General features: G+C 36.6%; 2 protein-coding genes across 5 annotated transcripts; both read right to left on the reverse strand.

The window, feature by feature from the left end:
- Nucleotides 1-22,875: 22,875 nt before the first annotated feature.
- On the reverse strand, nt 22,876-26,407 carry LOC126690408 (lysine histidine transporter-like 6). Of its 3 annotated transcripts, none has more exons than XM_050385532.1 (8): nt 26,265-26,407; nt 26,015-26,160; nt 25,485-25,868; nt 24,039-24,432; nt 23,609-23,714; nt 23,397-23,488; nt 23,230-23,298; nt 22,876-23,152 (listed from the first exon to the last, which is right to left on the reverse strand). In XM_050385532.1, exons 1-8 carry the CDS (start codon nt 26,286-26,288, stop codon nt 23,054-23,056), a joined length of 1,314 nt encoding a protein of 437 aa, XP_050241489.1. In that variant the 5' UTR covers nt 26,289-26,407; the 3' UTR covers nt 22,876-23,053. The 3 variants fall into 3 exon arrangements, with proteins under 3 accessions (XP_050241489.1, XP_050241499.1, XP_050241509.1); XM_050385542.1 differs by having other exon boundaries at nt 26,015-26,157; nt 26,265-26,379; XM_050385552.1 differs by lacking the exon at nt 23,230-23,298.
- A 2,314-nt stretch (nt 26,408-28,721) lies between these two features.
- LOC126690422 (mediator of RNA polymerase II transcription subunit 25) lies at nt 28,722-48,004 on the reverse strand. Of its 2 annotated transcripts, XM_050385564.1 has the most exons (15): nt 47,677-48,004; nt 40,959-40,989; nt 40,473-40,536; nt 39,644-39,774; nt 37,478-37,687; nt 37,312-37,377; nt 36,717-36,927; nt 34,975-35,042; nt 34,016-34,858; nt 33,247-33,300; nt 32,966-32,994; nt 32,050-32,118; nt 31,858-31,942; nt 29,993-30,079; nt 28,722-29,632 (listed from the first exon to the last, which is right to left on the reverse strand). In XM_050385564.1, exons 1-15 carry the CDS (start codon nt 47,775-47,777, stop codon nt 29,108-29,110), a joined length of 2,574 nt encoding a protein of 857 aa, XP_050241521.1. In that variant the 5' UTR covers nt 47,778-48,004; the 3' UTR covers nt 28,722-29,107. The 2 variants fall into 2 exon arrangements, with proteins under 2 accessions (XP_050241521.1, XP_050241529.1); XM_050385572.1 differs by lacking the exons at nt 40,473-40,536; nt 40,959-40,989; nt 47,677-48,004 and adding an exon at nt 39,937-40,015.
- Nucleotides 48,005-72,089: the final 24,085 nt, after the last annotated feature.

Raw genomic sequence — 72,089 nt, forward strand, 5'->3', positions numbered from 1 at the left:
GAGGGCTGCAGTTCAGGATTTGATCAGAGTTGGATTCGCTGTAGAGTTTCCGTTGGATCACTTGCGAGAGATTTCTCGGCCTTCTCTTGTCACGAAAAAGGTCCAACCTACTATGGATGCTATAGATGCTCGCATTGAGAGTTTGAAGAAGGAGGTGGTAGAATTATAGGCACACTGTGACCATCTTCTTTTTGGCATTGCTGGCTCCAACCGCTTCGAGGATCAGACTCTTATTTCAGGCCTCTGATTAGACTACTATGTAGCTTTATTGTCTTCCCTGTGTTTCCTTCTTTCGTCTTTTTTCTCTACACAGTACACTTTATTTTTCTAGCACTTATTTTGATGAGTCTGATACGAATTATATATATTTTGGGTTTGTAATCTATTATGCTTTGTGATACAGTATATTTTGCTAATACTTCATGATCTTCATTACTTTCTGCTTTTGCTTTTAATCATGAATTTCAAGTAAAACATGCTGCAATGCTTTCTTGTGACATTATCCCTTGCAAGGATGGTCACTTAGAGGAAAGGAAAAAAAACAAGAAAGAAAAGGAATGATTACATAGTATTTCCTACGCATAATAACATTTTAGCCACTTGCCATTAATAGGGTCCATTAAATCTTTTCCATCCATCTGGGCTACGATAATACCCACTAACATGTGCTTCCCTTACCATGAAAGGTCCTTCCCATTTTGGTGAGAATTTAGATAGTCCTGCCATACCTCGCCTGACATGGTCTACTGTCCTCAACACGAGTTGTCCTTCTATAAACATTCTTTCTTTAATTGTCCTGCCATAAGCTTCAGTCATTCTTTGCCTATATCTATGGCTACGCTCTTGGGCTTCCTCCCTTTTTTCATCCAGCCCTTCCAAATCCTCACACCATTATGCAATAAAGACTTCCTTCTCCTTTTCCTTCCTTCGTGCCTGCATAACCCTCAAAGATGGTATCATCACTTTTGCTGGGCTCACCACTTCTGTCCTGTACACTAAGGAGAAGGGAGAGAATCCTGTGGCAGATTTAGTCGAGCTTCGATAAGCCCATAGCGCATCTAGTAGATGCGTTGCCCAACCTCCGCTGTACTCCTAGTTCATCTTGCTAATGATCTTGATTAGGATTTTTTTTTTTTGCTTTCGCCTGCCTATTCCCTTGCAGGTAATAGGGCGATGACCGGTATGCTTTACTAGATAGAACTCTAACTTCTTCCCCACTTCTCTGTTAACAAATGGAGTACCATTGTCGCTTATAATTCTGTGAGGCACCCCGAATTGGACAATTATATTTTCTTTAATGAAATTTGCCACAACTTCTCTAGTGGCTTTGCTGAGTGGTATAGCTTCTACCCATTTAGTGAAATATTTTGTAGCCATAAGGATCCATATGTACCCATGGGAAGGTGGATTGACTAGTCAAGTCGAGCCCCCAAGTGTGAAAGGGCCATGGAGTGACCATGCTATGTAAGCTTTGTGGGTGAGTGTGGATCAAATTGGCTTACACTTGGCAGCTATGGCACTTTTTCACAAATTCTGCTATATCCCTTTTAATAGTGGGCCAATAGTAGCCCATCTGCAGTATGCACCGATATAGCTTCTTCTTTCCTTGGTGCTCTCCTCATTCTCCTACGTGCACTTACTTTAACATCTCACCAGCTTCTTCTGGACCCAAACATGGTAATGGGTCCCCATCGTATCCATTCTTAAAAAGAATTCCCTTTTGTAGGAAATAGTGGGTTACCAACTTCCTAAGTTTATACCTTTCGCTATGCTTCTGTGGCACGACACCTTTTGTCAGGTATTGTATGAACGGACTTCTCCAATCCTCAGTGGCAAACATAGCATAGCTCTCTTCCCTGTCTATAGCCAACTGGCAGGCTTCACACTGAGTTTGGGTCAAGTCTGCACCTTACCCATGCTTGGCCAATAGAAACCTGCTCTTTGCAACCTTCTGTATAAGCTGACCTTGTCATAGACTTTACAAATTCTGTTGTGTACTTCCTTCCATTTTCTTTAGGCCTCTGCATGCCCCACGCATCTTGACAGAATTCCTCCTGGCATTCTATGATAAAGCTCCCTTTCATCAGGACATAGTCCTTTAATGTCTTCAATTCTACCACGTCTTCTTCTTTTAACAAGGCTTCCCTGATGGAAACCCTCCAATTCTCTTCACATCCTTACTTCTCCTGAAACCTATCCTGGAGTATTTCAATGATGGACTCTCTTTGCTTATTGATCTCAACTTTGGCACTATTCCCTTCGAAAGCTATCTATGAGCCCAATGTGGCCAATGCATCCGCATATCAATTTTCACTCCTCTGAGTGTGCTCTATTTTGAACATGGAAAAATTTTCCTCCATTTTCTAGGCTAGTGTTCTATATGGAGCCAGAATTGGTTCCTTTAAAAAAAAAAAAAAAAAAAAAAAAAAAACTCTCCTTAGCTTGGCAAACCACTAGATTGGAGTCACCTATCACCTTCAAGTGCTTGATTTCCATCTCGAGGGTTGTTGCCAACCCCATTGGGTAGGCCTCGTATTCTGCAGTATTGTTTGAACACGAAAATTCCAACTTGAATGAGAGTGCCACAGTTTCTTCACCGTTGTGATAAAGGACCACTCCTGCGCCTCCTGAATTTGCTATAAAGGAACCATCAAACTTCAAGATCCACTGTTCTTCAACCACTTCTACTGTAGCCATTTCTCCTGGTACCTCATCATCTAGCGGGAATTGCTCTTCTCTTGGAAACTTTTCACCACCTTGGGTTCCCTCCATCAAGTCATACTGTGCTAGCTGCAACAGCCATTATGATATTCTGCCGGACAGAATGGATTGTCGAAGAATAGCCTTAATCACATGGGACTTTGTCATTAAGTGTACCTCGTAGGCTAAGAAATTATGGCGTAGTCTTTGTGATGCATAGACAATTGCCAAGCATACCCTTTCCATTCTGGGATATCGAGTCTCCGCATCCCTCAGGGTGTGGCTTATGTAGTAGGCGGGCTATTCAATGCCACCTTCGTGTTCCTAGGCTATCAAAGCTCCAATGGAAGACAAGCTTGAAGCTAAGTAAAGCAGCAACGGTTTCCTGTGGACTAGGGCTTGTACCGTGGGGAGGTTCATCATGATCTGCTATAGCTTCTGAAAAGCTACCTCCTGTGCTTCCCCCACTCAAAGCCTTGTCCTTTCTTCTATTACTTCATAAAAGCCGAAGTGATTAATGCTAAGCCAGGAATAAACCTCCTAATGTAGGAGACTTTACCCAGAAAACTCTTCAACTCCTTGACTGTGGTTGGTGGTTTCATGGTCCCTATTGCCACAGCCTTGGCTGGATCTATGTCTATCCCTCTGCTGTGGACCAGAAACCCTAGAAATTTCCCTACAAACACTCCAAAGGTGCATTTTAGAGGGTTTATTCTTAACTTGAAAAGTCTGCACCTTTCGAATACCTTGACATGATCTTCTCGCCTTCTTGATTTCACCACTACGTCATCCACATAGTCCTCCAATTCTTGGTGCATAATGTTGTGAAATATAGCGGTCATTATGCGCTGATAAATTGCGCCTGCATTTTTTAGCCCAATAGGCATTACTATGTAGTAGAATTTCCTAATAGGCGTTCTGAAAGCAATCTTTTCTGCATCTTTCAGTGCTATCCAAATTCGATTGTACCCACTGAACCCGTCCATAAAGGAAAACATGGCATTTCCTGCAGTAAAATCTATCAGCAGGTCCATATTGGATAGTGGGAACTCAACTTTGGGACAAACTCAATCAAGATTTCTGAAATCAACGTAGCATCATATCTGCCCATTTTCTTTTTTAAGGGACAATGTTCAACAACCACCGTGGGTGTTGGATCGGTTTGATAAAACCGACAGCTAACAATTTTTGTACTTCCTTCACTATTTGCTTCTCTATTTCAGTGTGAAAGACCCTGGCAGGCTGAGCCACTGGCTTAGCCTCAAGATCCACATTGAGCGTATGTACCACTAGCTCTGGGTCTAACCTAGGCATCTCGCTGTAGTCTTATGCAAAGACATCTCTAAATTCTTTCAACAGCAGGATCAATTTTGCCTTTTCTTCCTCTGACAACTTTGAGCTTATTGAAATTGGTCTTGGCTTTTATGGGTCCGTGCCCAAGTCAATCTCTTCTAGCTTTTCTTCTGCCATTACTTGTGCATCCTTTTTTGCCACAATCTCTTTTTCACTTTTAGCGTCGCCTTCCTCCTCTAAACCATCCTGGGCCACACAGTATACTAGGCTCTTATGTTGTGGCCCTCCTCTGGGACCCTCTACATACCGCAAGTAGGTCCTGCGCACCTTCATAATTTATATATTATCCTGATGTTAGGTGTTCGAACCCTGACACATTGCGGCGTACCGCTTAGCTCCGAAGTTGGTGCTTCTTTCCTTTTCTTCTTTCGCATCAGCAACTCTCTCAAGTCAGGCTTTGGGTCATTTTGGATGTCCTCCTACTTGGGGACAATGGTGCCTTGCGGCTTGGACACTGAGCTTTCTCCAGATGGTGCCCATTCGTTGTAGAACATGGCTTCTACTAGATGGGCTTCTGCTTGCTGGAATGGTGATGGGTTTGCTACTATCCGTATCATCTTGACATTTAATCTCCCTTTCACACACTGGTGATAGGTAGACAAAATCAGGCGATGCTTGTGCAACTAGGTCATCCCAGTAATATATGATAGGAAACTTCAATCTTTACCACATGAAAACAAGTTAAGAAGGCCATTGGACCCACCTTCAACCATAGTTGTATGTGGCCTACGGTATACTCACCTCTTCCTCTGAACCCTGTTACTTTCATTGAGCATCCCTGAATCTTACTTTTTGAAATTCCTACTAGTTGCAACATGCTGAGTGGGATAAGATTCATTGAAGCACTCAAATCAACCAGGGATCTCTTAATGGGAATTTGGTTTATAGAGGCTACCAAGTAAAGGGGCCTTCTGTGGTCTGAGTTCCCCTTCTTCATGTCTTCATCACTGAAAGTAATCTCGTTGCTGTCTTGCAGGAAAGTTTTATTAGCTCTGGTTTCTACTGTGAGACATTCTACTCTTGCTTCTGAGGCAATGCTTACCAAAGCCTTTGTGGCAATCCTTCTTTCGTTGGCCCTGAGCTCCAGTTGGTTAAACAAGTTCTTGATCCTAGAACTCCTTTGTAAGGTAGTAATGGCTACGGCAGGCAGAGCCAGCCTTTCTTTTTCGTCCTCTCCTGAATCTGCACAAATGACAATTGCTGCTACTCCTTTTCCCTTATGATTTGGGAGTGGGTTTCTTTGCACTCTTGGTTGGCACAACTCAAGAGTTCCCTCTTTAATTCTACAGTGCACTAGTCTGTGAAGTACCTAGCATTTTGCTGTAGCATGTTGCACATAATTATGCAAATGGCAGAAATGCGGGTCCCTCCGTTCTTCCTTAATAGGCTTTCTGGAAACTTGATTCGGTTTGAAAACCCCATCTACGATCATTTGTCCAAGAGCACATCCAGCTCCTTTGGTGTACATGGTATTGGCAGAGGGTTCTCGTGCTCCCTCTTATCTGACTTCATCTTCTTCTCGCCAGTGGATACTGTCATAGCCTGTGGCATGGATCTCTGCTCCTTAGGCTTGTCAAAGCTGGGCCTGACTGATTGAGCGGTCTTTTTGGCTTTTTACAATAGCTGCACAAACCGTGAGATTTCTAAGTTTTCTAGGACAGCTCTATATTCCATGATCATATTGCCCATGCACATTTCCACCAGTGTCTTCTCTTTACAATGGTCATAGCAATCGAGGGTTATGTCCCTAAACCTCTTGATATACTCCATTAGGTCTTCATCGTTTTTCTACTTAGTTCCTTGCAAAGCTGCAAGCGTTACTATCTCTTTTCTGTGGAAATACTTGGTGCAGAATTGTTTACAATGTCATCCCACGTCGGGATTGATCCTAGCTTCAAGCCAGTGTACCAGGTGTATGACGGGTCACATAAGGACTTCGAGAACTCTCGAAGACAAAGTCCTCGTCTGCTGCGAAGGGACCGAGAGTGTCAATGAACTTACTTACGTGCTTAATAGCACTTCCCCTTCTGCTATCATACTATGCGAAGGTTCACGACTCATATCTCTCGAGATACGACCTACTGAGTATCCTCAGCGGATAGAGGGGTCTTCATGCATAAAACCTTTCTTTGGGCACCTAGGCCCTTTCTTGCTCTAAAAGTGTTGCGACGTCAGCCATCATGATGTAACGCTGCTCTATGTTCTAAGGGCCATTGCCCACAAGGGTTTTTTCCTTGTTTGCCACATGCTCGGGGTCATGTTGGCTTCCTTTTTCCTTAGTCTTGTCCACCTTCAGCTAGTGAGTTTCCATCATCAGCTCCTGCTGGGAATGTTGTACAAACTGCAACACTTCAATAAAGAAGTTAGTATTGTCAGCGGGGATCCTTTGTTGCTGCTGTGACCTAAGCCCCACTCCATTAGTACCTTCTACTTGGTTGGGCTGGTATGGCGTGGTTGGCCTTGATTCTGCTTGAGATGGCACGGTACTCATATTTCTCATCGTCTTTGATCTTGGGGGCATAACTTGTAAAGGATCTATTTGTTTTCCCTTTCTTTTTCCCAACTTCCTAGTGGAGTCGCCAATTTAAATGTGGTGGGTCTTTTGTGTTGTTGGGCTTTCACTTTTTCTACTATACCACAGCCCGTGATTTTGGGGTAGAAGAGCTAGGGCTGGCCTAAGTGAAACACACCTTAGACCAGTTTGTGCACAAGTTGGGCCATCCCAATACAGGTGCACCTCGACTAGAGTATTAAGTGTACGGCGTGTCCATGGTAGGAACAACTATTATAGATACTACAGTAGGAAATACAACATGGCAGAATAACTATAACATTTGACAAGTAATACTAACGCCTGTTGAGGGCCATTTGTGAGAATCCAAGTGGAAAGAAAGAAAGCCCAATAACAAGGGCAGCAAAGAATTGGCAAAGCAAACAGCAAAACCATTAGGCCCAAGCGGCAGAAATAATGGATCATAGGCCCAATAAATACACAAATGGGCCTTGAAGAGGCAAGTGGGCTTAAAGAAGCCCGGAAAGAGAGAAATAGCATCCCATGGGCAGTGTATGAGGTAGAAAAGCGAGAAAATGCCGCCGTAGGCCCAAAGTAATGCAAACTAAGAAAGTAAGGGGTTTATGGCAGGCCCATAAACCCCAATGATGAGAATAAGGTTATTGGGCCGGGGAAGCCCAATGAAGTTAGTAAAAGCCCATGGGAATGCAAAATTAGCAAAAGGGCCGAGGAAGCCCAAACGGGCCAAGGATGCCCATGGGAAAGACAAAAGGGACATAGGAGCCCATAAATAAGAGCAAACCAGTGGCCATGTCAAGCCACTGGGAGAAGGAATAAACGGCTGGCCTAAAAGAGGCCCAGCAGGATTAAATCATTACAGCAGGAATAACAGAACAATATTGCAAGAAATGAGGGAAACTAAGGAGTGGGCCAAAGAAATGTAAGGCCCATCATCAAATAAAGCCCAACTCCTGAGGGGAGCGGGAAAACAAAATGCAGCCCATATAAAAGGTCAAAAAAACACAGACGGCGAGCCTCTAGATCACGGCAGACGAATGGGCAGCAGGCAGGTTTTGGACATGTATGGAATGAAGGCATGCGCAAGGCCCAGGCACCACCAGCCTATACCCAGCCAATACAAAGCATGGTGAGGTCGGGGGGTCAGAGATTCAGAGGGCATGGTTTGGTGGTAGGGAGAGGGGAAAAATCTATTTTTAAGGTTCCGGCTCAGGCTCTTTCGGGAAGGTGTCCTGCTGGGATGGCTTACTACCCAAAAGAGGCAAGCTAAGTTGGAACCATTAGGTGCATGCCATGAGGGATAGGGAGAGAGAAATAACCCAGACCGTAGCAGGAAAGGGTGCCACGGCAGACTAGCAAACAAAATACTCTTCCTTGTCTGGCGATGGGAGGGCAACACACAGACGGAATAGTGATGGTCGGCCAGTACACCCAGATCAAACAAAGGGAGTTAAGGGCTAAAACAGTAAATCTAGTCACGGCAGGCACTATAAAAGGAGGGTCTTGCCGTGAACAGAAGAAAAAAGGAACAACGGGAACTTTGACTAAGAGATAGAAAACTTAAAAAGAAATAGCAAAGAAACAAGTGGGAAAGAAAAGAAAGAAAACCACAAGAAAGAAAGAAAAAGTGAGAATTAGAACAGTAGGCATGCACCGGTAGATTGGTCCCTTCTCTCCCTCATGAAATCTAGCCCTCTGTGAAAACCTCGAAAGTATCTGTGCAGAAAAACCACTCAAGCCCGTTTCCTTCTGGGCGGTTAATCTCCACGGCAGGACTTTTTCCTAAGAGATTGACTGCGTTGAGAAGGAACGTTCTTCCTTTTGTGGCTCTGCTCCTGTGGATTAGATTTTGGTTGATTTCCCTAATATTTTGACTAACCCATGTGTATTAATATTTGATATCCTCTGTTATGCTCTTTCTCTTCCGCAAAGAAAACGATTAATATTGCTGTTGTAATTGATTTTAAGGGTTGTTCGGTCAATTCTCATTAAGTGGCTAGATATTTTTTGTTTATTTTATTATTATTATGTCTGTCTGCCACGATTTGCCTGAAACAGTTTTGCCTGCCGTGAACACGTTTTTGGCAGACCTGGCCTAGTCTGCGCACAAGCCGGACCTACTTAAGCTGAAGCTGGACCGGTCCCAACTCTCTTATCCAGAAAACTTGGGCTTAGTGTAGCAGGAGGCAGCCCAACACCACTAGCACAGCCCACCACCTTACAACGCCTAAATAAAAAGAAAACTCGACGGGGTCATGGCAGAATAACACAACCGTAGGGAACAATGCTATAGTAAATAGTTCAATAATAAGGTAACAAATTAATCATTCATCAATAACAAAAGTAAAACTAGTCTGCCATAGAAATGGACTTATCTTCTTAGCAAATGCAAGTCCAAAAAGGGAACTGCTCCCCAATGCGAGTAATCTCAAAGAAGGCTTCTGCCATAGAGATTACACACTTTGGAAAAAGGACCTAGATGACTTAAACTTTAACTCTTGATTTCTCAGAGAGTTGGTCTGTCAAGAGGGAGAGAAATGGGTAGCCTATTGATGCATGCCTCTATTCTTATGACTCATGCTTTTCTTTGGTTTGTAATGTTTTCTTTTCTATTCTCTGTTATTTTCCTTGTTCTACCTCTATTTTTTTTCGTGATGATGAAACCTCCTCTTCTGATGATCCTCTAATGTTCACAACTACCACCCTTTATACTATCTGCCGTGATAGGATTTACCATTTTACCCCTCAACCACTTTTGGCTCCTTATGGGTGTCCTTCCAAGACTGCCCACTGGCCTGTCGATTGCCCAGCCACTACCATTGCACTAAATGTGTTGGTTGCACCACTCCTCATTCCCAAACAAAATGGCTTGTCTTCTTTTTTTTACCTTCCTCTATTCTCACTACTCTTATCTGGATAAGGATTGTTAGGACATATGTGGAACATGTTATGAACATATGTCATTTAGAATTGGCTAATCCTTAGACAAAACGCATTTTACTTGTAATTGGATAGATTTAGGATGGTTTAAGTCTTCAAGAAACATATTGTTCAAGTCAAGAGTTAAAGCCATGCAAATCTGTTCAAGAAACAAGTGAAGAAATGCTGTATTTTAAAGCTCGATAGATATCTCGACAGATTGTATCTATCGAGGTTTAAAAGGCAATTTTAGCCCGATGCTCGATAGCTGCTTGACAGATACCCTATCTATTGAGAATTACGAAATTCAGATTTCCAAAATTTTTTATCACGCATATCCAAGCTATGTGTTTAGGTTTTCTTTTCTCATAACCCTAGACATATATAAGGATTATTTTAAGGGTCGTCTCACTGGATGAAAAGGTTGTTGCATTTGTTGTTACACGCATGTTATGACTAGAGACAATCTGCCCTAGTTCATCTTTCTCTTGAAGAAGCTGTTGCGTTTGTACGCTGTAGGATTTTGTGACCAAGGAGCTTCTTGATCTTTATCGTGTGGATGAACTTAAGAAGTTTGCAGCCAACATTTTTCTCAAGTTGGTGTGTTAGTCACATATTGGGATCCGTGCATCGATTGGTTAGTCACATACTTGGAGTTGTGCATTGAAATGAGAGATTGTCACTACATTACAAGTCCAATTGTGTATTGGCAAGGTTTTCAGACCCGAACCGTTTATTGAACAGTAAAAGAGAGAGGTTCAAGGTTTTTTAGGTCAAACCGTGATGACGTCATAATTAATTTAATAATTATTTTAAATATATATAAAAACATTAAATTAATAAAAAAATAGAAAAATTAACTAAAATAGTCCAAAACAAATATAGATAGTATTTTTTATAACATAACTTTCATAATACAAATAAAAATTATTAAATTCTAAAAAAAAACATAAATAGCTATTGAGTTTCTAAATTATTTTTAAGTCATGACAAAGCACACTTTGGTACCCAATAATTTTTATTTTATGAAACCCAATAAAATAGTTAAGAGAAAAATTAGTTTATTTGCTCATGGCCAAGCCCATTTGACTGCGGATCATTTTTTTTCCCAAGTCCATTTGAATAGTCACTATTCACCATTTATTATGAATTAAAAAAAAAAAAAATTCAAAAGCTAGATCTGAAGATGTCCATGCATTTAAAAATTGTTAAAGTTAAATAAATAACAAAACCCAAGAAGGAGGTGCTTGACAGCAAGCAAGCATTATATGTTAGTAGTTGACACTAAAGCACGCAGCAGCAAAGAAGAAGTCTCTAGAAGCAACGAAGAAATCTACAATATTTTTAGCAATACTTTCACAACAAAATTTATGTAAAAAATTGTTACTATTTCTAATTTGAACCCACCATTGAAATTATTTTTTTACTCACCAATATTAACTAATAACAATCTGTTACTTAAAATTTATTGTGAAATATTGTGAAAATATTATAGTAACATTTAATTGTGATTTTTTATTCTTTTTATTCTTTTACTTTCTTTGCATCCATACGTTTCTTTTCCTTTTCTTTTCTTTTTTTTTTTCTCTTGTTTTTTCTCCTCCACACACGTATCCCCATCCCCACTGACCCACTCCTCTCATCTTGTTTTTATTTTTCTAGAACTCTTCCTCCACTGTCTAGTGTCCACAGCGTGTCCTCTCTGCTTTTATTTTTCTTTCTTCATCTCTAGCTCTCTCTTTCTCATTCTCTCTCTCTCATACTCTCACCCTGTCACACACACATTACCGGCGAAGAACAAAGCCGGAATTTAAAGTTTGATTCGCCCAAGAGAAGAGTTTCTAAAGAGAGGGAGCTGTGTGATGTACTCTGAAGAAAGAAGAAGAAGAAACATAAAGACATGCAGTGTTTCTTTGGAGATGGCAGTGGCAGAGTTTCTGAAGACATGATGTACTCCCAATAGTTGTGTTTCTTTTTCTTTTGTTTTTTTGTTTTTTTTTTTTAAATTTTTTTTTAAGGTTCAGATTCAAAGGGAAGTAGGGAACCGTGAGAAGCGGTTTGATCACAGTTCTCAGAACCGTGAGGTCCGACTGCAGTTCGCACGGGTCCCTGCTTTTTTCCCATAGAGTGGTTCTTGAGGCCAAAAGAACCACAAAAATGAGCGGTTTGAGGTTTTCTCGGTCAGACCGTATGGTCCGGTCTAGGTTTCAAAACCTTGTGTATTGGGGTAAGGGTTCAACTGTAGGTTGGTATAAGGTACTGGGATTCCTTTACTTGAAACCACTTGTTTTGATAATAGTAGATTCTCAGGAGTGGTGACCTTAAATTCACCCGATGGGGTTTTGCCTCAGTGGTTTTCCCCTTCGTAAACAAATCACCCATGTCCAATTTAATTTCCGCTACATTAATTTATTTGGTGATTTGTTTGTGCTACCATGCTTATTGCATGTAATTGAATCTAATTAATTCACTTGGCTAATTAATTAAATTATTTACCAAAGGGGTCAATACATTCTTGGCCTATCAAGTGGTATCAAAGCGGGCACACTCTGATTAGAGTTAATCTTTGCTGTGTGATCCATTGACCCTTATTTGTCATGGATAAAGGACAATCTTTAATTATCCCTCCTTTATTTGATGACACTAACTATGCATACTGGAAAGTATGCATGAGAGCTTTCTTGCAGTCATTAGATGAAAACATGTGGCAAGCTGTGGAGATTAGTTGGACTAAACCAAAAGAAGCGTCGGCTGATTGGGATGATGCAAAGATCAAAGCAGCTAACTTCAATAGTAGAGCATTGAATGTTTTATTTAGTGCGGTCATGAATGAGTAGTTCAAGAAGATATCCTCCACCGAAACTGCGAAGGAAGCATGGACCATCCTCCAGACAACCTATGAAGGAACTAAGGCTATCAATGATTCATAATTTCAAAGGCTTACCATGACCTTTGAAGAGATTAAGATGGAGGAAGATGAGTTGTTTGACGAGTTCTATGCCAAGCTCAAGGACATAGTAAACTCTGCCTTTAATCTTGGGGAAACCATTCCCGAACCCAAGATTGTTAGAAAGGTGCTCAGATCTCTACCTGAGAGATTCCATGCCAAGATCACCACCTTTGAAGAATCAAAGGACATTGATCAAATTCCTTTGACAGAGCTGGTTGGCAACTTGCAGGCCTATGAATTGGGTTTGACTGGAATTAGGAAATCAAGCAAGAGTAAGAGCATGGCATTGAAGGCCAAAAGCAGTGACACCGATGAGTCTTCCGATGATGAAGATTCTAAAATGAAATCCTACATCACTAGGCAATTTAAAAAGTTCATGAAGAATGCCAATACAAAAGGATTTAACAAGTACCGAAAGCAATCTAGTTCTTCATAATTCAAGAGCGAAGATAAAGGGAAGAAGGATGCTAAGGATGGCGATCAGTACACTATTTCCTCCGGACCAAAATGCTTTGGATGTCAAGGTTTTGGACACATGAAACAAGAATGTCCAACTTATCTCAAGACTATTGGGAAAAGCAAGGCCCTTGCTGTTACCTTGAGTGACACTGAGCCTGAGGATGATTCAGATAATGATGATGAGGGAATCCTGAATGCCTTCACTGCCACAGTAAATCCTATTGAGGGGATTGTTGAAGCAGTAGATGAAGAAGAGGACTTGGTGGAGTCTAAGTTTAAGAAAATGGATGAACAGGATGACATCCATACTGCCTATGCAAAGTTGTACAAGGTCTCTAAAAAGCATGAGAAATTGTATAGACTAGCCATCAAGAAGCTGAGTGATGTGGAACTTGACCAAGAAAAGCTCTCCACAAAGGTTGATAAAGCTAATCGGACCATTAGAGTTTTCCATTTGAAAATAATTTCTTAGCTAAGAAGACCATGAAGCTTGAAGTGGAGTTTTTCCAAATCAAAGCTCAATTGGAAAGAACTTCCAGTGCAAAACTTGATGAGATATTCAGCTTTCATAAATCTGTTTCTGATCTAACTGGTTTAGGGTATGACTTCTCTTCTCCTAATATTGTTTCTTCTAGTACTACTGTGTTTGTTTCACCTGCTAATAATGTTGAATCTGAGAATAATGATGTGAAAACTGTTTTAGCTAGTGAGAACATAGACAATGGTAAATTTATCTTAGGAACACCCCCTAAGCTTGAAAAGAAAGATACTAAAAACCCTAGGACAAGAAGGGTAATAACCAAAAGTCTAAACAAAAGAAGCAGCATCCCTGTCATCACTGTGGAGCTTCTGGACATACTTGACCTAATTGCTACAAGTGGTTAGCCACTCAACAAAGCAACAATATGATCTCATCTGGAAACCAGAATCGATTTCCATCCTCTTTTGCTCCTCTTGGAGATCTTCTTAAGGCCCTCATGTTCCTTTTGAACCTGAATGGTTTCAATTCTTCCCCCTCATCGCCAGATCAAGGGTATGCCAAACAGAAAGGTTCTTCCAATGTGTGGAAGGAAAAAGGCTCAAAGTGATTTAGTCACTTTTTCTCCCTCTCTTTTTGTTTGTGCATTACTTGTGTGTTTTGCTTGCTTGTTTTGAGTTAGTCTAGTGTTATGTTATGCTTTGTTTAACATGTTTTTGTTTGTTTGTTTTCAGTTTTACTTTATTTTGTTTTTCATAAAAATTTTTAAAAAGTTGAAAAATCAGAAAAATACAAAAACAATGTGTGTTTTGTGTACATTGGTACTTGTATACCTTTGATGGCCATTGAAACAAAATTTTCTAAACTTTGTATCTTTTGTAGCTTAGATGACTATCTCTATGCACAACTAAGCAAGTGAGTTTTGTGGATCATGTTTGTGATGAGTAAGATTAAGTAATCTCTTGTACTTAACACTCATGTCACTCTTTTTGATGGGAATGACTAAAAAATCCTAAGAGAAAGGTATAAATAATCATCTCACCACTAAAGCTCGCCAATCATGATATGACATCTGTATGCTTCGGCATAGCAAAATTGCAATATCTAAAGCTTAACATAATTGGGTATTTCTTCTCTCTCTTATATGCTCATGCATGATATGCTCAAAAGAAGAAAAAAAATATATATGCAAAGAAAAATCAAAAGCAAAAAGAATCAAAGTGCTATAAATATGGTTGCAAGCGTGTTTCTAGGAGATGTGGGAGTTATAAGATGTACTTCAAAGGTGATAGTCCCCATCAAACAGTTATGATTGTGTGTGAGTTAAATTGATTTTCTCATATCTCAAATCGTCATAACATGTAGACACTTATGCAATCTTGCGATGTTTTTCACACACAACACGCAAATTCTTTGCTACTTTTGATACATGTGTAAGTACAATGTGATTTGGCCATCACAAAGAATACATGTATTAATGTATGCATACTAAACTGTCTTGACTTATTTTTGAAATATAAAATTGGTTAGACTTGTTGTGTGTGTGTGTTTTGGATCTAAATGCTTTACATTTTTCTTGTTGATAGATGTTTTTGAGAGCTTAAAATGTTGTTTGGATCTTTGGTTGAGTAGCTTGCTTGATTGCCTTCATTTCTGTATTTTTCTCTTCTTTGAAAAACTGATTTTATCAAGCTCGACAGCTTCTCGACAAATAGCCATCTATCGAGACCCAGATAGCCATCTATCAAGACCCTTGGATTGCTTTTCTTGACAGATTTTATCGCATCTTCAATCCATCGAAGTTTTATGGAATTTGTCTCAATAGTTTCTCGATAGATTCTCGATCCATCGAGGAAGTTTATGTCTAGCCAATAGATTCTCAATACCTTCTCGATCCATCGAGATATTTTGCCGTCGACAGCAACTCAACAGATTCATCTGTCGAGAATTAGTGCTCGACAGATTCTCGATAACTCTCGATCCATTGAGACGCATTTTCTATAAATAGATCCAACGCAATTTCAGATCTCATTTTCTTTAATCTCTCTCAACAGACTTGCAACCTTTCTCCTCCCAAACACTTTTCTCTCTCTCTAAACCTCAAACCCGTTTGATTTTCGGCCTAGAGTGATCCTTCTTTCACTGGTATGATCTTGTTTTCTCCCTCTCTTCATGCATTTCATACATTTAGACCTAGGTTTTTGAGTTTTGAAAACTTTTTGGGGTTTTTGGAAATTGATGAGTTATTTGTGAAATTTTTGGGATGGGTTTTGCTTAAATGATGTTATATGTTCATGCATTGCATCACATTTGCATTTTCACAATGTTTCATGCATTATAGATGTGTGTTTTCTATGTAGAAACCTTGGGTGCTAGTAGGTTTGGATTAGGCTGAGCCCATGATGATATTTTTGTTGCACGTCACATAATCATGAATTTTTCATGCATATGTACCATTCTTTTCTCTCTTTTTGGTATAACTGTTGATTGGAGCTTTTTTATTTGTTTCTCTCTCTCTCCCTCTCTTTTGAACAGTCTGCGCATGGCACTTAAGCCCAAATCTGCTCCGTCCCCCTCTTCATTCCGGGGCATCTTCTTCTAACTCTACTCCACTCCATGTCAAGTTCCGTGATGATAAAGCCCGTCAGGACTTTTCGGAGAACTTCTCCAAACGTGGCATTCATTCGAAACGCCACGTTTTCTTATCGGACTTCTCCAATACCACTCTTTCCACTGTCATTCACAGTTGGGGTTAGGAGTCTCTTTGTGAGATCCCGGTGAGTTGTCCCTTCGTGATCATATAGGAGTTTTACTCCAATATGCATGAATTTGATTATTCTATACCTTGTTTCATCACTTCTATTCGAGGTATCCATATAGTAGTCACTCCAAAGCTTATCTCCAATGTGCTACATGTCTCGAGGGTATCACATCTTGATAACCCCGATTGTCCTTGTTTGCGGACTGTGTCCAAAGATGAACTCTCTTATCTCTTTTGTGAGACACCTTCATCTTGGGGTGACCATCAAAACACCCCTTGCTCGGGTTTTGCAAAAAGGTCCGAGGTTCCTTAACATGGTGATGACATTCGTTCTTCATCCTTTGTCTCACTATAGCTCTATTACTGAGCCTCGTGCTCGCTTTTTGCTTGCCCTTATTGAGGATCTTACCATAGACTTCGCTTCTCACTTCATTCTCTCTCTCATCGATGTCTATAGAGACACGACGACCCATGATAAGCTTATCTTCCCTTCTGCTATCACGAGGATCATTCGCCACTCCTCTGTTCCTTATCTTAAGTCTCCTCATTTCTCCATTATAGGTGCCATTAGTGCGGTGTCCGTTAGACGAAATGAGGCCCAGCTTCAACCGAAACTGCCACAAACCGAGATGACGACTCCTTCAGCCCATTCCACTACATCCACCTTTGCACCTTCTTCCTTCGCAGGTGGTGTGACTCTCAAGGCCATCATGGCACAGCTTGAGCACATGGATGCTCGCCTTGACACTCTCAGTGATGAGTTGTGTCAAGTGAACACCCGTGTTGGTCGTATCGCACGACGGCAGACTGTCATGGGTGGCTTCACGGAATCTCCATCTCCATCTCCACAGGCTTCAGAGGACGAGGGCGATGATGGTGACGATGATGCTAATGAGGATAAGGATGCTAGCTCTTCCGGTGATGAGGAGATGACTGCTTCTCAATGACTTACCCTTTGTCATTTGTGACAAAAAGGGGAAGTAGTTTTGGGTATAAGAGTAGTCATATATTTAGGGGGAGAGTTAGCATAGGACATTTTTTTTAGGGGGAGTGATTTTTGTTTATGAGGGATGTAGTGAGGACTTTTTGAATCTTTCCTTTTCTTTCTCTTTTAGATACATTTTTCTTGTACATTAGTCTTATGACCACTTAGTGATAGTAAACATTGTATTCATTATTGATATATATATATATATATATATATATATTTTTATATATATTTGATGATGTTGTTATCACATTTTCACCTATCTCTACATGTGTTGTTTCTCTTCTCTCTTTATACATATGTTTCATATTATATTGTATGCAATCCTTTATTTCTGTTTCACACTAAGATGCCTTGATGAGTTTTGTTTTAAGTGTTTCAGAAATACAGGTTGTCAAAATCTATCATGCCATGAACTCTGTTCTTGTAAATTTTTTCAAGAGTTTGTGTTAGGATTAGATTTTATTGTATTCAACAATTGATTATGAGTTGAGTGATTTATGACTTCTCTCATATTTCATTTGATTGTTGTGGTTTTGTCACGGATTGAAAAAGAGGGAGATTGTTAGGACATATATGGAACACGTTATGAACATATGTCATTTAGAATTGACTAATCCTTTTACAAAATGCACTTTACTTGTAATTAGGTAGATCTAGGATGGTTTAAGTCTTCAAGAAACATGTTGTTCAAGTCAAGAGTTAGAGCCATGCAAATCTATTCAAGAAACAAGTGAAGAAGTGTTGTATTTTAAAGCTCGACAGATATCTCGACAGATTGTATCTATCGAGGTTTAAAAGGCAATCTTAGCCCGATGCTCAATAGCTACTCGACAAATACCCTATCTATCAAGAATTACGAAATTCAAATTTCCAGATCTGTTTTTCACGCATATCCAAGCTATGTGTTCAGGTTTTCTTTTCTCACAACCCTAGACATATATAAGGATTATTTTAAGGGCCGTCTCACTAGATGAAAAGGTTGTTGCACTTGTTGTTACATGCATGTTGTGACCAGAGACAATTTACCCTAGTTCATCTTTCTCTTGAACTAGGTAGATCTAGGATGGTTTAAGTCTTCAAGAAACATGTTGTTCAAGTCAAGAGTTAGAGCCATGCAAATCTATTCAAGAAACAAGTGAAGAAGTGTTGTATTTTAAAGCTCGACAGATATCTCGACAGATTGTATCTATCGAGGTTTAAAAGGCAATCTTAGCCCGATGCTCAATAGCTACTCGACAAGTACCCTATCTATCAAGAATTACGAAATTCAAATTTCCAGATCTTTTTTTCACGCATATCCAAGCTATGTGTTCAGGTTTTCTTTTCTCACAACCCTAGACATATATAAGGATTATTTTAAGGGCCGTCTCACTAGATGAAAAGGTTGTTGCACTTGTTGTTACATGCATGTTGTGACCAGAAACAATTTACCCTAGTTCATCTTTCTCTTGAAGAAGCTGTTGCGTTTGTATGTCGTAGGGTTTTGTGACCAAGACGCTTCTTGATCTTCATCGTGTGGATGAACTGAAGAATTTTGCAACCAACATCTTTCTCAAGTTGGTGTGTTAGTCACATACTAGGATCCATGCATCGATTGGTTAGTCACGTATTTGGAGCTGTGCATTGAAAGGAGAGATTGTCACTGCATTACAAGTCCAATTGTGTATTGGGGTAAGGGTTCAACTATAGGTTGGTATAAAGTATTGGGATTCCTTTACTTGTAACTGCTTGTTTTGATAATAGTGGATTCTCGGGAGCATTGACCTTAAATTCACCCGGTAGGGTTTTGCCTCGATGGTTTTCTCCATTTGTAAACAAATCACTCATGTCAAAGTTAATTTCCACTGCATTTAGTTATTTGGTGATTTGTTTGTGCTACCATGCTTATTGCATGTAATTGAATCTAATTAATTCACTTGGCTAATTAATTAAATTATTTACCAAAGGGGTCAATACATTCTTGGTCTATCAAGGATTAAGCCTCTCCCTCACCTACCTCTATGGCATGCATCAAGTGGTCCCAACTCATTCTTACTTCTTTTAGGTGAGATGCCATCCCAACTGGACATTTCTCCCAAAGAAGTTTGAGTAGGAACCCCAAAATAGACCCCCTCTTTCTCTCCACCGCCAAACCACACTCTCTGATACCCTTGACCCGTGTCCCACCTCCCATGTATTGGCTGGGTACAAGTAGGTGGTGCTTGGGCCCTTTGTGTATGCTTCACTTCTGTCTGAATCTATTCCTTTCTGGCCTTCACACCATTCTTGCTGCCTCTATGTTTGTCTGATTCTGCTATACGTTTTGGTGGGTGTTTAACTCTTGCGGCGTGAAGGATACATGGGCTTTTGGGCTCATGTTCCCTGACTTTCACTCATTTCCTGGATTAGGTATTGCTTGGGTGAAGGCCCCCACCTTCCTAGCCCATATCCTCTTCTTTTCTATGTCCATGGGCCTCTTAGCTAGGGATCCTACCATGCCACTTCATTGTTCCTACTATATCATTACCTCTCTTTTATTTCTTGTTATCCATGGGCGTACGAGCTGATGCTCCTACCATGCCAGTCCACTTTCCACATCTTTACCTCTTTTGGACTTTATTGGCCAACATTCCTACTGTACCAACCCATTTCATTCTTCGGACTTCCTCGACCCATTTACTTCCTCTATACCTCTTTTACTCCCATGGGCTTTTTGCTAAATCATTTGGTCTTCCTCGACCCAATTATCACATCTTTATCTCTTATTACTTTTCAGGCTTATTGGCCTTTAAGCCAACCTAATGAATTTACTAATTCATTTCCTGAGCTTTCCCGGCCCATTTACTTTCTCATTACCTCTTATTGTTCACATGGGTTTACTACTTCATTCATTGGGCTTCCTCGGCCCATTTACTTCCTCTTTACCTCTTATTATTCTTGTGGGCCTGCTGGCCATTATTTCTGCCTTTCTAGCCTGCTTGGCTTGCTTTACTATTTTCTCTTCTCACTTTCTTCATATTGTTGGACTTCTTCTGCTATTGGGCCATTTGTCAAAAGTGGGCATCAACAAAGTCTTCTAAACAAATTGGAGGGGAGGGGGGGGGGGGGGGGGGTTATAGTTTTTTGAGGGGACCTATATCTTTTTGCTAATATGCTGTAGAGAAAATTAACATTTTGGGGGGCGTGGCTCCGCCCCTGGATGGAAGAGTTAAGAACTTTAAGGTTTAATGAAGAAGTTACAAATATAACTATTAAAATTCTTTTAATTACTCAATTTTATATTTAAAATTCAAATTTATAGCGGATAAAAATTATATTCATTTATATGGATAGAACAAATCAACAAAGGTAGATTTATTCATTTAAGAGTATCAAATGATTTTTTTTTTTTTTTGGATTATTCAATAATTATAATGGGGGTGGGAGATTTGAACCATAGATATCTTTATTAGAAACACCTAAGGCCGGCCTTAGGCCATGACCTAGAGCCCCCTAATATAGAAAGGCCCCAAAATATGGGGGCAATAAGGTTTTATTTATTTATCATTGTAGGGATAAAGGACCCAGAAATGGGTATTGGACCGTGGGCCGTGGGCCGTGTCCGAGGACATTAAATCGTTCGAGGACAGGTAGATACTAACGGAGGCATACAAGTTAGTGGTCCATGGAAGAAGTCTGGTCATAAGGGATAGGAAGTGTAGTCTGAGGAGAAACATCTCTTCTGCTAAGCAGAGAAGAGGTCCATGGTCCAACCCTTTGTCAAGAACAAGGCAACAAGCAATCATGCTAGCAAGGATAAGCATCAGATAGGGATAAGACAAAAGAGAGCTGGGAAATATTTGGAAAGAAAGCTGCTACCACTACATTGAATGCTCTGCAGCTAACTCCTTAGCCACATTAATGTGGAGGTGATACCTGAACAGTACCATTCAGCCTTACAGCTACCCACAAAAACTTTAGGAAGGTGCTGATGGGACAAGTTTCAAATTCAGTAACCTGATCTACACGTGGAGGGTTGAGATGGAGTGAAGAATGGGAACATGAAGAAGAAAAACCCCATTACAAAGGGGATGATCAAAGAATCTATAGAAAAAGGACTGTACACTTAAGAACTGTAATTTCATTTAAGTCCAAGAGAAATATATGAAAACAACCTTCCTCAGACTTTGCCGAGGAGGATTTTCCTTGCACAAAACTGTTTATTTATACTTTCCAGCAACACTTAGCCTACCATGATTGTTGTTCAACTCATTGGAGTTTAGTTTCTAGCCCACTCTTTACAAATTCATTGTTTTGGGCTTTTTGGGCTCTTTGGGCCTTTGTCCATTTTACTTGGGCTTTGGGGAGCAAAACGTGCCCTTACAATTATTATTTAAAAAATATATAAGTGAGTTAGGCTATAGATTTTTTTTCCCCGCTCTTAAGAAGGCCCAAAAATGTTAGAGTTATGTTAGTAACACTACAAGTTTTACTACATTAGTTTTATAAGTTTATATGTAACTAATCACAAGAAGTGATTAAATACTCATTTATTCGTTCGTTGAAGTGTCACCTCTCTAGTCTCTACCACATAGTTTGTAAGTTTTTTGTAGTAAAATTTGTAGTAATTTTACCATTTTCTCTACACACACACACACACACACACAAAAAGAATTAATAGAAATTCAACCCAATTACCATTAAGTGAATGAAAAATGTTAAAGCTACTACACATTTTACAAAAAATATATATATATATATATATATATCTATATATACAAATTGATGTGACAAGAATATGATTGGTGCCAGTTAAACAATATAATAAATGACATGTCATGACACTTGAATAAATTTTTCTTATTTGTGACACACTAGTTTATAAAACCTATGTAGTAAAATTTGAAGTATCACTATTTCATTCTAGGTTAATTAGTCATATTAAAAGGTAAGAAGTAATAATAGATTTGAAATAAAAATATTATAATATAAAAAATAAACTAAATATTATTAAAGTGATATTTAAATATAAAAATGTCTCTTTAAAATTTCTACCTTAGGTCTCAAATTATTTTAGGTTGGCCTTTGGAATATAAGAAATGCCAATTAAGCTGCAATACTTTTAGCAAAAACGAAGAACATTTAAATGAAGAAATTTTAAATTAATTAATGGATAACCACAAATTTTAGTGGTAGTAGAATGGGAAAAAGGCTCAATTAACTAGTAGCAGTAAGATGCTAAAAAACAAAAACAAAACTAGAGCGTCATATTGTCAATGTTCTTATCACATGTTATTCCGTAACCAAACAAAAGCTAGCCTTTTTAATAAGCCTTTTTCTTTTCTTTTCTCTGCTTTTGCAAGTCTGATAAAGAAAACTCACCGGTAGTCTTTTTCTCATTGACCAGACCAGACCCCACAATTTCTTAATAAATAAAGCTGGATATTCCGTGGAAATTTAGCTATATATAACATTTAAAACAACTGAACTCTTTTATGATCCATTTTAAAATTTTCTTATGTGTTTTTCCTTAAAAAATAGAGCACACTTCTGTTTTATTTTATTTTTTAGTAAATGTGTAGTACTTCAAGTTGACATAAATTATTGATCAGTATTGATTATACAAATTTCGCTGCATTGGTTTCCAACTTTCCATGACAATAAGCACATCCACGACTTCTGAAGAGAAAAAAAAGCCAGTTTTAGGCTTCTTGGTTCTCCATTTCTTTTCTTTAAAGGAATTTTTTTAAGGCCAATTTCATATGCAAAAAAAATGTTATTATGCAGAATGGATCCCCTCTATTGAAATATAAATATATATTTATATATATATATATATATTTTTCAGCTCATTACATTTTCCACTCCATTATATATAGAGAAAAGGTCATCAGAAAAATGAGTTTAGCCAACTCAATTACATTTTCCATCCAATGACATAAAATCACCATAATTTATGTGTAGAAGCTATATGTGGATGCATCAGCGATAATATTCCGGAAGCCGCCAATTGTGGATGCCAACATAATAAAAACTCCAACGAATATGCTACTCTGCAACACAAACGACTTGCATCAGTGGATAATCACCAAAAGAAGAAAAGGGATACTGTTTGCACAATATGATTTACCCAGTTGATGATCCATTTGGCACTAAATCTTTTTGGCTTCTTGATCACTAGCCACATAATACTGGGGAGCTGCAACAGTGCTCAATATTAATTTACTCTTTCAGTTGTAGTGTGTCATTTGGGGGGGGGTGGGTTGGTGGGAATGAAACAACAGAAGAGAAGCTTACAAAATATGAAGTGGGAGCAAATCCAAATCCGCCAAAGAAACCAAGAAGATCCCCAAAGAAAGGGAAGGTGACTCCAACGAATAATGTAAATGCTGCAATATTTCAGGAACTTCTTAGTGGTTTTAATTAAAAGATTGTGACGAAATTTATCTCTCTCTGCCTATCTCTGTCTCTCAGTCTCTGGTCCTTTGAAATTTCAAGAAGAACCTCACCTACATAAGAAGATCTAGCGATGAGTCTGAGTGCAATTCCTGGTGGGAAATTCATCTTTTTCACCATCATCCTCTCCAGCAAGGCAAATATAGGCATGGCATAGACCTACACATCTTTCTTCATTACATGTTGCTGCAATCCTCATGTAGTTTGTGTGTATAAATATATAAGGGAACATAATCACCTCCATTTCAAGTCAAATGGAGAGATCAATTTCATAGTTTAAATTTTATTTCTTGGATTTAAATTGTACGGACTAAAACGACATTTAAAATTTTAAATAAAGTGACATTGTATACACTTTTAGATTTGTAAAATCTAATGTAAACTATGACTGAATCAATTTTAAATGGAGAGACAAATATAAGCAGACGTGTACATGTGTACCATGCATGAATACCATATAAGCTGAGAACTACAAATTTGTACCTGGTAGCTGCCTATGACATGGATGACCACCATTAGGTTAGCAGAGGCAATGAGCCACGCAGGTTTCTTGAGATTCATTAGCACATTGTCATCAACATCTTGCCCAAATGCCCAGTACCCAATAAGGGCCACCGGGAAGTAGCATATCGCATTGATAAAATAGGCTCCAAGTGCACCTTTCCACATGGGTTCCTTTGAAGGCCTCTCAGGAGTTGATGGAATTGTGGCCTGAATTTCAAGGGCCACAGCATGCCCAGCAAATGCAAAAGAGATTTGTCCCAATGCATTGAAGACACGAAACATGTAATCAGCTGAGCTAGTTTTTTTGTAAGCATAGCTCACATTATCTATCTGACCTCTAGCCAAGCAACCCACCCAGGCTATAGTTGAATAACTGCAATTTAGAAAGATGTATTTAAATCCACTATCTTTCAATATTCCACACGGTTGTTTCTAGGGTAAGCTGCTTTAAAAAATAGCCAGAAATTCATAGGAATGATGGTTCTCAAGTAAGTTGGATAAAAATTGGAAAATTGCTCTAGTTTATGAACCTCTAGTGTTCTCGGATGCATCTTTTTGCCACTTGAGCTGCCTATTTTTCTCAAAGTGATTCATGATTTGTTGTGCATGGTTCACCAAAAGTTCATCAAGCACGTGGATGCCTTTAATTATAACCTCTCTTTTGTATATATAAACGAGTACCTATAGACATGAATATTATAGTTATAGAATGTCCATGTTAAGGGGAAAAATTATGACCCAAACAGTAGTTTCCTTGTCTGGTATCTGAGTAAGGATGGTTGAATTTCAATGTCATATATCATTCAATGGCCAAGAACAAATAGAGGGAGGGGGGCAACTCCCTCTCATATATACTTCATAGTTCAGGGGAGGCATGGCATTTGAGTTCATTTATGCTGAGAGGAGTTATAATCAGGTGGCTTAATAATGTCTTAGTTTGCCGGATATATCAAGATTTAGATGCTTGAACCAGGGCTGGACGTTGTGCCACTAAAATTACCAATTTATTCTTTAAGGATTGCGAAGCTTTGACCAACTAATTTATTTAATGAAAATTTTTCACTTTCTGGCAAGTATAGAACAACTAAAACAATTAGTGTTGCTTAACCAACTCAAATATAAGCAACACAACCTTTATCTACCGAACTTGGGTTGTTTTTGCTTCAATTGATGCAGTTCTAAGCCCTTAATTTGTTTAATTCTATGTCAAACCAACTTTAATCTGAGTTGAGACAGTAGATAAGTCAGTCCCAGTACCACCCAACTTAGGCCTTCCATCATTTCCCAACCTAACATAATACTTTCTTTCCATTCTTTTCTTTTGGCTTAGAAATCAAAGTTAAAAATTACTTAATTTCCCAGAAGGTGTTCTAAGTCTACCATGTACCCAAAATTTAAGCTGAACAAGCATGCATTAGTTGGTACCTTAGTGACATGACTGCTGCTGCTAGCGAAACACCAGCAACAGAATTAAAGTTGGGTAGCTGAGACAAGAAGAAATGGATGCCTCCAAAGATTAAAATCCAGTAAGATTGTTTGAGCTGTGTGCAATTGGTGCAGGCTATCTCCATAAATTTCTTGAGGCACTTTCCCCCAGTGACCATATACACTATGTCACACCCAACCTGGACAATAAGTTGCTGGGGAAGCACAATCCAAGGTCCGAGTTTTGGCCCAAAGGCATGTCGACCAAGGTCAACGTATCGATCAAAACGAGTACCTGGAACACATTCATGGAGTTGTATCATCTGCCACATTGTGTTCAAGGTCATGCACCATGATATTGCCAAAACCAGTGTCCCTGGACCCCTGAACAAGGATATGAGTTATTATTTATAATAATTAAAAAAAAAAAAAAAAAAAAAAAAAAAGACAGTTATTATAGTAGTTTTGGCGTGTGCAGATTAAAGTAAGAGAATATATATAAGTTGAGTTTAGTTGAGTCCAATATGTACCATCCTAAGTAGGCCATGGCATAAGGCAGGCTGAGTACTCCTGCACCTATCATAGCTGTGACACTGTGAAAAGTTGAGTACCACCATTTGGCACGGCGTGAGGTGTCCTCCTCTATCCATTTGCCGTCTGAATTAGCAACTTCCTGCTAGAGTTCAAAATTTACAAACAGTGAGCTAAGGAATCTACAATTAATATAGTGAAGAAAATAGTCAGTATGAATATGTAACAAGGGTGGTCATGCTCTCTCACCTTAGTAGGAGAAGTTGAAACCATTTTTGCAGCCAAAGGAAGGACTCAGACAGACCCCTCCCTCCAATATGAGTAATTCCTTGATGGTCGTCATGTATATGTAGTGGCTGTGGTTGGTTACTCAAAGTGTGCGAGTGAATAAAGTGAAAAATGTGTATTTTGCATAGATTAGTCCCACTTTAATTTTTAGTATTTGTTTTTGCTGCTTCCTGAGGTGGAACGTGCTCTTTAAGGCTATAATCAAATGAGAGAGCCATAATGATGGATAAAGTAAAAGTTTTGGTTGAAAATAGTTTTGGCTGTTTAGGGCATAGCTTAATTGACAATTTTTTTTTTTTTTTTTTTTTTTTTTTTGGTAGTTTTAGCAGCAACAATCCTATGAACACAACCAATTTCACACTCAATTTTAAATCTAACGGAGTTTTAAACTTATGGTGGGAGTAACGTCACATTCACATGAGTCCATCAAAGAAACTTTTTTGTTATGTACAAATCACAACTTGACTCATTAGTTGAATATGAAATAGTGTATCCTTAAACTAATTATTCAAACGGAGATGTCTAGGGTTTAAATCCTCTTCCCACAACTATCAAAAGTAAAAAAAATAAAAGCTTTGGTTAACAATTGAAGTAACAAATCACTCTAGATATTTGGGAAAATGATATTAAACTTTCCTACCACTCAACCATGTAAATAGTGATAACGTGCTTAGTGTTGCCCAAGCACTGTCTTGCCACTCTTAATTGTCATTGTACCTAGTCACTAATCCTGGCTTTCTACATGGTAGGAGAACCTGTTATCTTATGTGTGAACATTCAGGTCCACCAAGGTTAACTTTTGGGTTAGTGACTTAGTGCAGCAAGGGTTGTGAAAAATACAATACCTACTACATGGTCCAGACCAGGGAATCAGAGGGAATTGATGGCAATTTCTTATTTTTCCACTAGAACCAATCATAGGAAATTTTGTTGGTTGATGAATTGGATCCATCCTTTAATCATTTCACTACTCGTAGCAGTAGCTTTACAAAAAAGGGACATTAGTTTCGGGAATAATGATTAAAGCGAGGAAGCTGCTTACCTGCTTGTTATGTCAAAGTTGGTGGGCATCTTATCTTTATTTGTGGTGTCCCCAGTGGCCAGAGTCGGCTCAATGGGTGAGCCAAATAAGCAACCGCATAAAGCCCCCAATGAAAAAAGGCTCTTAATTTTTATCAATAGAAATATTCTTGTACTAATAGAAGTATTAATTAAGCCCTAAATATTCATCAATAAATAAAAGTAGTTTTTTTTTTTATCAAAGAAAAACCAGTTAAAGAAAAATATTTTCATTGGATGGGTCAATTATTTAATCTCTCACACATAAATATTAAAAGAACTCATCAATCTTACACTAGTAAATAAATTTATACTCAAATTTTATTTAGAGATATCAAATATATAATTTTATTAAAATTTTCAATCATAATTTTTTAGTATTTGGTTACTTCATTCAATAAATAGTGTTTATTTTAGTTGTATAGTCATTGAGTAATGCGATGAATTCATTTTAATTTGTAATTTTTTTTCTAAAAAATTAAATTTTAAATGGAAAAAAGAAAAAACCAAAAGCTAAATAAATATTATTAATAATTAATGTATAATAATAGAATTCACTTAAAGTAGTCACTTTAAGCCCCTCAATACCTTGAGCCGACCCTTGGAGACCGAAAGGAAACTGCTTGCACTGCATTCCACAAAAAATTTATACACAAATTATCATATTTTGGCTAATCTTATATTGTCGTCATATATACATCACACTCACTAATCATGGATTTAGAATTGACCCTAACTTGCATTCAGGTTGAACTTCCATGGTCAAAATCAAATATGTAAACCAGAACCTCTCATTCACTTTTGCAAGAAGATGGCAGACAGGAATCACAGGATGCTTTCAAGCCTGTGATTCCATAAAAATTCTTGGCAATATTTTCTTTTTTTGCTATGTGAATTCTCACTTGCTCACGCACCACAAGAGGTGTTAAAACCACTTGGACATCCCATGAACCTCAATTCTTGGCAATTATTACACATTTGCTTGAATCTTTCTCATACTGCAAATGAATATGGAAAGGAAAAGCTGCTGTCTTCAGCTTCCAATCTCTCTCCCCAAAATTTTTACAAATCATCAATGTATCTCAAACTAGTACCTTTCTTCCTTTAATTTAATCCCTAGACTTCAGGTTAGGGCCTTGGGAATTCTAGATCTAATAAACCTGCTCATGATTTCCTTGGTGGTTCAGAATCTTCACCAAAATTGGGTGGTCCTCTGAGAAACAAAAAGTCTGCAAAAAATTTCCCACGGATCAAAGCTTTTGCCATTAGCCTAGCGCATTACATGTGTTTCATCACAGTTTCCCCAACTGGAATACATGACACTAGACAATCTCTAAAACGTGGATATATAGATAGATAGACAGACAAACATAACTACTCATTATTTATTAACTCAATTCTTGTGAATGTACAATAAGGCTGATCAAACACTGAAGCTGAAAGATCAACAATATAACATATGTCAGCATGAATATTTATTTGTTACACGTGAGTTTGCAAAGCCAAATTTGTGATCAGTAGAAGAAAATTAATCTTATTCACCAAAACAAAGTATCCATTAACAGGAACTCCTGCTATGATAGCTTTTTGACATAAAAACATCTGCTTCGATGTAAACCTACAGGTACTCTTATCTGTAAGCTGACTACAGTCTTTGTAATGAGTTGATAAGGCCCATTGTAGGTTCAATCTGATAGTTCTGTATAACCTAACATACTGAAGTCCCGAATGAGTCAATACAATAATTAATTCATAAAGCCCCCTCCAGGCATGTTTGGTGGCCCTTGTGATGGAACCTGTCCCTGAGAAACTAATTGTGACCTGCCTGTACCTTGAATGTAAGCTTGACCCATCCCTGTCCCAACCATTTGTTGTTGCTGCGGAAGTTGTTGTTGCTGCAATTGCTGCAGTTGGGGAAGCTGCTGCTGCTGCTGCTGCAGCTGTGAGAGTGGTTGCTGTTGTTGCAGTTGCTGAAGTTGCTGTTGTGGTTGCAGCTGCGAGAGTGGTTGCTGCTGTTGCAGTTGCGGCAGCTGCTGCTGCTGTTGCAGTTGCGGCAGCTGCTGCTGCTGTTGTAGTTGAGGAAGCTGCGGTTGTTGTTGCATCTGTGGAAGCTGCTGCTGTTGCAGTTGCGGAAGCTGCTGTTGTTGTTGCAGTTGTGGAAGGTGCTGTTGTTGCAGCTGTGGATGCTGTTGAGATTGCATCTGCTGCTGTTGCATTTGTTGCTGTTGTTGCTGCTGACTTGATATTTGTGGCTTAAACACAACCATATCCTGATTCCACAAATAGTTTAGGTTTAGTAAATTGCAAAGCTGAGTAATCCTACATGGTTCATCCAAAAACTTGTTTTGGAGCCTGAACTCACTGGCTTCAACATTAAAGATTAAAAAAGAAATGCAAAGATGCAAAAGCAACTTTTACATTGTGGAAAACTACTTAAAGTTTACTGTAAAAGTAAGTTTCGAGAAAACAAGGTCACAAATTATTTTGCAACTTTCTTTTAGTTTTGATGAACCTGGTAATTTTTTGTTAATGTGAGAGCACAGAGTTGGCGACTATAAGATTTTCCAGATAGCATGCACAAAACAAAATCTCAGTTAATTGATAATAATTGAAGTTCAGAAAAATCTTACCCCAGGAAAAAGCATTCCAATCAAGCGGCAGGCTTTGTCAGAAACAGATAGCAGCAATGTCTGAGATGGCAATTGAATGACTGCACACTATAACAATAAAAATTGAAAACTTCAGCACTAAAAGATCCCAGCAGACATACATTTGTGGTTTCAAATTTACAAAATAAGACATAAAACTTAAGCTGTTTAAAATATCAAATGGAAGCAAAGATGCCACCTTATCTAGGTGGTAAAGCTTCATGATGCATGGTCAAAGCAGCAGGGGTTCAAAACCCTTATCCAGCCAAAATTAAAAATAAATAATTCATGAAATTGTTCATTACAGCATTTTTGAAGCATATTACTTTTTTTTAAGTAATAATTTTGTATGAAAAAAGGGCATAGCCCTAATATTCGGTCAGCATAAAAGAGATGCACAAGAAAAGAATTTATGTGGTCTAAAACCCCTAAAGATCTAAGCATTCCCAAAAAGAGCAAGAAGCAAAATCCCCAATTTCCCTTATTTGACCTTATCCAATTGAAAAGTGATCTCAAAAATAAAAATCTTCATAAAAAAATGCATACCTCTCTCCCTCCAAATGCATGTCAACAAACATAGAGATACAGTGTTCCACACGTCCAAATTCTAAAGCATATGACTTCTTAATTCTTACTGAAGTAAACAATTCAACAAGGTTTATTTGAGTGTGTCTTGAAGAATCAAAGCAGTTGTTCCATGACACTACAGTATTGAAGGATTTAAGACCCTTGGAATATTCTTAAAACATGTTTTAGGGATTGGCAGGCTTCAAATGGTAGTAGTTAAAAAGGTTCAAATGTCGTTTAAAATCTTTTTTTGATAATTTGATAGTAGGGGGAAGGGGGGATTTGAACCTTGAATGTCTCATTTGGAAACACAAGAAGGTGCTAACTAGTTGAGCTACAAGGCTCTTGGTGTTTAAAATCTAAGCGGCAATTATTTTCATTATGGGGAAACTTCACAGCAAGTTAAATTAGTTCAAACCCCAGATCAACTGTAGAATACATATTCAATATCAGATTTGAGAAAGCTCATTCCACCTTAAACGTCTGCTAACTGTATAAATGTTGGTATAGTTCAATGACTGACAACAATGAGCTTGATACCAAAGTTGATGCAGCATAAAATTTTCTAAAGAAAATTGCAGAACATCCAAAACAGAAAAATAAGATAAACATAGGAATCAACAGCTAGGGTTGGTTGGAGTCAACACAAAGTCATTTGAAAAATTCTAACTAGAATTTTATTTTGATAATTCTATAGGTTAGGGAGGGAGAATTTAAACCCTGGACATCTACGTTGGAAACATCAAGAGGTGCCAGCTGAGCTATAAGGCTCCTCACTCAAACTGAAATTTTATTATCATAAGCTTGTCTCCAAATGAGTTAGATCAAAACGCTAATCCTAATTGACTTAGATCAAAACCCAATTATTGAATTACAAAAATAACTTTGACTCTAGAAAATTAAATAAAACATCTAATTAGCTAATAAAGGCTGGTTGTAGTCCTTAGTGTAGAACATATTCCCAGTTCCTACGCTCTCTTTTCCCAGCCGTGTAAACATTTGAACTTGTGCAAAATCTGGTATTATAGAGAATGTTCCCGATAACTCATCATACTTTCAAGAATTCCCACTTATCCAAAGCCACAGAGTTGGCACCATTATGCTAACCTAGTAAAAGATCAGTTCTAGATCCACAAAAGAAAATTATACTGATATTAATGCTGAACAACAGAGGAAAAATGAAGTAATACACATAGTTGTTGACCCTTTTTTGTGTGTGTGTGTGTGTGTGTGTGTGTGGTGGGTGGGGGGGCAGGGAGAAATAGCTAAAGACAACTTACAAGCTTCTTTTCTTGCAGTTGTCCAAGAAATCCATGCTGGTTCATTGCACGAAAAACTAGAAAATCTGCCTTTCCAACATATTGCCTAATATTGAACACAATGAACAAGCTCAAAAATATAACAAATCCAGAAAGATGACAGAGACACAAGCATAAGTAGACAAAATCAAAATTTTCACTCAGAAGAATTACTTATTGTTCATGTGGTCCTGAGATATTAGCCGAACTATTTGCATTGTTGGCGGCCAGTTTGCTGCAAGCCTGAAAAGCACAGGAGATATACATGCCAGTAAATAAAGATTAATCTTCTATGGTGTGCTAAACAAGGAATCCAAAACTTTTCCCCCAAAAAGATGTAGCTGTTGGGAAACACATAAAGTAGGAACCCCAAATACAGAACTTTTTATTTTTTATTTTCAATAAGTAAACAGGAAGGACTGAAACCCAAATACAGAACTAATACCACCTCATAGTCTATGTCAGGGTATTGAAAAGAAATACTAAGATTTTTGAGTCATCCTTTACATATTGGCTTTTGATTGAGGTCCTCCACCTTGTTTATGACTAAAATACTAGATAATGCATTCATAGGTGCTAACATAACAGCAGAAATTATTTAAAGTATTTTAAACTACTTCTGGATGCTTAAAATCTAATTGAGACTTATAATTCTCTCTCCGATAGAATATCATCATCTACAGTGGTTCCTTCCACAACAAGAAGAGAAAACTCAACCACAAGCCAACATTGCTTCAGGTGACTAATCATGCCACTGTAGATTAAATTTCTTTTTCTTTTTCTTTTTTTAAAAAGGCTGGAAACCAATGCTGAACCATCTCCCTACGATCTATATTTTTAATTTCAAATGATGAAGGCTTAATTAAAGTATAATCCTTTACTGATCATCAGTCAAATGAGAAACTTATTACCAGTCAGTGAGCTAATCTTGCAATTAGCATTAGCAAATCACTAGACTCATTTTTCCTCTTAAGTTTAGAATAAAAATTGAGTTTGATGTCAAAGCACGTAGCTAAGTGCTTAAAAATATTCCGAGGATTTTTTTTTTTTTTTTTTGGGGCAGAAATAAGAAAATACTTCCAGGACTTACGTTTCAGAAGCTGAAGCACTCCTGTAACCCTGTCACAAAGAATTGGCCTGTGAGATTTACAAATTTAATAAGATAACATAGGTAAAAAAGATCATCAAACAATATCAACACATTAGAACAAACATAAAACAAAAAAGAAAAAGTACACAATATATTTGCATAATTTTTTATCAGGTGCTTGAAAGTTAAAAATATCATACATTACTGCAATTTCAAAAACTTTTTAAAGAAGAAAAAGTTCCTCAATATTAAATAAAATTTGTCAGGTACTAGAAACATACTTCCAGTCTGGTGATAAAGACAGGCTGTCCTTGTCTCTGGCCAGATAAATTTCCCTGCATGCATTTGATTGTTCAAAAAAATTAGTGATTACACAACTATACCATGTAACGTAATAAAGAGCCAACCACAAGTCAGTTTCAGAGGACAAGTTCAGAACCTCCTTGATGAATGAATTTGATTTATAATAAGCAGTTACAAAAATAACAATTTATAAAAAATAAAAAATCACAAGGTAGATGATGTTGTTGATAGTGTTACCCTCCCCACACCCCGTGGCTCTTTCCCTCAGCCAGAAGCCCAAGAGAAAGAGGTGTTTGGTTACAACCATGTACAAAAAAGTTGCTGGTTAAAAAAAATCCAAAAATTTAATATTACAAAAAAAGATATGTTATCTTCTGATTGATAATATCAGTCAAAAGTATTGTCAAGATTGTACTACTTAAGGATATGGGGCTTTGATCTCTACTAAACTAAAGGGGAAAAAAAAAAACTGTTACAGCATTACAAAACTCAGGTGGAGGTGTTCTCAGGAAAAAAGAATATATAAGGGTGTTTTGACCTTCTTAACTTTCACATGGACAGGATATTTTACCATACATACTCTCTGTTCCATTAGCTTGGGCAGGCATAGAAGATAAGAATTTTTTTATTTTTTATTTTTTCTAAATACGGCCATCTGTAAGGAAAGGTAGAACATGGGTGAAATTTATAAACTTAGCCACATGCAATTTGCAAATCCATCCTTAATCCTATGTATCCTGGACTTACCTCCCAGACTTTTACATATTTGGATTGTGATGACTGCAAAGAACTTGATGTTTGTTGTGACAATGGCATATTAGCTGCTGAGTTATTGTTTACGCCGAGTGATTGCATCCCTGATTGTACTTGTTGAGGCATTCCTGGAGTCGGAATCATTGTTCCAGTTCCAGAAGAGACAACTGATGGCCCAAGGCCACTCATCATGTTTTGGTTCATGCCAATCCCACTTTGTGCCATTTGTGCTCCGGAAAGATTCCCTGGGTTCATACCAGGTACTGATTGACTCATACTAACACCTCCTTGGAGATTAGCCATTGGTTGAGAAATCCCAAGGTTTGAATTTCCCGACACATTAGAAGTTGCCGAATTGAATGAACCAAGACCTGAGTTTTGTGCAACCTGTCCAGTCCCTGAAAGGGCTCCGGACCCACTTATCGATGTAATGCCAGATTGTCCAGATGAAAATACATTTTGAGCAGCAGACACAGAAGATGTCATCCCACTGGATATCATGTTTGACATATGCATGGATATAGGAGTTTGATGTTGAAGTCCTATAGAGGATCCTCCAGTTAAAGCTGCAGAGTTCATCACTTGTCGTGCTTGACAGAGATTGTTCAAAATGTTCACATTTGCTGGAGCAGGGCCAACAGGACGTACAGGTTGTGACACACCACTTACTAAGGGTTTCAAATCTTGGACATTGTCATTATTTGTGATCATTTCTTGAGAAGCAGAAGATGGTGAAGAAGTTTGTAAGCTTGGGACTCCTTGAGAAGCAGCACGTGCAACAGGTGGCATGTGTGAAAAACCAGGTCCAGCTACCATGGAAGTTATAGTGCTTGGTTCCTGAAAAATATATTATGAATTCAACACTGCTTACACAATCCAATTCCGCATATTATACGAAGAACATTCAACTCCCAGGAATAAGTCAACCATAGTGAAGGATATGCAACACTTACAACTTTCACAGTAGCAGGGGGAACATTTCCAACAGATATCGGTTGCCTATTCATGATAGACCCATTCACTGAAAATCAATAAAGGGAAAGTTAGTCCACCAATCAGAATATTAAGCAAAAATTAACCAATAGTTGCAATTAGCCTTCCAAACTATTAGCTACCATCTGAGGCATATACCTGCCATTTCAACTGTGGCTAAAATTCACAATCCACTAAAGAGAAGTTTTCAGATTAGAAATAAATATGCACTTCTTTCACAGACACAATTCTCCCCAGAGCTAGAGTATTATGTGTGTTATTTTTTCGTTTCATTTTTCTCAACTCTGAATAGTTAAACACTCAGTAGAGATTACTGAAATTTGACCATTGAGAACTCTTCAATCAAGAAATGAAAAAGAATAATTATTGTTGATAGAATATCACTAGCAGTGTTACTGCTTCTGTTTTGGTAGGTTGTATTATTGATTGATAACTTCCTTTGACATGAAATTGCTCATTCATCAAATAAATAGTTTTGAGAGGGAAAGAGGGAGAGTATGATGCTCAGGTGAAACAGTATTACTATTTTGATTCTTCCAATAATGCTTGAATCTTGCTAAGCAGATTATACTCCTTACAAAGTTTGTAATGCCCAATAAAAATGTCATACCCAATGCACAACGCTTCCTGCATCTACCGGGTCTGGGAAAAGTGTTACCGGTGTTGCACTTTTCATATTAGTTCTCAAATAACAAAAGTATAGCAATAAGGCAATAAATCTTCTACAAAATCTAGTGATAAACTACCATTTGTCTACAAGCTTAAATTAATAGGAAAAGATGAATCTAATCACTTAACCATTTATTCTAACACTCACCCTCATGTGTGGGCTGAGACTTCCCCCCAATTAGTAGGGGCCCAATAGGTGGAATTTTTAACTTATAAATGGGAGGTAGGGTCACTTGGCCCCAAAACTTAAACTATTAGGAAATTGTGAAATTATTATTAATCACTTAACCAATTATTTTAACACCTAGCAACTACTTCCTCTATGATGCAAATATGATATAACCAACCATGCAGAGACTTGATCATGATGAATTTGGACTTCGAAAATTCAAGTATAAAATTTGACAGGTGGAAACATAGTTTTAAAAACCAAACCAGACAGAATCAGAAAAGAGAGTAGTTCTGGGTTTTATAGTTGAACTGTGATGTCATAGATGATAAAATTTTAATATAAAATACATTAGCTTAGCTTATTAACTTGCGACACTAATTATTTTTAAATTTTCATTTCATTTTTAACGTAGGATAGAGGCTTACAAAGCCTTGGTTATTGGAAATTGTCACATAAAATATCAAATGTGGGACAGTTTACATCTTAAGAATAAAAGATTAAAGGGAAGAATAGTCCATCTATATGTAAAAAAATTGTTAACATCATTCTCTCATTTTTTTTCCCCAAAGTGGGACTAGTGTTGTTGTGAGAAAGGCTTGTTGGAAGTTTGCATTGGAAAAATACAGAAGTGTATATGCTTTCTTCCTTAATAAATAAATAAATATGTTGGAAGGCGGGTGGAGCAAATACAGTATTAAGAAAATCTTGCTTAATGTGTTTCTATTTTTTCTTTCTAAACAAGCCCAGTTGGCTAACACATGTGGGGGAAAAGGCAGAAGAAACAAATAGGTCATGTGAATTAGTTCATTCATGCTTCAAAATAAACAAGCAACCAAATATCATATTAAATGGATTCATAACCTGATTGAATAGAAGTTGGAGGCGGTCCTGTGACTGAAGTAACAGGAGTCATGTCCACTTTTACAGAACTCTGATTTGAAGGCAAACTTGTAATTCCAGAACGACTTAAAGCAGCACGGGCCTCCATAAAATTCTCTGATAGTAGAACAAGAAACTGAGGGTTTTTCACATTGTCTACTGCTAGATCTGCAGGCCGGGGATTGCGCCTTGCCTAGATTAATAAATTGATGTAGTAAGTAACATACCCAGCTTCCAGTAAGCAAAAAACAGTTGGTGCTTCCCTTTGGTGTGCTCCAAAAATAGAGCATTATATAGATTCTAGCCTAATATGTAACGTTTTTTTTTTTTTTAAAAAATTTAGTTTATAGATTTAGTTGGTGCTTTCATCTAGATAAGTATCACATAACCAGCATAGGCTATATACATTCATTCTAAACCAAGCAGTTAGTTTCAGAGAAGTCAAGCTCTAGAGAGTAATCGTTGAATAGAGAATAGTTCAGTTGAGGTATTGGGTAGCCTAGATATGAAATTCTTGGCAAGCTCAAAGCAAGAAACACTAATGAAACATTAAACTGAGTAAAATTATCGTCATTACCGCATTGAATATTGTTCTAAGTTTAGGAAGCTGTTTTGGACAAATGACTGACAGAGAAACAGAGCACTGCATGGAAAATTAAGGATCTGTTACTTCATGACAGGGGAACCCTCATAAAAATGCAAACAACCATCAGTAAATAAGGACTAAGCAATGCTAAATGTACTTGGGCAAATGATTTAGCAACTGTCTCAGCATCAGACGAACGGCTTTCTGTTTGTTCTTCTATATTTTCACCCTTCTCCAAATTTTGAATCTGTGGCCGATAAACTGGTGTTGGCAAGGGATAAGGGTTACTAGCAGCAACAAGAATGCAATGCCTTTGAGAATCCATATTTTGTTGATTTTGGTTTCCATTTTGCAGAATAGGAAACATCTGATTAAAGCATCAAAAGAAGCAGTAGATATTTAATGAGCGCGCATACTGATTAAAGCATCAAAAGAAACAGTAGATACTCAATAAGGAGTGAACATAACAAACAGTGCCAATAAGATGATGAAAATTATGAACTTTTATTTGGAGATCACAAGGCACGCTCTTTGCAATTTGTGCTTAGTAAAATCCAATTAGTTGCTTTAGATTCTTTGAATATAAACCAAATTAGATGCATCTTTATAGTCAAGGATCGATAGTCACTAGTAATACAATGGCAAATCACTTATGTACTCGAAACTATTCATCACATGAAGGAGTGCATCTAATGCAACAGTGTCACTATGAAAAAGGAAGGATCAGCATGAATAATGATTAAAAATCTATCTTGTCTGAATGTTTTCACCAAAGCCCATACTAACAAGGATATGGTGAGATCATTTAGAGCTACCAACACAATCACAATGCATAGCTAGTCCAAAATTCTGGACCAAGAAAGGATTATTTAAGTGAGAGCTTGGAGTAGGATCAGTAACCAATCCTTGCACGAATTTTAATTATATTCAGGAAAACAAAGAGATAGGACAATTGAGCAAGAAAATTAGAAGTCACTTATGAGGTTTTTTCTTGTATAATAAAATCACCAACCCAGAAAAGAGATTTGATTCAAGTTGAAGATGGTACAAGGAAAAGGGGAACACCAAGTTATCAAAAACTACAAGTAGGAAAAGCAAAGATATGTGATCTAACAAAGCATGTAGCATTAGAGCAAACTGATGAAATGCACAGAAGTCTCCCAAACTTGAATAACAATCATATGAACAGGATGAAGAGAATGCTATAATCCCTTTCAAAATGCACAGTAGTCTCCCAAACTTGCATAAGTACAACTTGAGTTATGTTATAAACAGTAAATTGTTGAGTATCACCACCATTTATTGCCTAAAACTTGTTCACGCCCCCATCTGTTTAATAGCAAGCACTGACAAGTGCTGATGAGAATTTTCAGCATAACCTAGGTTGAGGGAACGATATCACAGAATGCAATCACGGAAATTCTACCAGATGTTGGTTGCAATCATCATCAGCAAAACCTTTAACCGGCAGCTCCTTGGTTGTTCACCCTAGCAAGTTCTAGACCTGCTTTATTCTACGGAAGGAATAGGAGGGGTGTCAATGTGAAGATAGTTTCAAGACCCTAGGGGGACCTAAACCAAGGCCTCTGCCTGATTTTAGGCTCCGTTTGTTTTGAAGTAAAATATTTTTCAGTGTAAATATTTTTCATGTAAAATATTTTCAGTAAAATATTTTTTAGTCATTTTGTGTGACATGTAAAATTTTTCAATCAAACCACAAAAACCAGCGGCCTAGCCACTGGAGCCGCTGGCGGTCCAGTGACCGGACCACCGGAACTGGCAATTGGAAAGGTGGCTCCTGTGCTGGACTGCCGGCAACCACTGCCAGAACAACATCTCTGGTTACCAGACCACCGGCTCTGGCAAGTGGCAACAGAACTGCAGGCACCAGCTGCCCTGCCCCTAGCCACCAGATGGGGAGAGGGCAAGCACTTTGTGTTTTTGTGAATGTTTTATCAAGTTTTTAAAGGTAAAACATTTTACAACTTTTTATAGAAGATTTACTGTTAATGGAAAATATTTTACAAGTTTGACCATGTTTTATATGCAAAAAAACACCTAAAAATGGGAAAAAAAATTTACGGAAAATATTTTACTTCAAACAGAGAGCGTAAATATCAAACCATGTGGCAATAACGAAGAGACTCAAAACATTCCTGGAGTCTGTATGACTAAGTCCATAACCGAAAGAAAATTTACAATTAAAAAGTATGTAAGAAGTGTGCATGAGGCAGACATATATATAACAAGATCGCACATATATTTGTTAACTGAAACTGAATATGGGAGGGAAAAAAAGAATAGAAGATCAAACGCTTCACACCATCAGAGCTTCAGCAAGCCCTTCTGCAATTGCAGCATCATTGAAACCACCACCAGCAAAGGGTATATATGAAAGCCACTGTAAGAAATTATCTACATCTCTTGTCCAGCCAGTCCGTTGTACCAGGCACCCTGCAAGAAGGAAGGCAAAATATACACTTAGCAACTGATATGCAAACATAGAAGTTATTGCATATTGTAAGCTTGGTGCAATTCAAGCTTCATAACATCCAAGACATTATATTCTTGTACAAAAAAACAAGCCCGAAAAAAGCTTGGTTAAGAAAAAAATACATCTTAAGATGAGTTTGAAAGTTAACTTCGTGCATGCAAAGTTCATTGACATATCCTTTTGCATAGCCAGTCCCAAGCCTGAATAAAGGAGAAGGTTTGTAGTAGGATGATGGTCAGCATAGAACTTTTATCACATCGTATGAACATGATTCTCATTGTCCATGAATCCAACCCCAATTTAGAATTAGGGCTTAGTTGAGTTGAGTTGAGTTCAAAATGTCAAGGAAGTTTTATAATGGACATCAAGTACATGGATACAAAGTTGTATTAAACTTCTACTATGCCAGAGATGCAAAAGTGGAATTAGTCCAGAAAGGCAAAAACCACTAAAAGGTTTCAAAACCATGAATGGAAGAATTTCCAATTTAACTTTATGATGTTTATATGCTTGTATCAGATACAATAATGTAGGAAGAAGAAAAGAGGGGTTGGATGGTAGTAATACTGCATTACATTATTTTTCCAAGAAGATGTCATATATATTAACCAAAATATAATCTGTAAGACACTTTAAGAAGAATGAGAAAAATACATACCACAGTAGGATCCATGGGTATTAAAAGTGACCAAGGAGAACTCAACGTTAGAACTAGAGGGCTTCTGTATTTCAAAAAAAAAAAAAAAATTATATATATATATACATACATCAGCATTAAGAAGGCAATAATTAGCAAGCTATAAAACCAAAACTTACAGAAAAGATTACAAAACTTTCTACAACTGAAATCTTCAATTAAATAAGAAAAATATACAAATACCAACGGCAGTTGGAAGTTCAATGGAATGCATAATATCATGCTCAATCAAATAGAAAAATCCATATAAAGGAAATCATTATGTGCCTGATTTGTTAAACTACGGTGCTTGCTGCCAATGAATTAGATGAATAATCGGCATTTCTTGGCATATGCCTTATTATCAAGTATCATAAACAGAGACTATAAATCCTAATTAGGTAGAATGAGTTATCAGTGGCAAGAAAAAGATTTTAATAACTGCATCATGACAAAAAGAGGATTTACCTGCCCGTTCAACTCATTTCCACAGAAACACCTACATTTGAAACACAATAAATCAGAACTGGCATAAAATATTAAATATAATGTCTACGATGTGATCTGAGTAAATGATAATGCAGTTAAACAATACCTGTATAAAAACAATACCAATGAAATAAAATATACATTTATTCTCAAACAACACAAGGTTTCAAAATCAAAAGTAACAAGAAAGGGGACAAACATCAAGTCAGCAAAAATATCAGCTAAATAAGTTGAAGACTAGGACCATGATTTCCTGAAAGCAATAGGTGATCAACTAGCATCCCTTAAAAAATTAAATAAATAAAAAGACACATAAATGAGAACCTAAAAACAAGTAAAAAAGGGGGGAAAAAACTCAGATTACAATATATTTATTTTTGAATATTCCCATTGTAATTAATTCTTAGTGGAGAAACTCTAAGTTTATGGATATTTAAACAGGCTTCCAACACTGAATCAGTGACATGCAGAAATACACCTAGCTGCCAGCTTCCGGCCACTGGGGGGTTGGTCAATGGAGATGAAATGACACAAATAAGACCATTATAAAAGTATGCAGTTGATTGAACATTCAATTGCAATTGGACTCCAAATCTTTCTTTTCTTTTTTTTGGGTAAGTTACACAAGCACTTAGTGGATCTTAAGCCCATGACCTCACCCTCCAACCAATTATTATGGGAGAAGAAAGTGCAAACTGAGCTATAGCTTCAACATAATATCCCAAAGTCAGCAATTCATATCCACTCATATCAACACATTAATGATAGGAAACTCCTTTTTCTTTTTCTTTTTCTTTTTCTTTTTCTTTCCAGATATACCAAACTCTACACAAATACGGGCAACATACAAGTACACCTATACTATATCTAGAGAATATACCTATACAAGTACACCTATACATTAGAGTCTGTTTCAAAAACAAATGTAATGCTTTTCTTCTCAAGTTGAGAATTACAGCCCCAAACACACTTAAAAATGCCAAAGTGCAATTTGCAAATGCTTTCTAGGATGTAAAGTGATTGATCCACATGTTTGGAGTTTTATAAGAAGATTAAGAAATGAACAAGACAGAAGTGTAGTAGACCTTGCCCAAATCCAAACCCAATGAAGACCAAACTCATGAATAGAAAAACCCAATCAACAATTCCTCTCTTAATTAGACCAGCAGCAAAGTTTCTAGCTGCTGTCTAGCATGAAAATTCATTGGCCATCTTTCAAATATAATATCTGAGTTACTATTTTAATTTTACAGTAAGGTTCAATAAAGATCCTATTAAAGCTTTTTCTATTTATGTAGGCAAGACCTTTAAAAATGAAAACCTAATCTGTCAGACCTTATAATTATTCAAGCCAATTTCAGTTCATGTCCTCAATTACAAAAATTGAATGGTAAACAAGACATACAAAATAACTTTAGTATCCCATTTTAACAAAAATAAAAATAGACAAAAACATTATTACTTTTTGGTTCAAGACCCACCAGGTGTGTAACTTACCAATCTATAAGAGAGAGAGAGAGAGAATTTTACATTACCATTGGGGTAAATTACCCTAACCTCCCTCAAGGTTTTGGGAAATGTCAAAAACCTCCTCCAATGTTCATATATAACACTCCACCCCTTGAAGTTTTGATATATATATATATATAAACCTTGACCCCCTATGACCATTTACATGTCATTAAAATTGAGTGAAAATACACATTTTCCAAATTAAAATCACATCCAACATAACCTCAAGTTATGTTTTACTACCTATCAAATATAAAAAATAAATAATAATAATAAAAGAGTTATGTTTTACTAATCATATTGGTTATATGATAATGAAAATCAAGAGAGAGAGAAAATAAAAGTAATAACCTTAGGATGGATGTGTCATTTCTAAAAATTCGAGGAGGTTCTGAAATTTCTCAGACCTCAAGGGAGGTTAGTGTATAAACCCTTAACAATTTCATAACCAGTAATCTTAATAGAGGAATTGCCATTGAACTTCTCTTCTTCTTTTTTTCTTTTTTTTAACAAGTCATTGGCCCCCTCAGTAAGAGAATTAGCATTTATCAACCCAGTATAACAACCTAATATGGCCTCTTATGGCACATATAAGCTAGTGGAAAATCTGCTACCAGATGGACCTGCCTCTGCAGAATGTAAAAGATCAAAACCATAATGATTTAATGATTACAAACCATAAGTATCAGACATTTGAAGGAGTTTCTACCAACTAAAGCAAAAAGGTGACCTCAACACTAGAATCTCATAATGAAACTTCACTCCTAGAATTCAATTTGGTTAAAATTTTGGAACAAATTTTCATTCCTAGATTAAACCCAAAAAAACCACTATTAAGGGAAATAAACAGAAATATTGTCCGGTTATTTCTGATTTCTAGTATAAGAACAAAATAGTTTGCATTAAATGATGATATTTGGGACTAATCTATTTGAATTTTTACTGGTAAGTTATACACTCACCTTTTTGGTTTTTAGAGCCCACAACCTTACCCTCCATGTTGTTCTTACAAAAGAAGGTGCAATTTGAGCCAGGCCTCATCGGTACTTATCTATTTGATACGGCCTCAAAGTACCCATTAAAGAATGTACACAACCATAATGTTTTGGTAAGCAATAAATTTGATTTCCATAATATGCTAACGATTTAACATCACCGAGATCATCACCAACCAGAGCTTATATTTCATTTCTTGCTTGCTTCGGTTCCAATAACATGCCAATGGTTCAACATCACTAAACTCATAACCACCCAGAGCTTCTAATTAAATTTTTGGCTAAAATGTAAAACTCACCCTCTAAGTTTCTTCAGAATTATTTTCAGAATTTATTTCAGTCCTCTAACTTTGCTTTCATTCATTTTAGTCCTCTAAATTTCAGATTTATTCAATTAAGGCATTTTCATCAACTTTTGTTAAAAAAAAAAATTAAATCTAGATATTATTTTTCAATCATTAATTGAATTTTTTTAATTTAAAAAATTGAAAAATTAACCACAACATCTAACAAAAGTTGATGGAAAAGCCTTAATTGAATAAAATTGAAAGTTAAAGGACTGAAATGAACGAAAGCAAAATTAGAAGACTGAAATAAATTTTGGTGAAATATAAAGGGTGAGTTTTGCATTTTAGCCTAATTTTTTCCTTACTTTGATAATGGTTCAATGTCACCAAGCTCATCACCACTCAATTAAAAATAGGAACAAATTAATTGCATTGCATGGTATTTATCTAAATAATGATTCTCATAAATTGTAAACTGTTATGATCATAGTGTCTCACATGAATTAAGTGTAAACTTAGCACGTGTTTATAAGCTCTTGGGTACCCTCCCCTTACAAGCTAGTTTTAAGGGTGAGTTCTACCCATAGGTTCCTAACATTTCCCTCCCCTTCAAAACACCTTGCCCACAAGGTGTCGTTGAGAAATGACAACTTCATGAGGGGAATCTGGCCACTAACCCAATATGCCAAAGCATCTTGACCATTGATCACACGAACAGCTCCAAAGCAATTAATCACAGCCCATAACTAGAGAACTAGCAATGTCTTGTAGTTCAATAGCCGTGTCTTTTGTCCTTTTCAAGGTCCCTTCCACAACTTCAAACACTCGGTTAATTTGCTGGACTCTAACTATATTGGCCCCTTCAATAACAACAACTTCATCATACTCACAAACAATAGGTTGCAGAGAGGCACATTGTAGATTCTTCTTTTCCGTTGCCTCAAGACTCCATAACTCTTCTTTAGTCACAGCCTCGAAATTCTCCTAAAGTCTTGGTTCATTTGGTGCAACATTATTTTGGCTAACATCAATGACCATAGGAACACTTATAGGAGCAGTGTGTTCTTGAGTGGTAGCTTTCATTGGATTGTCATAAGCAGTAGATCCAAATTTGACTCGTACCGCTTGAACAAAGGCATCCCAACTAACATTTAACCCAATATCTTCAAACATCTTGGAACCATACTAATGCTTCCACATCCATGTGAAAATAGGCCATTAGAAGCTTTTCATGATCAGTGGCGGCTCCAAGAATTTTTCCCAGGGTGGTCATGAAGAAACTTAAATTAAACAAAATCTAATAAAAAGATAAATTCATATATTGACAACAACCAAAAATAAAACCAAAAAAAAAAAAAAAAAAACACCCAAATACATAAAGTCTTACAATTTCCTTCTACAAATCTTTTTATTTTGAAATCGTTGCATGATAATCTCATTATCAATGCTGCAAGCTACATCTTTTTCAAAATTTTAGTTAAATAATTTTTTTTTTTTTTTCTTTTTGTTTGTAAGGGCTCAATATATTGTTAAAAGAAACAAAGTTTAAGGACAAAATTTGACTACAAACTTAGTTGTAGCCTAAGACTACAACTTTTATTAAACAAATTAACGAGGTTACATATTTTGAAAATCGAATCGTTGAATTGTATGCTCTTTATGTTCTTAAAACACATGTTAAATTTTATGTCAATCAAATGTTATTTCCTATTTGATCCATAAAATTTTTTTGTGTATAATGTTAGACTACCAAAACTCGAAATTTAAACATTTAATTGATGACACAAGCTATTAATCTTTGATCTTCTTGAAGTTTTGCAAGCATGGAGGATATAAAAAAAATGTAATCTAATTGTGGATTTGTCAAAATTCATATCCAATAAAAAATATATTGAGTGAAGTTGTAGCCTTAGTTTACAACCAAGTTAATTTGTTGTTAAACTTTGTCCAAAATTTAATTATATTAGGCTTAAAAAAATTTAGGGTGATCACATATTTTTTTAAGGGTAAAAAAATCATAAAATTTTTAAATTTTGTATATAATAATGATTTTTTTCTAGGTCAAGGTGGTCTTGTGACCACCCTGGCTCTATCGTGGAGCCGCCAGTGTTCATGATATGGGGTCTTGTAATAGTTGAAGTATTGGTTTACTTTATAAACCCAAGTAGCATGTTCTTCACCCTTGAACCTGGGAAAATCAACCTTGATTGATTTTGGAAAAGTTATGGGTAGAGCGTTTCTTGATGTATCTCATTGGACTGAGGTGTTTGGGGTTGTTGTCTTCTTGTTTCTGCATCAAATAATTCCTGCAAAATGAGACTAAGTTGTTTTTGAACTTCTTGAAAGTTGGAAGTGGATTCGTTTAGAATTGTTGTAAATTTGGTGTCAACCATGGCTACAGGAAGAATAGCTTTGTGGTGGATCCCAGAGGGGGCGACCTAGAGGCTAGATTAAAATAAACTGATAGGTGAGTGGAGCCACCAAAAAGAGAAAGGACTACTATTAGGCCATTGTCAATAGAGTGAGCCGTCGTGGACGTCGGCTGCGAAGCGTGGTGGTATGTTATGATTCTAGTATCCCAAATGGATTAAGTGTAAGCTTAACCATGTGTTTATAAGCTCTTGAGCATCCTCCCTTGCAAGCCAATTTTCAAGGTTGAGTTCTATCCATGAGTTCCTAACATAAATAGTTATATATAGCATGACACATCTCATAAAATCTAAAAATTAGAAGCAAATTTATGGGGTATTTGCAGTTAATCACCTTAACTAGGGGTTTATTTACAAAATTCATCCAAAACTATAAATTTTTGCAATCAACACCCTCGTTCATGACTAATTTGCAATGTCCATCTTACCATCTAAAATTAGTGTCAAAATTGACAAATTGGTGGACTGGGTTAAGTGCTAGAGTGCTCTCATTATTATTTCCTCCTCCACTACAATCAACTAAATAATTTGTTTATTTTGGATTGTGGGATGCAGATTGCAAATCAACCTTGAGTTAAGATGATTGCAAAAATTTGTATTTTTTTAATATGTAAATCAATTCATTAAAAAGGTACCAAAAGGAACCCCAGGTAGCACATTCAGCTAGGGATCATGTCTCATCAAAATCGAAAAATCACTCGTTCAAATGTTCCCTTTCCCTCTCCCCCTTGAGACAAAAACTAATGTATTAAGGAAAAAAATTTAAAACACACACTCACAAAAAGGGGTAAAAACCTGGTAGATGAGAGTTGTACAAAGAACAAGTCAAGAAGGAAAAAGCATAGTGTATAACAAACGTATGTAACACCCCCTCTCTAATGGGAGCAGACCCCACAAGCGTGCGACACAGCCTGCGTTACATATAGTCGTTACACCAGATACCCTCTCGTCAAAAGACCGCATGGATAACTAACTGTAATTTGGGATATATATATATAGCATTTAACTGCTTTTTTTTTTTTTTAATGAGTTAACTACTTTCTTAATTACAGCCATGACTAACAACTACTCAAAAATCTTTTTAAAAAGCAACTAGTTACTTGATCCAAGAATTATATATATATAAGTTGTAAGTTCGTGTTTGGTTGCATAGAATAGGGATTTTGATAATCCAGTTCCTATTCCACTTTCAGCTTCCTAACCCAATAGATTCAAAGTTGAACTAAAATTCCACCAAAACCATAGTAAAACTTTTTCAAAACCCTAAAAATTGAACTTTTTCAACAAAAAAAAAAAAAAAAAAAAAAAAAGAACTCGAATTCAGCGCCTTTAAAAGCGTGCATCATCCTAAGCCTAACCAAAAAAAAAGAAATCCCTAAAACAAGTAATTGGAGAACAATAAAAATACAAAACAATCGGTGAATTATATTAAAGAAAGAAATTAGAAATGGAAAATGAGGCAATTAGATTAGACCTGATGATCTTTTCAAGGTAATCAGAAAGGACTGTTTGCCAAAAATGTCCCATGGCTGCGGTGCCTTCAACGGCCACGATCAGCTGCTGCTTCTCTGCCATGGTGAGATCGGAAAGCTGATGAGAGCTGTGAGTGACTAGTTTCGTTTAGTGTTTGGGTTCTGTCTGTGTGTGTGTGAGAGGCGGGAGTGCATGGTTTTTGTTTCGTTAAGAATTCGCGGTATGTATGGTAATGGTCAACTAGCGTGTGTGGGTTTGGTTTTCTTTCTCTCTCTCTCTCTTTCTTTTCTTTTCAATCTATAACGCCAACCTTACCTTAAAAATGGTATCAATCGCCTTTTGTTTCACAGATCCATAAACGGTCCGTTTTGTTGGAGTGGAGTTTTTTTTTTTTTTTTTGGTTTATTTTAATAATTCGCTAGTTGCCAGGAATTTATTTATTTTAAGGTAGTTATTTAATAAATTTAAATTATACAAAATTTAATAAAAATAGAATTTGAATAAATCTGACATCACAAAATATATATATATATTAAAAAAAATACACATATACATAAAAAAAAAAAAATTCAATTTTCTTCTACCAACAGAAAGAAAAGGCAAAAAGTGATTGATAGGAAGTGAGACTAAAAGAACGTTGAAATGAGAATCATAAAGTGAAAGAGAGTTTAAAATTATGATGGAGGAGAAAAAAAATGAGAAAGTGAGAAAGACAGAGAGGCGTAGAGCAGCGAATGATACATGTAGCAACTGCAAACCTAGCCTCCAAAGAGAGAAAAACTGCTACAATTGCAAAGTTAAGAAAGAAAAAATAACCAAAATCGTAGGCTTTCTTAAATTAGGGTATTTAAAATTTTGTTGTAAGTGTACAAAACTTGTTAGTTTAATATATATATATATATATATATATATATATATATATTGCAAGTCTTCTAAGCTGCATGTGGCACTGCCACTGAGTTGCGGGCAAGTTTTGAAGACGTCACCAGTTGGAAATACCAAAAAAAATGTCAGTTAAGCTATAAAGCTCTTACAAAGCAACTTTGTTTCGTTCTTTTTCTTTTATTTTATTATTATTATTATTATCTATATATATATATATAATATATAAAACCGAAACTTTTGAAACTCTCATAATTTTCCACATCAGCAATACTTATATAAATAATAATCTATATATATATATATATAACCAAAACTTTTGAAGCTAATTTGAGTTTGGGGTGAGTTTGTAGAGAAATTCGAGTTTGGTTTTGAGAATGGCTGCTTATACATGACTGTATTTTGATTGAAATCAGAGAAGCCCCAACACCCCGAGGCAGAACAACCCTACTTAAGGGTGTGGTTGAAGAGAACAGAATACCAACCCTTCACCCTCAAAGTGTTTGACAAAATTCCTGAGCCAAACTGAAAAAAGGGGCTTTGGCTTGGAGGCATGATGCTTCCTTTTCACTTTCTCTTTTGTTTTTTTTTTTTTTGTTTGTTTGTTTTGTGTGTGTGTGTGTGTGTGTGTGTGTGTGTGTGTGTGTAGAGTTTCCACGTCTTCTTCTTCTTCCTTTGGATTGGATTTCTGGTATTGGTCTTCACTACTCATTTGATCTGTTGAGTTGATTTTGCTTTTGAGTCTGTTTGATCTGTATGTATATTTGTGTTCTGTTTGTGTGTATATGTGTACATAATATGTATGTATTTAAGCTTCATAGAAATTAATGTCATGTGTTTCATATTGTTCTGTTGGTTTTGTATTCTGTGACTAGGTTTCTGTGTTTGTGTGGTTGGCTTCAATGTTTTGCTTAATGAAATGATTTGGGACATGAAATTTTCTGAACTCTGTTTTTAGTTTTTAACTGCGTTGATTTAAAACTTTGAGAACTTCTTATTTGTTCACTTGATTGTGGTTTACTTTTATGCCAAAATTAGTTGTGCTTAGAAAAGATGTATTTTCTTTTGGGGAAAATAGAGATTCTAATGTAAAGTTCACATCGTTTGTAAATCTCTGTAAGCTGAAATTTTATTTTAGTCTACCACCAAGAGTATTTAAGTTTTTTTTTATTTGTTTTTGCTGAATTCGTTTTATTTTTGCTTGTGTTGTTAGGAAGTGGAAGGATATTGTGGATGAATGGGTGAAGTTGAATCAACCTGGGGAACACACATCCTTTGCTTTAATGGGTAACACTATTTGTACTATTTGGAATGAATTTAATTTCAGTTTCTCTTTTGAGTAAGTAACTAAGTACAGATTGCATTATAGAAAGTTAGTTAAAATTGGTAATTGTTGTTGTTAGCAACTGATGGAGACTCACCTCAACAGAAAGTTACTCAAAATGATTATTAGTTGCTATAAGTTGATTTTTTTGGGTTATCTTTGAATTACAGCAAGTATTGTTAGTGAGAATTTGAATTGCAACTCCCAACTAGAATTGAGTTATTATTTTCTTAATAGAGAATTGTAAGCGTTTAGAATTTTGGTTAAGAGTAATGATTTTTACTGATAAGTTCTTTGGAATTTTGGTTTTCTTTTTAAATGTTGTGCTTTTATTTAAGCAATCATTTTAAGAGGCTGAAAATGATGCTGCAACCTATGACTTCACTACATAAATTTATTTTTATTTGAATATATGTAGCATAAATGGCAAAGCTATGTAATAGCACTCTAATGCTATGCTTTGGATATCACCTTATAATGTTAGGTTCTATCTAAAATTTTCTTATTGAATAGATGTATTGAACACATCTTTTATATGTATGTGGGATTGACTTATGTAAGCTCCACGTACATATTCATATTGGTATATTCAATTTGTGTTTGCCTATTGGGATTGTGTGTGACCTTGGGTCCTTGCTATTTAATTGTTACTCTCTCTCTCTAAAGGCTAAATACTTTGATATGTTAAGTTATTTGGGTTTCGTTTGAATGGTTTCACTGTTTTTTGCAGGTAATCTGGTGCCAATTAGGGACTGTTGCTTTACTCAAATTTGTATCTGTCGGCCCTTCTAAGAAGCCTTCAAATAGATCTCTGAAAACCTGATTAGAGCTTGATTTGGTTGCGCTAATTCGTACAAGCCTGAGTATAAGTCCTCCATGACCAGCGGTTGTACTTCAAATCCAAGGTTTTCTTTCTTCAATTATATTGAATTGGGAAATTCTAGCTCTTTGTATTATAGATTTATGTTGTTGTTGACTAATTGTTTGATTAAATTTGTTTTCTCATGATCTATTCAACTGATACAGTCCATGAACTTGGTTTAGTTGCTTAAGATGTCAGTTTATATGAAAGTGTGACTATTGTTGTCAAATAGCATTTGTTGGGCTGACTAATGAGCAAAAAAATGAAAAAAAAGAAAAAAAAAAAAAGAAGAACAAAATGAGTTAAATGGGAATTGAAACATGTTCTAACATGCCTCCAGTACACCTAACAATATCATAAATAAAATGTGTTAAATGTGAATGAAAAGACTATTTTTATTCACATTTACAACTTGTACATCACGGCGTGTTAGGTGTACTGCAAAGAATCTTTTCATTCCCATTTAGAACATGAACACCACCAGCTTGAAAAAAAATCTCACTCCCTCTTGCTTTTTATTTATTTATTTAGAATTTGATAGTTATACTCTCACATTATTTTAAGTCAACTTCATGGTTTGTGTCTCTTGGTTTTAGTTGTCATAGGAATTGCTAACACACTGAAACACCACCCGTGCTCTCATCCTTCGTTAAAACAAAAAATGTTATTGACTATTAACTAACCAAGCATGGCAAGTATCCAAGAAAATAATATAGTAACATTATCCCATTGCTTTCAATTTATTTCTCCTTCCCCCAATTCCACACAGATACTTTGACATATTTTATCAAACAAGTTCACACATTACACCACAATGACTCACTAAATGCATTGTATGTAATTGTGGTAGATTTGGTTTTGAATTAGAATTGGTTTTATAGTGGTTGAAACCCTAATTTGGGTCCATTTCTATATACATCCATTGGTAAGGTTTTTGTTTTCCCTTTTGAAAATTTGGATTTTAAATATGACTTAGGTTTTGATGTTGTGGTGGATTGGTTTTGATTTAGGAAATTGAGTTAGTCTATGGTCAACATAAAAGGGTTGCCTAAGAGATCATTTAGGAAGAACATGCACTTGGCATTAATTTGTAAAGCGTATTTTGTTGTTGTTGTTGTTTTTTTTTTTTCATGCGGTTTTGTGGACAATTATCAGTGAGTATTAAACTCTTATATGGTATATGTATACATGTTATTTTCAAATGTAATTGAGTTTTGGTCAATTTCACCATTGCCTTTGGTGATTATTATGTTTAGGCTACACTTACGTCATCAGTTGAAAGAGTGTTGTTCCTTTGCAAAGCAGCCAATAAATATAAAGCTATCAACTTCATTTTCTTTTGTTCTTCAATGAAGATGAGGGGGATGCATGTTCACAAAGCTTGATGTGCAGGTTTAAAGAAAATAGATGAGATTTTAGAAGGAGAATGTTTGGATTTAGATTGTCATAGCATTGAGCAATCGTGATAGCTATTGCAGTTGCTATTGGCTTCTATGTAAATTAAATGCCTACAATAAATATAGATGTGGCAATAGTGTTTATTGGAATTCTTTTGACAGTATTTGATCTACAAAATACATTAGAGTGAAAAGTGAATTTATGTAGTGAGACTGATTTACAATTAATATGAAGTATGTTTTCATTATTTCAAAATTGCATTTGGATTTTGACCTTGAGCCAAGTAAACATACAAAGGTTGCAATCCTTTGCAAATAGATTTTCCATTGTCTTAATGTTGCTTTAGTTTTCAACATTATTATTATTATTATTATTTTAAATAGTTTTTTCTTTCTTTCTTTTTCAATGTCTTTTTTTTTCCTTTCCTTTTTAGCTTTTTCTTGGTGGGCAAATTAGCATTTCCTTGATTCTTTTAGCTTTTTCTTTTAATGTGAGGTTGATTAACTAAATATTTATTTAATTAGCTTTTTCTTTTAATGTGAGGTTGATTAATTAAATATTTATTTAACTATCCTGTGCATCGCACGGGTTAGCAACTAGTTATTATTATTTACAATAAATTCAAAAGGGATTAGAACTCTTCTTAAATCATAATAATGTTACTAGATTATAAATAAATAAATAACTAACTAACTAAAAAAACAGTAAGATTAAATTCTTTTAAATCATTAACTAGTGAATTTTTTTTATAGGTCATTACCTGGTGATTGAAAGTATAAACAATGTATATTTTTTAATCTTTTTGAAAAAATATTAGTAGGTTGATTATGTTATGATTAAAGTGATGATCTACTATCTACACATTGTTTACGACAAGGGCCAAAAAATGCAAGAACGGCCTAAATCTCCCTTCGAGTTTTTTAGAAGTGATTATTTATGGAGTGTTGTGGACACAAGGGGTCTTTTTGGAATCACCACCTAGTTTTTGCAATGGTCTAAGAACTATATATATAGCGTCCTTTCAAGGAAGGATCTTTAATCTTATTACCAGCATATGGGTTTGGAGTTTAGGTATATTCTTGAAAAGGTGTTAGGTACCCAAGATCGCCAAACTCTAAGGTTGGCCTCCCATCGTTGTGTCTTATGTCTTAGCCTTATTAAAAACATGTTCAACACTTTGTGATGATGTGCTAAAATCGTCAGTGAGTTGTAGGCTCCAAATCACTACAATGGGTACCTGTGAATAAGAATAAAGGGACCAAACAGAAGGTACTAATGTGGTACCAGCCAAAAACCCTCTGAAAGTCAAGTTAGTGAATGAGAAGTCTCTATAAACTCTATAGTGAGAGAGCTAGAGAGTTTCTACGTACCTGAGAAAAGTGGGGGTCTGGCACTTATATAGTGGTGAGTAGTGAACCGAGATCCCTTCAAAGTAGGGATCTTTCCTTGCTAGGAGGGTTTGGCACTTAGGGTTTTCGAGATTACAAGATATCTTTCCATATGAGGGTAATATGGGTGAGTGGTGTCTTACGTGTTGCTCAAGGTGTTTCCATGTAGAGATATTCGTGGGAGCCAAGCCAAACCATGCTGGACCCGTCAACCTGTTCACCCCGTTGGCCTCTTCTCCCCGTCCAAAGGTCCCTCGTCGGCTTACAATGGCACCCATCGAGTTGTTATAACGAGATTGTTGTTTGTGCTACTGTCGCCCTAAGTCTCCCTTTTTGTGTCCGTGCAAAACTGACAAGCCCATGGCCACCGTCGGCTCCTTTGGATGACGTGTACAAGAGTATTGAAATTGTCTAAAACACCACTATCACTTTGTATCCTAACTCACAAGCTAGCATGCATCTAACATATAACATGGCATCATTCATTCCAAAACATATATCTATCCATAAAGCAATAAAGAGCCAAACACACATGAGAAACCTTAGCATGTGAAACCCCATCATACATCTTAAGACAAGGTAGCAACCCAAACATGGTAGCAAAGCAAATAATATTATAAATCAAAACAAGGCATCAACTTCATACACATATATCAAGGGAGGATTAAACAATCAACATGCATGTTCATGTAAATGCATGGCTTACCTTACTTACCTTATAGCACCTTAGCACCTATGGCATCATGATTGGGTATGTGAATGTATGTTCATGGCATCGAAGCAAGAAACAAACATAAAACCCTAATCTATGCATGTTAAAGACAAACAAGCATATAATAGTAGAGACTCAAATATGCATAAACATATGAAAAGAGTTTAAACAAGGGTAAAACATGTGAAGTAAGCAAACCCAACAACATAAGAAATCTGGATTAGGGTTCCTGGACAAGTACCTGCATGCACAGCCAGAGACCTACGTACATAGGTTTTAATCTACGTATGCATGCTTAAGGCATGCGTGCGTGGGACTTGTTCAAAACCCTAACCCAGAAACACAAAACAAAAACAAAAAATAAACAGAGCATAAAAGAAAACCCTAATTCTAACAACCTAACATGCTCAGAACATGCAAACACGACATAAAACTACTCTAAAAAAAACAAGTTATAACACAAACAAAGCAAGAAAAACAAATTAAACATCAATTAAACATCAATTAAAGGGCTAAAAAGAGAAAAGAAAGGTTGAAGCTTGATACCTCAAAAAGGAGTTCCCAAGCTTTGATTTTGACCGTTCCCCTTAGTCAACCCTATCACAAGTCATTAAACAAGCGATTAGCAACATTAAACTAAAAGGATTGGGGCCAGAAAAGGTCTCAATCAAATAAAATTGACTTGAGGGTGTTTTGTGAAAAACTCCATTTTGATTAACTATTTTCTAGTGAATCTTTGGTTTTTCCCATGGAATTTCTGTGTGTTTTGAAAATATACCATGTAAGGCTTTTTATAGTGGAAAAAATGGGGTTTGGAACGACTCCCAGACGATGTGGGATTCATTCCAAACTTCAGCATTATTGCAAAAAACTTGCATTTTCCATGCTTCTAACACCCTAGTTGTGTATGCAGGAATGTGCCTGCATACACATGCTTTGGCCCAAGTACATAAACCGTTGCCCACGTACTTGAGCTGAGGGCCACTTTGGTCATTTATTTCCAAAAATAGCTTTTTGCTCATTTAAAAAGTTATATTTTCCATTTTAACATTTCTTAAGTCAATTTGATATTTAATTGGGCTCTAAACTGGCCTTAGGCCGTAGAGTTTAAGTATCATTGGAGAACGGGAGTCCTAGTCATAAGGGGTACAAAATGCAGTGTCTACAAGTGTCAAGCTCAAATTTCCAATATTTAATTAATAGAGGCTAATGACGCACCATAAGAGAGAAATCGAAAAGCCAATAACTAAAAATGCTTAAAATAATAGGTTTAAAACTTCAACCCACGAACTGTAGGAAGAGAAAATTGAGAGAGGTCGAGAGAAAGAGAGGGAAGGTTCCCCTGTACCAATATTTCTAGCCCCAAACTTCAGAATTGTGAGAACGTTTGCTAGCTGAATGGGCTTTAATCTAAAGTTTCAACTATATAGGTAAAATGTGGCTTATCCCTTTAAATCTGACTGGGGCCTTTTGTATTGAGTTTGGGGTGCCCTTAGTGACTAGTTTTTAGTCAATAGAAGAGACGTTGAACCCGAAGGTATCAACCAATGAGTAATTTTTAGATTTGCTTTTGTTTGGATGAAAGGAAGATTTGCATTTATCATCAATAAGGGAAAGGCTTAACTAAACCCCCCATTGGCTCCTATTTTTCAGTTGTTTCAAACTATTGTGAGGCTCACCTAAGTGAGGGTTAGCAACTGGAATTGGCCAATGAGAGCCAACTATGTTTTAAAGGCAAAAATGGGTTAGGGTATAAACTTTGGGCCATAGACAATAATAGCATAAGACCTCTTTTGGGATAGGAATTTCGGGTACAAGACCTCCTCCATGAGATTGCAAAGAGTGTGGTTTGGTGTTTTTTGAGGGAGGGAAAGGATTCCTAGTGATGCATGCTAATTCTGTCGTGTATTCTCTACTTTCTCTCTTCTCTCAGATATCATGTTCTTTCTCTTTTTTCTCTTCTTTCATTTTCAACTCATTACTCAAATTTCCTTCATACGTTTTTCCTTGATTTCTATATTATTCCTCCTACCATTGTTGTTGTTGTAATTGTTCCACATTCATGGGTACTATTCCTTTTATACGCAATATCAAGCCTATGTGATTTTCCTTCTTTACCCTTGTTTTCACCAACCATTTTGTCTGCTGTGGGCATTCAGCCAACACCCATTATGTACCATTTTGGCCTTGTGTAGGTGGGTTCAATTCCACTATCTTTTGGCTGCTAGCAGTGGGTTCAATCCCACTACCTTGGCTCTGCAACAAATTTCTTGTCTTTTTGGGTAAAGGCCAACTGGCCAATACAAACTTGCCTCTCTCTCTCTCTCATTAATTCTCTTTGTCTTCATTCTCTAGCATGCATCAGATGGTTCCTACCTACCTTCTTCCATTTTTGGTAAAGATGTCTTCCCAGCAAGGCATATTTCCAAGAGCCTAGTATGATGTTTGGGCTTTTCTCCATTCTTCTATTCCTTTTATACAAAAGGCTTGGAACTAGTGGAATTTGGTGGGTGTGACACTTGGCTCACATGTGTCTTGATTTAATTGCCCATAAGGTGTGAGTGCAATTACCAAATTGCCTTCACTTAATACACATTAATTGAAATGTCATTATGTATGTTGGGCTTAAATTCTCTACTCCTTAAGGTACGAATTCATTAGGTCTTTGGCTTTACTTCTTGATCCAAAATGTTTGCAATTTTGGGTATCAACAGCTTTGAAGCTACTACCATCTCTATCAAAATTTTAAGGAGATAATAGAATAAAATATACTGATAAAAAATAATATATAAACTTTATAATTGATATAACGGTTTCTCTAATGTCAAAGTGAAAAAATAATACTCACTATTAAAACAACTCATAAGATAAGAAAAGAAAAAATTTCATTCCTAAATAGCATTTACTTTATACATTATATCATCCATACCATCTAGTCACCACTTCCATTCTGGATTATCATCTCTAACCACCCTTGAAATTTTGTGGTTGTCTATGCTTCCTGCCTACCACAAAATTCTGTTTCCCACCATTAAACAAACTTCACAACTTTGCAAATAATTATTGTCATCTTTAGAGATCTTAAATCAACCATTTTCATTGCAGAAACCAAAATACACACTCAATAGTTCCACCACTATAAACTTTACAACAAATTGAGCTATAGCAAATCTTGGTAACACAAAATCTCATAAAAGATGTAAAAGCATATTCTAGGAGGTAAAAAAAAAAAAAAAAAAATTAATACATGTTTTCTTAAAGAATACAATCATATGAAACTTGAGACCAAGTTCAAAGAATAGGTGTATTACATAAAAGCTAGTCATTCGTTTTAAGTTGGAGAAACAAAATTCATCTTGGTTCAATTGAAACGGCATAAGTAGAGTGCTTTACACTATTTATATAAACCATTCATGTTATCCCTCATCCAAAATCATATATGGACCTTTTATATATCATACCTACATATCGGATCCAAACAATTTTGTAACGAAGGGCCTATTATTAACATTCAATACTTTACCATTAGATTTGAAGCAAAAACTGTTGGATATATTTCAACAATTTATTTTTGTGATTAAGTAAAAAGGAACAACATACAAATCTAATTATAAGGAATAACACAAATAGATGTGATTGACAAAATCAATAAAAGATATTGTAAATATAAGAAGAAATTTGCAAAATAAGTAAAAACTCATAGACCAAATGCATGAAGGATGAATGATACAGATCAAATCTTGTGTTTGACACATTCTCCTTAAAGCAGATTTCACTCCTCACACAATTTATGATGCTTTGAGACTCATAGGCATTTGTCTCCCAAGATAAAATGATCTATAGCATGGAGAAGAAGCACACAGAGTCCGTGCTTTGTGAACTAATCTATGTCTCTTTCTCTCTCTTTGACTCAAATGCTAATGCATAAAATATTTTCTCTTTAGGAGAGTTTTTCTTTAAAAAAAAAATTCATGAATGACTATGAATAGATACGTTACTGAACAGACACATTATTTCAGAAAATAATTGTTGTATACAGACTTATTGACTCAAAAAATAAAATAATAAAATATTATTATTATTTGGACAAGAGGGCCTAATCCACACATGCCTAAAGCTTAACCCAATGTCCAACTCATGAGCATATAAACTTGTATTCTCTATCATTTTCTATGTGGAACCCAATGATTCTCACCACTTCAATACCATGTTTAGTATCCCACCACCTCTCAGCCAAGGACTACACCAAAATGGCGCTGGCAGAGGTCTTTGGTAGCAAATGGATGATAGACTCAAAGCTTGCAGCGCATATGTGGCCCCTTGTCTCCTCAATTAAGACCCTATACCATGCAGCAACACAATTGGTGTTGCCTCTGCCCAAGAAGGCGGGCAAGACCTGTAAAAAGATGAAAAAAAAAAAGCATTAAAATGGTAGTTGGATGAAAAAATAAGTGAAAAAAAGGTTAAAACAATCAAAATAGGGTTTCTAAGTGCTAGTGTGTGCACATGGGCCCGTGTCTTCATACGCAGGGATGCCACACGTGTATGCAATTTGGATCATGTGTCCATGTAAACTAAAGAACATGGACGTCTATGCACAAAGGGAGCCTGCGTACGCATGTGTCATGTATGCGAACGCATGATCGCAAGCTGTGCATGTAAGCCGATACCCGCGTAGCATGAACACAAACAGAGAAGTGATCTTTGACATTTCAAACACATTTCGATCAAAACTCATCCTAAATATGTTCCTACCCCTTCTAAAGTGTCAAGTTTTTATCTAAACTCATCCCACAACAAAATCTAAGCATTTACATGTCCAAAAACATGTTAAAATGGAAGATCAAAGAAAAAACTAGAAAATGAGAAAGGTTTGAAAAACTTACCAATTCGGTCCTTGGGCTCTCTGAGAGATCATTATGTGGCCAGTGGGTCAGTAGAGGGGATTCATTTAGCCTCATAGCCCTATTCCAGCGGGTGAGGTTGAACACATCGCTGGAAATCACGGAGGAGCTCTTCTTAGACTTGGGTGCCACGGAGATGAGAGAGTTTAAGAGAGAAAGAGTTTTGGATGAGAGAATTTGAAAGGAAAAGATTAGATTATGAGGAAATGAGAGAGAAGGGCAAAGAGTATTTGTAGAGAGAAAATATGGAAGTTGGAGAGTTAGAGAGAATGTGAAGAAATGAGAAAGATGAAGAGAAATAAGAAGAAAAAGAAAAGAAACGGTTAGTAACCATTGGAAAAAATTTGAAGAGGTGGGAAGGTTTGATAGCTGAACTACGCATAGTTTAGGCCTCTCCACTAAACTACGTGTAGTTTATTGAAAAAAAATTAAAATATCCGCAGTAGTTTCCCAAAAGGTAGGAAGTGCAAAAGAAAATTCAAGAATGTATCCAAAAATGACAGAAATACCCTTAGTTGGGTAAAAGACACAAAGTCCCTCAAAACATTCCTCAGTGGATTAAAAGCATCAAGAACATCCCTCGGTGGATTAGAAACCAATAAAGAAACTCCCCTATGATTAAGACCATCAACTAAATTCTCGGTAAAGTACAGTATCATGAAAGGACTCCCTACGAGTCTAAGGCACAAGGACAACCCCCACAAGAGTTGCGAAGAAAATTTCCCCACGGAGTTGATAAAACCCCTCTCACGAGTGGAATCAACACAAGTTCCCCAATGAGTCATGAAGGAGAAGAAGAAAACTTTCCCCAGTGGACTACACATCATCAAAGACTTCTTCGTAGGTCAAAATCACCATCGAAACTCCTCAGCGACTTATGTTTTTCCCCGTGGATCTTTCACGTAAGACTTCCTCTTAGGTCGAATTACTAAGAAGGCTCCCCCGTAGGTCACTAATACACTCCTCAACAAGTCATTCTCCCTAGTGGATCTTTCACCAAGGACTTCCTCGTAAGTTAGAACACCAAGGCCACTTGTGCGCATATCCTCCGGGAATTGAATATGCAGGCACAAACCCTATGCAAGCCAGAATGTGTGCACATATCCAGAAGGAGTTGAATATGCAGGCACAATAGAAGAAGTAGAGATAGAGATAGAGACCAAGGTCACCCCGAGGCAAGAGCCTCACCAGAACAGGTAGAGATAGAGATGGAAGAGGCGCAAGCCATCCAGAGGAGTTTGAGGTAAGAGCCCTAGATGGGCACCACAGAGATGTATCCTTTTAAACTCGTAAGAGCACCTTGCTTGTTTGATTGATGGTTGCAGCCGTTGGCCATGTTTGTTTTTCTTTTTAGTGACTCTAGAATAGTGAGTCACTTGTCTTTTGCTTGCAATTGGAAAAGGCTTTGGGATAGTGAACCTATCGTTGTTCATTTCTCAAGCAATAAAGGTGGGAATTTAGACATACGAAACCCACGCAACTCTGCAAAGTTGCACCCCGCCCCATGTATGAGTGTTGTGTGCCACGTATGTGGGTTGGGCTTGAACCGTACGTTGAAACAAAATATTTTGTCTCTTATTCTTTTGATTTCATTAGCAGAGCTAATGAATCAAAAGAGGGGTATCTGTAAACACCGCATTTTGTACCCCTCACGATTCGGGCCCCCATTCCCTAATGATGGTAAAATTCTAAAGCCTAAGGTTGGTTTAGGGCCCAATCATATTGAAATTGACTTGAGGAAGGTTTTTATGGAAAATATAACTCTTATGAGCTAAATAAAACTACTTTTGGAAAATAAAGGCTGTGAAAACCCTAGGGCATGCATACGTAGACACGCGTACGCGTACACATGCTCCAGATCTGCGTACGCATGCTTTATGCATGTGTACGCATACACAAGCATGCGTACGCATGCTAGGGTTCTAGAAACTATGAAAGGTAAGTTTTTTGCATTAAAGCTGAGGTTTGGAATGAATCTCACGTCGTTTGGGAGCTATTCCAAACCCTTATTTTCTCAATATAAAAAGCCATACATGGTACCTTTTCAAGAGACACAAAAAAATCCTAAAGGAAAACCTAAAATTCACTAGAAATAGTGAACCAAAGATGGATTTTTTACAAAACATCCTCAATTCAATTTTCTTTTGGTTGAGACCTTTTCTGGTCTTGATTTTTGAGTTTTGAAATTTACTAATCAATTTTGTTTGGTTGTGAATAGATTGATTAAAGGAAACGATCAAAATCAAGCCTAGGAGCTATGTTTTTGAGGTAATACTCTAAGTCCTTTTTTTCTTTTTCTTTTCTCGGTTTGATTTTTGTTTCCTTGTTTCTTTTGTTTGTTTACATTATAATATGCTTGTTTAGTTTAGGTTTACAATTTTTTTTTTGCCCTTAAGCATGTTAGGTTGTTAGATTAAATAGTTTTAGTTTCTGCTCTGTTTTGTTCTTGTTGCTTCTAGGTTAGGGTTTGGGCGTGTATGCATATGCATACAACTGGGCTATGTACATAGGCCCTATGCATGCGTATGCATACTTAAGCCCAGAAACCCTAATTCAAACCTTTTTTGTGTCTGTTTCTTTATTCTGTTTTTATCTTATTTTGTGTTTCTTGAGTCTCTGTTTCTCTATTTACTTGTTGTTTATTCTTCATGTGTTACATCAGGGTTCCCTTTAGTGTTTTCTTTAGTATACCATGAACGCATTCATATGATCTTGCATTGATGCATAGGTGTTGTGATGCAGTGAGGTAAGTCATGCATTCACATGAACATGCATTTTGGATGATGGACATAATGAATATGTTTATTTGATGTTTTAATACTATGCTTAGATGTTTGGGTTATATTTGATGTTAATACCTTGTTGTCATGTCTATGTTTCTGCCCTTGTGATATCTTGTTTGTTTGTTGTCTTGGATAAGATAATATGATATGCATGATAGATTTATGCTAGGCTTGATGTGAGTTGCCATGATAGATGTATGTTAGGGTTTTGGGATGATTAATGCCATGTTGATTATTAGATGAATGTTAGTGTGTGTGTGTGTGTGTGTGAGTTTAGGATGCAATATTGAATATGCCTTAAATGATATTAAGATATAAGACACAATGAGTGGAAGCCGACCCACAGGTTGGGTGCGGTTGGGTGCCTAACACCTTCCCATCCCCATACCTAAACTCTAAACCCATGCTTTGGTAGTAAGATTAGTCCTTCCACGTAAGGGCACTATATATATGGTTCTTAGACCTAAATTAGGTAGCAACTCCAACATCTTTTCTCCGCCCCAGTCCACTTGGCCAAGGCGTACTCCTCCACGCGTTGCACCCACAAAGGTGATCACTCTTTCCATAATTCACAAGGTGTCCTAGTGGTCTTCTTTTAAGGCATCTTAATGAAAAAACAATTGGTGGAAATAATAGCTTTCCCTCCACAAGTTCTACAGTACTCAAAGAACTTATCGCATTCATTGAGTTATTTCTCAAGTTCTTTCTTATAATGAATGAACATCTATAATAACTCATCCTTGCCACTTAGCAAGCACTCATAATAGACTCTTGTGCATTCCAAATTTTTGATAACTCAAGCATGTCAATGAAGGCATGTAACATATATTTCATCCAAAGAAATATTACAAACATATATTGGGATTAAACACATTAATATCCAATCAAGTTCACACATGCTCAAAATATATATACATGTATGTAATTAAATAAAACTATATGTGCTCAAATACAACAGTCATGCATCCTCCATATCAATACAAAAAAAATCTCTTAAACTTTATAAATAAAATAATATCTATGGCCTAGGGGTGAACAGACACTCTCTAACTGAGAGTGAAGCCCTATAAAACAGCCCCACCAGTGTACAATTTGTCTCATTCTTTTTCAAATTCAACACAACCAAATATTGGGTGTAGACACTCTATTTTACACTCATAATTTAATCTTAGAAGATGGGTAGAATGACCATTTCATATACCCAAAAATTAGATTTGCATTACTTGCATTAAATCATTCATTGCATATCATAAAAATGATCTTGGGATTCTAACAGTCGTGATGGTATGCCCGATTCCCAAATCGGACTGTCGAATTAAAAGATATCACAAGATCAAATGTTCATGGTCTGCATGCATTGTATAAGGGTGAAGTCGATTATGTGTGATTAATTGAAATTAATTTTGATTGGTTAATGATTAAAATTAATTAAATGAATTTTTGTGATTGGTTAAGTATTTTTCTTAAAGTGAGATTTATTGCATGGGATTAAAACAAATACGCTGATAATATTTAAAGACTATAGATAATTAGGCTTTTGGGATAATTATATTCAAAATAATTATTTTAAAAATCCTAATTATCACTTTGGGATGAGGCTTATCATGAAAATAACTCTAAAATTCGTCCAAATACGGTTTTATAGTTGGAAAACACTTCAAAAACGTGCTAATCAAGTAGCATATTTCGGATTCACGTTCCAAGGCACTTTTGGCATAGTAGAACTTAAAATTCGGACTAGGCTATTTCTGGTAAGTTGTAGAGAATCGAATTTCCCTTCAGCTGTCAAAATTTCAGCTTAATCCGAATTTTGAGTAATAACTTAATCCGAATTTTGAGTAATAAGATATGATCAAAATACTAAAACTTGTTCTAATTTGAAAAATCAGCTTACTCTTATATAAATCTCCTTTTTTTTTAGGATTTTCCCCCATACGTTTTTTTGCTTATTTTTTAAGCTGATTGGACTTCATTTTTAAGCAAACCTACCTTATTTTCTAAGCAACTAACACCTCTATAAATAGAGGAGGCCTCTCAACATTCAAGGCGCTTCTTTTTCTGACATCTTTGCTCCCCTTACATTAAAGACATTTTGAAAGCCTTGGCTTTAAGTTTTGTAAGTAAGCATATTTTAGATCTCAAAGAAGTTAAACTTCTTTGATTTCTAAAGTATTATTTCATTGAAGGGTACATTCACACAAGTAGGTATTTAATCTCATTCTTGTGTTTATTTTTCTCTTTCTTAATTGATATATGTGTGTTGTTCATTGCATGGTTTTCATGAATATATGTTTGATTTCATTGTCAATACAATCTTGTTCATACTTTATATATGCCATGTTCACATGTTTAGTTGGATTTTTCTTTAAGTTGATTAACATGCTTATGATTTAGTTCTTCTTTAAATTTCAAGATCTGTAATTAATCACTAAAACTTTTTTTTAAAGAAACAGATCTGTATTTTCATTAAATACAGATCTAAAATTTTTTTAAAATAAAAAAATAGATTTGTATTTTCATTAAATATAGATCTGGAAATTTTTATGAATAAAAAACATATCTGTATTTTCATTAAATACAAATTTGAAAATTTTTCTGAACAAAAACAGTTCTGTATTTTCATTAAATACAAATATGAAAATTTTTTTGAATAAAAACTGATCTGTATTTTCATTAAATACAGATCTGAAAATTTTTTTGAACAAAAACAAATTTGTATTTTCATTAAATATAGATCTGGGATTTTTTTTGAACAAAAATTGGTTTGTATTTTCATTAAATACAGATCTGAAATTTTACTTGAATAAAAAACTGGTATGTATTTTCATTAAATATAGATTTGGAATTTTTTCTGAATAAAAACTGATCTGTTTTTTTATTAAATACAGATTTGGATTTTTCTGAATATAAAAACTGATCTGTATTTTAAATACAGATCTGGAATTTTTATACTAAAAAAAATGGTTTTCTTCTTAAATAAAAACTGCAGATTTTGAATTTTTAAAGAGTGAATTGATATTGAATTTAGGGATTTCAATATGTCATCATAATGTCATGCATCTTCTGAATGGGTATATAAATGGTCATTTAGAGTCTAAAAGACTAGACTCTGTCTAGGCGGAATGAGTGTCTAACACCTTCCCATTCCATAACCTAGATCTCGAATCTAGATTTTGGTTTGTAGATAGTGCTTTATCTTTTCTTTTAGATTGTAATCTAGGAAACAAAGTTTTGCAATCTTTTACTAGATTGTAATTTAGGAGACAAAGCCTTGTATGTTTCATTTATTAGATTGTAATTCATTTGAGAAGGGGTTTATAACTTGCTCCGCGACACTAACTGCCGGCATGCAATTTTGGTGTTGGCATGAGTGTATTCTCTTATCTCATCCCCCTTCCCCTATATATATGTGCGTGTGTTTATCAAATTAAAAAAGAAAAAAAAAATCAATCTAATCTGTACACCTTTGCACATAAAAAGGCCAAGGCTGTGTTAATAGCATTAATTACATGTTTGACTGTCATTTACATCCATGCGAACTTTCATTACATATTCATGTATTCCCAAATACACAACATATTAGCAAATGATATAAAAACTCCACCTTTGTAGTGGCTTTCTCTACCACCCCGTGTGGGTGTCCCTCCACCTCCGTGTGGCCTTCACTACCACCTTTGTGTGGGTAATCTCCATCTTTGTGTGGCCTCATCTCTACCCATGTTTTGTGGGTCCTTCTGCTATTGTGCGCTTGGAGCTGATCTTGGTTGATTTGTGGGTCTCATCGACCCGGTTCGTGGGTTTCCTGGTACTCCCAGTGGGCTTGTTTCACAGCTAGCGGTGGTGCCGGTCATCGGTGAGACTTGCTCCGCCAGTTGCAAGCTTTTCCTTTTTTCTTTCTCTGGCCAGTGGGTCTCGTTTCAGCGATTCACTCTCAGTCAACGCCAACTCTACTCTATCCTTGGCAACGTTTACGTCTTTGGTGAGTACTTATCCTTCTGGTGGTTTTTTCTCTGTTGCTATTAATGCTGGGTTTCCTTGGGATTTTGGTATTATCTCTGATTTTGGTTTGGAGAAGCTTAGTAGATTGGATATTGTTGTCCTTTAATTGTGAGGGTGGGTTCTATATCAACTGCTGCTCTTGTTTTGGGTATGAAAACTCTAGTTTGGCTCATCATATCCCTTTAATCCCAATCCTAATTTTTCACCTTGCCATGAGAACCTTAGCTTGGAATTGTCGAGGTGCTGGTAGAGCCTCGACAGTTAGAGCTCTAAAGGAGCTTATTCATGAGTCAAATCCGGATATTGTTTTCCTCTCCGAAACCAAAATAAAATCTATGAGAATAAATAAGATTTGTGATAGACTGAAGTTTGTAGATTCTTGGTGTGTTGACGATGATGGGTTGTCTGGGGGTCTAGCAATGTTTTGGAGATGGGGTGTTGAATTAGAAGTGGTCTTTTCAAATAAAAACATGACAGTGGCGCTGGTTTATTCAGACCCCCCTGAAGCTCCTTAGCTTCTTTTTGCTATTTATGGTCCAAACAAAGATCCAAAAAAGGAAAATTCTAGGGTTTGTTGGAGAATATGGTGTCTTCTTTTTCAGTGCCTTGGGTTGCAATCGAAGATATGAATTGCATCAAATGTGCAAAAGAGAAACGTGGTGGATGTGCAGTGGCCGAGAGTTCTGTTTTTTATCTCAGAGATTTCATGGCTAATACAGTATTGATTTGGGTTTTTCGGGTCCTTCCTTTACTTGGTCAAATAGGAGAGAAGGTTTGGCCAACATTAAAGAAAGGTTAGACCAATGTTTGTGTGATCAAGAGTGGCAATCTTTATTCCCAAAAGCAGGGGTCAGACATTTGTGTAGTTCTAACTCAGATCATAACCCGATTATGCTGGATACATTCCTAGACGCTGATATTTTGACTCGGCCGTTTCGTTTTGAAGCGATGTGGACTAAGGAAGATGAAAGTAGATTGGTTGTGGAAAATGCTTGGCAATGCCTGCTCTCAAGGCTTTAAATTAGTCAAAAAGTTAACTGTGACTAGCCATGAGCTAAAGCGCTAGAACAAAAGCACCTTTGGAAATTCAAAGGAAAAAAATTAAGGGCCTCAAAGCCAAAATTGATGAGGTTCAACAATTTCCCCCCACAAGAGAGAATTTGGAACTTGAAGCTTCCCTTAATTTAGAGCTTGACGAATGGCTAGATAGAGAAGACATAAGGTTACGTCAGATGTCTAGGGAATTGTGGGTTAAAGAGGGTGACCGAAACTCAAGGTTTTTCCATCTCTCAACCATAATTAGAAAACGAAGAAACTGCATCTCAGAAATCAAGCTTGATGATGGTACTTGGATAAGAGACCGGGGGGAAATTCAAAACTATTTTTTGGAAAAGTTTTCCTCCCTTTTCTCATCTAGCCTCCCTCATTTCCTTGCAAACCTAGAGAATTTGATAGAGCCCTGTGTTATTGACCAAGAGAATTCGGAGCTATGCAAAATTCCCACTAGAGACGAGATCAAGAAGGTGGTGTTTGGGATGAAATCCCTCAAAGCCCCAGGTCCGGATGGCTTCCCAGCTCTCTTCTACAAGCATTATTGGGACACAGTGGGTGATCAAGTGGTTCAAGCTACCCAAAGCTTCTTTCGTAATGGCTGGCTTTTGAAAGATCTCAACAAAACCTTCATCCACCTCATCCCTAAAAAGAAAGGGGCATGCAATTTTAATCCTTTTCGTCCTATTGGACTGTGTAATGTATGCTACAAAGTGATTTCCAAGATTTTAGTGAATAGACTAAGACCTCTTCTAAATAAAATGGTGGATCTGGCTCAAGCGGCCTTCATGCCTAATAGATGGATTAATGAAAATGTGGTCTTGGCCCATGAAATTGTTCACAGCTTCAAATATACAGGGAAGAAGAAGGGTTTCCTTGGAATCAAGCTTGATTTTCAAAAAGTTTACGATAGAATGGAATAGAATTTTTTGATGGTAGTCTTAAAAGCTTTTGGTTTCAGTTACAACTTTGTAAATCTCATCCACCAGTGCCTCTCCTCAGTTGAGTTCACTTTGCTTTTGAATGGTGGACTTGGTCCAAGTTTCTCCCCCTCGAGAGGGCTTAGGCAGGGGGACCCCCTATCCCCATACTTATTTATTTTGGGCAATGAGGTTCTCATGAGATTGATAAACAGGGAAGTGTCTCAAAAGAATTTAACTGGGTTTAAAGTTTCTAATACGGCACCACCCATCTCTAAGCTCTGCTATGCAGATGACATTCTTTTATTTTGCAAAGCTAAGTCCTCTGAACTAGCCATTCTTAGAAACTGTTTGGATAAATTCTGCTCTTGGTCGGGTCAATCTATCAGTGTGGAAAAATCTGGTTGCTTCCCTTCCAAAGGTGTGAGCCATCAGTTTATTAATCAAGTTAAATGCTGTTGGGGTCTCAATATATTGCCGCAAAGTACAACATATCTGGGTGTTCCTCTCTTTCTATCAAAGAGCAAATCTCAAGATTTCGGTTATGTCAAAGAAAGATTGGACAGTAAGCTCAAGGGATGGAAAAGTAAAAATCTGTCTTGGTGTGGCAGGGCAACTCTAATTAGATCAGTGGCCCAAGCCATCCCGACGTATTCTATGTCAGCTACTCTTCTTCCTAAAGGTCTTAGTGATCAATTAGATGCATCTGTGCGTAGATTGGTGGAGACCCAAATCAAAGGCGGGTTCATATTGGTCTCCGATGTCTTGGTCTTCTCTTTGTTTGCCACAAAAGGAGGGTGGCTTGGGTTTCAGAAAATTCTGGGATTTCAACCAAGCTCTCCTCTCCAAACTTGGCTGGTGGATTCTATTTGGAAAGGATTGTCTTTGTATTAAGGTTTTGACAGCGAAATACAAGATTCGGGATAATTGGCTGGCTTATCATTCTCCTAGCAATGCATCCCCTTTTTGGAAAAGCATGATGGGCACAAAACACCTCATTGCAAAGGCTGTTTGCCTTTTAGTAGGTAATGGGAATTCCATTAGAACATGGATAGACCCATGGATTCCTGATCTCCCTGGTTTCATCCCTATCCCGAAAGATGATGCTGATCCGGATATTGCTTTGGTAGTTTCTCAGCTCCTTACTCCAAACCGAAGTAGTTGGGATATTCCAAAGCTGAGTTTGCTATTTGAGGAGCATGTGGTTGAGCTTATCCAAAAAATTCTCATTCCTAGTTGCCCTATGGAAGATAGCTGGTCTTGGACTGCAACAAACTCTGGGTTTTTTTTAGTCAAGTCTGCGTATTAGCTGTGTAAGGATGGCTCTCCTCCCTCGAATTCCGACTTCATTAGAGGCCAGATTTGGAGATCCAAAATTCATGAACGCTTTAAGATGCATCTATGGAGAATAGCTGCAAATGTTTTGCCTACCAAGGAGGTAATAAGTATGTTTAATGAAAATATGGACGGGAGCTGCCCTTTGTGTAATTCAGCTTCAGAATCTTCTCTTCATCTGTTCACGGTATGCCCTTTTGCAAAATCCTTATGGTTTCGAAGCCATTGGGACGTGAGGATTGACTTAGTGGCTTTTGGGTCAACATCTGATTTTGTCAACTTCCTCTTGTCCCCCCCCCCCCCCCTTTCTTGGTTAATCAATGTTTGGGCCAGAAGGAAGAATTTTTGTTGTATGGTGCCATCCTTTGTGACATGGTATGGAAACAGAGAAATCAGGTCCTATTTGGAGATGGCTCTCTAAATGTTGATGGGGTGTCTACAAAGATCTCATGTCTCTTCTCTGAGCATAATATTCCTAAGGGCTCTACCACTTATCAGCAGGTTCCATCCTCTATTCAGACTTGGATCCCTCCCCCAAGTGTGTCTTTTAAAATTAATGTTGATGCTGCTGTGGGGCCTCGCTTCTCTTCTATAGCCATAGTGGCGAGAGACCGGAGAGGGGAGTTGGTATTTGCCGGTTCAATGAAAGTGAATACCACCCTCCCTCTCTTGGCGGAAGCGGAGGCTATTAAGTGGGCACTCTCTTTAGCTCCTGCCATGGGTAATGACTGCATTATTGTCGAATCGGATTGCCAATACTGTGTGCATCTTCTCAATGACTTGGCTGAGCCCCCCCCTTGGAGGTTCTGGTCCTTGTGCTCTGAATTGAGATTGTTTTTGTCTGTCTTAGATAAGGTTTTAGTAAAGTGGGTGCCTAGGCAGTGTAATGCAGCAGCCCACACTTTAGCAAAATGGTCTCTTTCTTGTAATTTCTTTGGTCCTTTTGATTTTGGGAATTGCCCTCCTTGTTTCTCTTCCATCATTTTGGAAGAGTCCAGGAGGGCCTTGTAGCTTTGTTTTTTCCTTCTTTAATAAAGTTTCTGGTTCATCAAAAAAATATATTAGCAAATGATATAAACCATTGTGTCCATATGTGTGTATTACTCATAGATTACATCAATAGTCAAACATTAACTTTGTTACCATGCAGCACAAGTCTAGAATCATACCTTTTAATGATTTTGTTTCTTTCTTTTCCTCCGCCAACCCAAAGTGGTACAGAGGCTTGGGTCATCACCACAAAAGAATGGCTTCCTTCGTGACATGTTTTCTCATCAAGAAAGCATTTTATAAATATCAAAAACACGATATCATATTATAAAAGCCATTCTGCCCAAGATTTAATGCTTCCTCTTGCAGGCCATTGCAAACATAGTAAATAAATCTTACACACAGGAACGGAACCAGGATTCAAACTTGAGGGGGGGCCAAAGCTTAAAATAAATTTTTTTTATGAAAATAAAAACTAACATCTTTTCATATTCAACAAAATACTACATATCATATCATATCATATTATATATAATAAAAGTTGGGCTTAGAAGCTGTGATTGCGCCACGTGGCTTCACCAAATTGTAGAAATTTTATTAAATTTTTAAAAATATATATAATATACACCTCTATCAATTTTTTAGATAAATACAAAAACTTAATTGTTGTTATCTTTTGTTTAAGTTACATATGATTTTTAATTAAAGTGTGCATTTGGGCAAATTATTTGTTATTATCAAAATTTTGTCTACTACTTTATCACCTCTTTGGATAAAGTTTGATGAACACAAAAACTTAATAATTTAATAATATATCAATCTCTTCTTTGGATAGACTTCTCTTAAGGGAAAATAACACTTTGGATAGACACAAATGCCTAATAGTGTATTACAACTAATCAATTATATTGAAGATTTAAAAAAAAAAAAAAAAATCCGTTTCTAATATTTTTCAGTAATTATTTTTTCCTTCATGTTTTTTCATTTCTAATACTTTTCTTTTATTTTTTTCTCTTCACTTTTCCTCCTATTTTGGTTAATGTATTATGCTTTTTTTTAGTAAAGGATAGAAGGTTAATTTTTTTGATAGATGGATAGAAGGTTCATCTACTGAAGTATATCAACTTCTTATTTATTTTCACTGTCACACGGCTACTTTAGTTTTCTTTCAACATATATAAACTCTAAACTTCACCTTTGTATCTTCGTATCGACTCTCTCTTCACCATTAATTATTATCATTCTCTTATAATTCTTAAATAGAAAATTTTATACATTCCTCGCCTCCTTTCAACCCTTCCACTTTTGAAAACCCTCCTCCTCACCCTTTAAACAGGTAGCAAAACACTAAAGTTATTCATGCATTATGTACTTTTAAAAAAAATATATTTATTTTTCAGTGTTGAATATTTGATATAACTTCATTGATCTTTTTGTCACGTACAGGGAAGAACAAGTGCCTTCGTGGGTCAAACTCGCCGTGGCAATGGTTAGCCTCCTGATTCTCATTGTGGCACTGCACAATTGTAAAAATAACTCCAACAATGGTGCCCAAAGCGATGTTATTACCAGTAGCAGCAGCCAAATCACTATCCAACTTGCCCAACTCTGAATTGAATATGACATGAAGGCTTTTGTCTTATAGCCTACCTCTGTCCACGTATTCAATATTAGAGGTATGTATTTCACTCTTTTTTTTTTCTTTTTTTTTTTCATATAAGAAAGGTACTTCAACGTCCATGAGTTGGACTATCTTGCTGACAAAAAAAAGACCTGACAGGTAATTTTGATTCTACATAATACATTGCTATTTTCATAACTAACACAAAAAATTTGATTCTACATAATACGTTACTATCTTCATAAC

The sequence above is a fragment of the Quercus robur genome, chromosome 1 (genome assembly GCF_932294415.1).
Source record: "Quercus robur chromosome 1, dhQueRobu3.1, whole genome shotgun sequence".
In the NCBI taxonomy this organism is placed as follows: domain Eukaryota; kingdom Viridiplantae; phylum Streptophyta; class Magnoliopsida; order Fagales; family Fagaceae; genus Quercus; species Quercus robur.

Coding starts and splice junctions, on each gene's coding strand:
- LOC126690408 (XM_050385532.1), bottom strand. CDS start 26,288: ATGGTTTCAACTTCTCCTACTAAG. Junction 25,869..26,014: donor GCCATGGCCTACTTAGGATG/GTACATATTGGA, acceptor ATCCTTGTTCAG/GGGTCCAGGGACACTGGTTT. Junction 24,433..25,484: donor GCAGCAGTCATGTCACTAAG/GTACCAACTAAT, acceptor TCTAAATTGCAG/TTATTCAACTATAGCCTGGG.
- LOC126690422 (XM_050385564.1), bottom strand. CDS start 47,777: ATGGCAGAGAAGCAGCAGCTGATCGTGGCCGTTGAAGGCACCGCAGCC. Junction 40,537..40,958: donor GAAATGAGTTGAACGGGCAG/GTAAATCCTCTT, acceptor TTTGAAATACAG/AAGCCCTCTAGTTCTAACGT. Junction 32,995..33,246: donor TCTTTATCACCAGACTGGAA/GTATGTTTCTAG, acceptor TCTTTGTGACAG/GGTTACAGGAGTGCTTCAGC.